At 39.5% G+C, this 60,948-nt stretch overlaps 2 protein-coding genes across 6 annotated transcripts; one reads left to right on the top strand and one right to left on the bottom strand.

Annotated features, from left to right (window-relative positions):
* Positions 1–756: 756 nt before the first annotated feature.
* On the bottom strand, positions 757–15,635 carry TGDS (TDP-glucose 4,6-dehydratase). Of its 4 annotated transcripts, none has more exons than XM_063304656.1 (12): positions 15,503–15,631; positions 14,113–14,179; positions 13,433–13,501; positions 12,355–12,445; positions 11,180–11,322; positions 10,512–10,622; positions 9,699–9,758; positions 8,587–8,630; positions 7,787–7,952; positions 6,833–6,891; positions 3,884–3,981; positions 757–1,398 (listed from the first exon to the last, which is right to left on the bottom strand). In XM_063304656.1, exons 1-12 carry the CDS (start codon positions 15,589–15,591, stop codon positions 1,313–1,315), a joined length of 1,083 nt encoding a protein of 360 aa, XP_063160726.1. In that variant the 5' UTR covers positions 15,592–15,631; the 3' UTR covers positions 757–1,312. The 4 variants fall into 4 exon arrangements, with proteins under 4 accessions (XP_063160726.1, XP_063160727.1, XP_063160729.1 ...); XM_063304657.1 differs by having other exon boundaries at positions 10,512–10,610; positions 15,503–15,630; XM_063304658.1 differs by lacking the exon at positions 757–1,398 and adding an exon at positions 1,931–2,058 and having other exon boundaries at positions 15,503–15,635.
* Positions 15,636–16,605: 970 nt separating this feature from the next.
* On the top strand, positions 16,606–30,326 carry GPR180 (G protein-coupled receptor 180). 2 transcript variants are annotated; one of them, XM_063304654.1, is made up of 9 exons: positions 16,606–16,827; positions 19,447–19,605; positions 22,107–22,307; positions 23,878–24,058; positions 25,335–25,384; positions 26,142–26,299; positions 26,974–27,165; positions 27,519–27,596; positions 29,164–30,326. In XM_063304654.1, the coding sequence occupies exons 1-9, from the start codon at positions 16,680–16,682 to the stop codon at positions 29,320–29,322; spliced, it is 1,326 nt and encodes a 441-aa protein (XP_063160724.1). In that variant the 5' UTR covers positions 16,606–16,679; the 3' UTR covers positions 29,323–30,326. The 2 variants fall into 2 exon arrangements, with proteins under 2 accessions (XP_063160724.1, XP_063160725.1); XM_063304655.1 differs by having other exon boundaries at positions 16,704–16,827; positions 19,472–19,605.
* Positions 30,327–60,948: the final 30,622 nt, after the last annotated feature.

Here is a 60,948-nt window from a genome sequence, read left to right as displayed (position 1 = left end):
GGCTTTGCAAAGCATTAGAAAGGGTTGTCTTGCAAAGCACAATGGAGAACAGTGTCAAAGCAGCTGCTTTTAAGGCTTATGTATGTAGCTGTGCATCAAATACACTTCCCCTGGGATCTCCAGCAAAGCAGGACAGCACACACAGCCCTTCTGCAATCCAGTGGGAGGGCTGCACCTGCATCTACCAAGAGAACAGGAAAGCCCAGAAGCAGCTGCATCGAGGACACAGCTGCATTTATGCTTCAAGAACTGCTCTGTCCTGCCTTCTAAGAGTCTTCACAAGTCAATTTCTAAAACAGTATCTAGAAAAAGTCCTTAAAGGTCACCCAAAACATTCTTTATACCAAACTAATCCAGATTTCTTACCTAAGCATTACAGAAGCAAAGGAACTGCCAAACCATATGACCTTTGCTACTTGATTAAACTGTTCTCTTAGATTTACAGCTGATGCTGAAGAGGTTTCCAAGAGGTGCAAGCATTGTTTTAGCATTCTTAGCAAAAATACAACAATCTACATGTTAGACTGGGCTGATGCTATTCCTACATGTTTCTTTTGAACCTGTGGAAGCTGGAAACCAGAGGAGGCTGACAAATGCATGTTAACCCAAAGAGGAGAGGTGGCCTCACACTTCTTCACATTCAGCTCAGAAGCAACTATCAGTCTGCTTTACACTAATCTTAAAGCACTAAATACCTTTAAAGGAATCTAATACTTTATCATTTCACACAGAAGATTTTTACACAGCAAATATAAAATATAATTGAAATATATTTTGTTATTCTGTTAAAATAGACTTTGTTGTCCACAAATCATAGCTTCTGTTGAGCAAGTGGAGAAAATCCTATCTCTTCAGTTCAGCTCTGGGATCATCAGACAGCACCACAGGACAGTATTTTAAAACAAGCAGATTTTTTCATGTCCTCTGGTAAACCAGGATGAAAAGTATGCCTACCTTTTAAGTATAAAATATTGTCTAGATTTTAATAATACTGATAATACAATATTGTAATGATACAAAAGAGCTATTTTAAAGTGCACTTTTAAGGAAAAAGAAGTTAATCCCATTGTCTTGAAATGTCATTTTAAAGCTTCAGTACTGGAGTGTTCATTAAATTAATTTGGCCCCAAAGAGGATTACGTTGACAGTTCAAAACTTCCATTCTATTTTCCTTCTCAGTTTGGCTGATACTTGTTTCTTGAATACAATATGCCTTCAACTTCAGCCACTCAAGTCTTTTTTCCTTAATGTGTTCTTGAGGTAGGATGATTTCCTCCTTCTTTTTTTCTTTCCAGCTCTGATGCATACAAATTCATACAGATTCTCCAGCAACAGGAAATGGCTCCAAAGCCTTTTCTGGATTTTTCCAGTTGTGGAAGTTCTCTTGATACCATTCAACTAGGATTTTAAAAAAAGGAATAGTTTATAGCATAAACACTCTTCTAAGGCAAATCCATGCAAGTTTTTATTAAAAAATTTAATGAATCTAGTTGCTAACAACCTACTTACAATCTTCACTGTAATTAACAACCTACTTACTAATCACTAACAATCTACTTACAACCTACAAGGGCTCTCTGTATATTAAGAACTATTCCAACAGTTTTCAGTTTGAAGGAGTTTCTCATCCAATGATAGAAAAAAATATGCTATAAAACCATGGCTGTACCTGATTTACCAGGAGTGCCCACGGGCACCCACTCAGCAGCTGCTGGTAAGCTGCTGGTCCGGCAGGAGGAAATGGGCGATGACAAATTTGATAAATAAATAAAAATAAATAAAATATGCCTTTGCCTGGGATCAGACTGCAGCTGCAGCAGCAGCTCTGGTATCCCAGGAAAAGATGGAACTGTTTTCAGGCGTTACAAACAGCTGCTATGCATGTGCCCAAATATCCACACCCTGCTCGCTCGGAAGCATCTGGTTCCCTTTCAATCCCAAACACTCCACATGTATTTGCCCAGTATTTACTGAGCAGGAAAGGTTTGTTTTCTAGATAATTTCATGGGATTTCAATGGGATGGGAGTCATCCTGCATTCTGCAAAGTTTAGCAGAAGCTGTTGAAAGCAAAGGAATTAGCATCGGGTACAAATCACTGCAGCATTTGCCCTGGCAGCTAATTCCAAAAGCAGAATGCCTTGGAAGTATAGCTTCTACCTAAAAAGGGCTGCTTCTCTGTTGAATGTAACCTTTTTGCAATTTCCAGGGTGGTTTTTAAGAGGTGGCAAGCCTAGATGGACTAGCTGTGGAAGCTGGAAACAGCAAGGATTTTACAATTATTTTTCTGTTGGTTTCTCCTGGGGGGTGGGTCAGGGCCAGTTTAAATAATGGGCCACCTTATGTTCAAATAAATAAAATATATTTACTCCTATCCCAGGTAATACCTCACACGTTCAAATGTGGATCCTCATCCACAAATGTTTCTTGTCTTTCAGGTACTGAAAATCTCGTGTTTTTCTGGAGAACCAGAATATTCCAAAAGGGGGAAAAGATGTCAACTATATTATGTAGCATATATTCTTCAAGAATGAAGGGCCTTCCACAAGGACTTGTAGAAGTTTGCAAAGAGGCAGAGGGGCTCTTTCATAAATGGAGATGCCTGTCACTCACACAAAGGAGTTTTTGGATCCCATTCATTAATGTTTTCAGGACAGGATGAAAGAAAAAGAAAGAAAGAAAGAAAGAAAGAAAGAAAGAAAGAAAGAAAGAAAGAAAGAAAGAAAGAAGGAAAGAAAAAGATTTCCCCACCCTATTTATAGCTAAAGAATAATTAGCATGTGAGATGACTGGGAATTCCAAGATCCATAATATCAAAATATCTGAGGGATGTCACTAACCAAGAAGTAAATGCCACCAAACTCAATAAGCCTTAATACTGAGTGAATGAGAAAATAAGACCATCAAAAGGACCCTGATGCTAGATCAGGTCCTCGGCCCATGTAGTCCATCATTCTGAGTCCCACAGTGGCCAATGGGATGCATTTGGGAATTTACAAGTGGACCAGCGAATTTACAAGTGGACCAGGGGTTATAGCTTTTTTCCACTCCCCCTTCCCAACAGGGGTGTTTTCTAAATTAAGCAACCACTCATTTCGATGGGTGGTATTATTATTATTATTATTTGCCATCAAGTCAACATCAACTCTTACTACTTAAAAGGAACTTCTCTAGGATGATCTATCCTAACCTGGTCCTTCAGTGCCCTCATCACCACTGTAGCTGAGTCCATCCACCTTGCTGCTGGTCATCCTCTTCTTCTTTCCTTCCACCTTTCCCAGCATTATGGTCTTCTCCAGAGAGCTAAGTATAATAAACCTAATATACTGTATACATGGAACCTAATATATAAATGAAACCTAAACCTGAGAGCTGCAATTTTTGGAGGGCAGAAATGCATCATTTAAACAATGAAACTGAACACACAGAATCATGCAAGCAGTAACATAAAATGTACCTTGTTCAAACAAAAATGCAGCATGTAAAATATATAAAAATGAATTAGCTACTTTCTGCTGTTCTTACAACTGAGCATTGAGCTCTCGGTGTGAATCTAAGACCTGACAGCCGGACAAATGAAACCCAAGGTTAAGTAGTCGGGTTGCCAGGTATAATTGCTGCTCTGACACAGATCATTTGTGCTCAGATTTCCACCTGCCTCCAGCAGCAGGATCCTTGCAACATACATTGTGCACTCTCAGGCTGATAAAACTAAGCTCATAAAACTCAAAAGCAAGTTTAAGTTCCTCGCTGTAGAAACAGCAACTTTAACTGTCCAATTCTGTGACAAATTAATGGGTGAACTGTGCAAACTTTATTTTCCAAATTAGCTTATAATGGCTGTTCATTTCCATTCTACCCCATTCCAATGTACAGATAACATACTTGTTTTCTTGATTCCTTCCTTCCAAGACACCTTAGGCTTCCAGCCCAAGCTATACATTTTTCCAGAATTCATTGGATATCCCATGTCATTTGTAGGTCTTAAAAAAACAAAAAGAGTCTTTCAATAGAAACATCTTATTTCCAGCAGCATTTCTATCCATTATCACAAAGGCACCTTCCTTTGGATCAATCCTTAAGTTGAAACAGACCCTTCCTTCTGCTACTAAAATATGCACATTTAAGTAGAACTAAGTTGAACATTAATCCACACTAATCAGTCATACCACTGAAATAATTTAAAATATCAAATTAAGTAGCTACAGCCACAGGATAGGAGTAGCAGCACTGGAGAAAGTAATAATTCAGTTACGCAGAAATGTCCAATGTGAAATGTGACCATTTCTTTAAAAAAAAAAAAAAAGGAAATTTGTGCCTTCAAGTCAGTGTTGACTCATGGCGATGCCTAGACAAGTCCCTGCAGTTTTCTTGGCAACATTTTTGGAAGTGGTTTGCTATTGCCTTCTTCCTAGAGCTGGGAGGGAGTGACTGGCCCAAGGTCACCCAGCTGGCTTCATGCTTAAGGCTGGACTAGAACTCACAGTTTCCCAGTTTCTAGCCTGGTGCCTTAACCACTGCACCAAACTGACTCTCACTTTCTCTAAAGACAACCTTAAAATAAATAAGCAACATAATGTAGGCAATCAAATTGTACAGTTCTAGATTACTGTCCCTAGGAAAAAAGAGACTGTGTATATATTTTAATACATTTAGATCAAATATACTTTGGATTTTACTTTGCATAACCTATTCCATCTTTACTGAACAGAGATGGAATATGTACAGTACATTAAAACAAAAAGGCAGACATAATTTAAACATACCAAACCAGATGTAAATCAATTCAGAGCATCAGATTTTAGCAGGGATTTTAGCAATCCCATCTTCGTTGCTATATTTCAGAACATTTTGCAGAAAATGTAACAAATCCAGAAAAGGATATTTGAAGTCGCTTGTCATGTCTACTTTAACAAGCACATGGAATGCTCAAAATATCCTCAGATAAACTAATCCCTAAGGCATCAGTTTCAGGATAAATAATTTAACACAGGTGGCCCCACATTACCCACATCACATGCATACTTGTACTCTAAGTGCAAGTTCATTTTACTCATCCGCACCACCACTTACTTAACATGAAGCTAAAAAGCACAGAGGCATTTATGTTATGTAACTTAATAAGCAGAGAGAAGAAAAAGGTATTTCAGAAGCTATACATGATTTATTTTACAAGGATCTCAGCTGTGTTGCAGTATTTAATTGTGTTGCTTCAAACAACTATTATCCAATGAATTTATTGGATAAATCTGACTTCTCTAACTCCAGCTCTAAGTGCTAGCTTTTTCTAGAAAATCAAAATATTGTTTAACAGCAGAAATGCCTCAAATAGTCTCAGCTGAGTCATCTGACTATATTATTATTCTTAAAGTGTGTCTATCTCCACTCTTTTGGCTAAAGGGAGGGGAGGGGAGGGGAGGGGAGGGGAGGGGAGGGGAGGGGAGGGGAGGGGAGGGGAGGGGGGGGAAATACACCACACAATGAGATATTTTTTTGCGTTTCAGTATCCATATAAACTGCTGACAGTTGCTGAAGATGGCACTGGAGACTTTAAAGGCAATTATCTCCAAATCAGCACTCAGTATTTGCTAACAACCAAGCAAGTACACTAGTAATTCCCTATCTCTTTGATGTTTCCAAGCTTTTATGCAGTCTAATCCTTACAGATTATCCCTTCTATTTGAAATTGGTCATACATTTTTAATTCTTCATCTTCCAACTGCACCCAGTGCCTCTTATGTTCAATAAAGATGAGTCACTCTTCATAAACATTTCTAAGTATTCTTTAGTGTCAACGGACAATGCTTAATTTTTGTTGATAGCAAATCACTCCTTTTCAAGAATCCCTGTGCAGATGGTAATTTTGCTAATCTTTTAAAACAAGATAAGGTAGGCAATTAACAAAACTGAGACGAGAAGCAATGAAAATGGAAAAACATACAGTATGGCAAGACAATACGCTAATGACAAAAAACAAATTATGAAACAGAACTGTTAGACAGTTTAATCTAGTGGTTAAGGCACCAGGCTAGGAACCAGGAGACAGAGTTCTAGTCCCGCTTTAGGCATGAAAGCTGGCTGGGTGACCTTGGGCCAGTCACTCGCTCTCAGCCCAACCCACCTCACAGGGTTGTTGTTGTGGGGAAAATAGGAGGAGGAAGGAGCATTAGGTATGTTCCCTGCCTTGAGTTATTTATAAAAATAATAAAGGCAGGATAAAAAAAATCTTTTTTTAATCTTTTTTTTTTAATTGTAAAGGAAACATACTTCCTTACTCCACACAAACAAATGCATTTAAAGCTTTTCCCTCCCCAGGTTCAATCTTTCCTAGTTTTTGAAATCTAAGACTTATGACTAGTGAAAATTAGTCTGTCAGTACAAGCTTTTAGAAAGTTTAAATTTTCATCTGCGTGACAAAAAATGTTTCAAGCTACAGCTTTTCTCTCAACTCTGGAACTGAAAAGGTGGAGGGGAACCAGTTCAGTGTTATGCAGAAATGCCCTCCCATTTCTACCTGGAAGACTAACAAAAAACTGGGGATTATCTTGATCAAACTTGCCAAGTCCCCTACAAGCCTCTCCCCTTTTTTTCTGCTCTGGGTAGGAAAGGCAGTGCACTAAAGCTCCATGCTGTCTTCTGGATACAACCACCAGTCCCACAAAGGAATGGGCCAGGCAACCTTGGGGTTTGGCCTGTCCACATTCTCTCAGAATTGACAGTTAGGTCTCTCACTCTGTGGCAAACAGTAACATTTTAGATGATTGTAAAAAAGGAAAGCACTCCAAACAAATGACTTGAAATGAAGCCTATTCTTGGAGAACATCATTGTCTTACCTGTCTTTAACATAGTCCATCCAGTATTCTATCTCGGCTTCTGAACTAGTATTTTTAATCTGACAGCGAGGAAAAGATGCATATTACCAATGAAATATTTGACAATGTGCATTGATTTGGGTAACTTTCTTTGAAAAGATTCTCAATGAATAAATGGATAGCATTTACATGAAATCGTTATTAATGTACTTCAACCAGGACTAATCTCATTGACATTAGCAGGACTATTCCAAACATAAGGCACAACATAAATATTATAGAATTACGGATGCAAAAAGAGTAACTAATGGGAAGGCATGGAAGGGTAGACATGGTCCATTTTTCTATTTTGGAACTGTTGCGGGCACAGTCTCACAATGGCTGCCTGACCTCAAAAGCTGCAACTAGTGGGAAAGAGATGACTATGAATCTTACATTAATTTAAAAAAAAATTCTGACTATGCTGTAACACTATGAACCCCATCACTGAAGATTTGTTCATATATTCTGCATGGCTCCTCAACCATTTGTATCACTTTAAAAGCAGAAGATACAGTGATGTGGACATGGTAGTCACAAAACAGAACTATAATAGAGAAAATCCAGTAATGCATAATTTCAGTGGACCCAGCCCTTATAACAGACAAGCCATCTGCTCCCCTGGACTAAGTCTGAGGATCCTTTTTTCTGATTTGAGCAGACCTACATCACAGGAAAGAGTCTGAAGGACACAAGAGCCAAGGAGATTTCTCTTATACCTCCACAATATTGATCCATCCTTGTGCTTTGTCATGTGACTATTTTTTCCATTACAGAATTTCAAACGTTAAAAAAATGGAAGCAAAAAGAAGTTCAAAATGTCCAAGGTTTAAATTAAAACCAAGATCTGTCTGTTCAATGAAATGCTCAAGTCACCTCTTGCCTATTTTACTGGTGTTGCTTAGGCTGCCTATTTTCAGTTTACTTATTACTCACAAGGTGGATTAATTCCTTTGCAAGCTGTGTAATAGACATTGCAAAACCAGTCCCAATGTTGTAGATTTCACCTGGCTGCCCCTTCTTCAGAATGGTAAGAAATGCTTCCGCTACATCACTAGCATAAAGAAAATTTCTTTTCTGAAGTCCTGAACCATGAATGCAACTAAAGAAAAAGACAAAAGAGTGGATATTTTTAATATGGATCATTAAAAGCAAGGCCCTCACTAATAACAGAATGGCCTAATCACGTTTTCAAGGAGTAACACTCACTAAAAGTTAGAAGAAACCTCTAAAACTTTCATTTTATTATTCAAACTGGTTGTCTTTGCTGGGTAAACTGTGCAAAAAAGAAGAGCAAAGTGCAAAGCAAATGATAATTTATCTTCCATTTTTATCAACAACAAAATTACAGATGACACATGTAATATCATTCATAAACTGCAAATTGCTGGGGGCGGGGGATAGTGGGAGAGAGAAAGATTTACGTACATACAGGCATACAGCTCCCTCAACCAAGGTTTTAGATTAGTGAAAAGCAAAAAATAATGAATGTGAACTAGCACAAATCCTATGACCTCTGCTGGTGGAACAAGATATTAAACAAACAAATTCCCATTAGATCAAAAGCAATATGCACACAAAAATAGCTCTAGGCTTCATGGGGGTCTCTAAGATGGGAACTAATTTTATAGGTATAACCAATTTTTAGCCATATTTTCAGTTTTCAGAGTGTAACATGGTTTGTTTTCTTAGAAACACGGTTGTTGTTTTTAAATGTCCATGAATTTAACACATACCATTTTCTATTCTGCTGCAAGAGAGAAATGAACTTAGGAATAACCTAGGAAATATAAAAGACAAAATGAACAGTTGTTAACAGTCATGCTACTTTAAAACAGAATGATGCAGCTTCATTGCTGAGGTATGTTCTCACTACTACTAGCAACATACATAAAAATTCCTACCTTCCATCAAAAGGATTGCATGGAGTTGTGCATCCAGTAATTGCGGAGGAGGGGGGACTAAACTCAAGCCTTGCTTCAACTCCAAGGCAGATGATTAAAAGGGAAAGTGGTGGCAAGTAACAGGCACACATCACAGGTGCTGCAGGAGGGCAGAGAGGAACTGCATGTACAGCAACACGAGATGGGCGGTGAAGAAATATGATAAATAAAATAAACTGTACAGGGCGCTTCCTATCCAGCTGGAATTCTTAAAGCAGCAAAGCCCATTTTCACATACTAGAAACTTGAGCTAGATTACAACATTCATGCTGTTCATTCTTTATATTAAAACTCCTCAAAATACAGGCCAGACACAGAGCTGTTATATAATTGGGCTACGACTGGAGATAAAACTAAAACTAATCCTTTTGCAGGCAATCCGCTCCTCTGGGGGGAGATGGGCAGTGGTAAAATTTGATGAAATAAAAATAAAAATTATCAGTGACAGAGAGATTCACAAAAGTTAAGTATTATCACTTTCTAGCCCAAAGATGGCCAACAGTCTCTGGTCACATCCTACTCCAAAATAATTGGAAGTCTTATCCCAGTAATTGGAATAAGTAGTAATTGGAGTAGGATGTGACCAGAATAGTAACTGTAGTAATTGGAGACCCTTCAACCAAGTTACAAAAAAACTCCTACCCACCAGAAATCTCAAAACTTCAAGTTGGATGTAAAATAAGATAGTACAATTTAGACTGTACTTAGTCTACAATGAACTTAATGCACAATTCCATACAATGGGGTTTGTACAAGTCTGTTTATTATATCTGGTCATATCATGAATTGTCCTAAAAAGGGTATGAAGTTTGTTACTTCCTCATGGAACAGATATTTATGTCTGTTCATGATAAATTATGAAAGTTTAAGAAACTAAAAAGTAGAATGGCCTTCATTTAACTTACTTTTTCTGGAAACTGATGGGGTCCATAGACATTGCTGCTCCGTGTGATAACCACTGGAAACTTTAACGTATACATGACAACTGTATTAAAATGAACCCAGTCAAAATTGCTATTAATGACCTAACATGAATGATATCCAGTTAAACCCATTTCTGATGGCATAATTTCTATTGCCACAACAGCAGCAATCCCACTACAGTTTTTTGCTTCTTCAGATTCTACTGCTAAGGACTGATATCCAAGTGCACTCATGTAATGCCTAACTTTACCCGTTACTTTTTCCCAATAGAACAACAACAAAAAGATACACATTGCTAAGGCAGAAAGGCTAAGATCAAAATGGCACATTTAGCAGAAGGATCTGACTTGACCCACTGAACTTAACTTTCAAGATGAAAGCCCAAGGAACAAGCTGGCTTCTAAAAACAGGGGTGAGCAATCTGGGCTCCCTAAGCCACACATAATGTCCAAATCTGCTTCCGAACAAGTTGCTAAAAATTAGTGGCAAGATTCCTCCCCATTTGGAGCAAAGAATAGTAGAAAACTATAGTGTGAAAGTTATTAAAATAACTTTCATATAGTTTTAAAATACCCAGTTCTTTCCCCCCGCTAAACTAAAGGCACAACCTTACCATGGCATATGGTGGGCCTCAATCTCCTCCAATTAAGTATGGCCTCCAAGTTGCCCTCCCCAGCTCTAGGAGGACAAATCACTAGCTTTAGGGCCCCTTTTTTGTTCATTCACATCTGTTATTGGAAATCAACAGATAACTGATAGAAGCATTTACAACCTCCAATGTCTTTTCTGCTCACCTGATATCTTTCCCAGTAAGACTGGACAAAGCGTTCAGCAGCTGCCTTAGATATTGCATAAGGATTTGTTGGTTGTTTGGGTGAGGATTCATCAAATTCCTGCAGCAAAAGCTTTAAATGAAGTAAATTTTCACACAGATCGAGCAGCGGATTACAAATGGCTTTTGTTAATTAGTACAAGAAACAACTGTACAACAATTAGTACAAGAAACAATTATTAAGCATCCAGCTGGAAAATATACTGTATACTGTAGTCATAATTTGTTCTGCTTACTTGTACATCAAACTACCATCAGGAAAAGTTCCTCAAGTATGCAGAAATGGGCATCTTCAATGCCTTCTTTTAACAGGAAACAGCATAAGGATTTAAGATATTGAAATATCAGCTATAATCTCTGTGCAGTCAGGACCAAAAATATTGGAAAAAGGGTAACTGTTTTGGCATTTGGCCTCTGTACACCACCACACTGAAGTTGAAAGGAAACACTGGCTTGAATGGTTAGTGCCCCACTTTTGTCAAACCCCTTGAATTACAGCTGAAAGTCCTGACTTCGCTCCCATCTGGGTGTGTTTCCTTTCAACTGACTGTATAAGAGTTTGCAGCTGTTAAATCATCCAGATCCACAGAAAGCCAAGCAAGAGACTTCAGTCGATAATATCCAGCTCACCTTATCACAACTTCCTCCATAAACTTCATCAGTACTGACATACACAAACTTTTCCACATCAGCCTTATAAGCAGCCCGAAGCAGAACGTACGTTCCATAAACATTAACATAGTTGAACTCAAGTTTGTGCCAAAATGAAAGATCTGAATTTTCAGTCAAAAAGAACAGAGAGGGTGTCACTTTGACAACTGAAAACAATTACAATCCTTAACAGAATGCTCTGATAGAAAAATACATTCTTTATCCCCCAAACATCACACAACAAAATGCTTCTAAAATGTTAAGGCTGTAACTTGATAGTCCGTGGGAGCATGGAGCACGGACCGCAGCTCAGGGAAGTTCTTTGTCTTTGTGAACAGAGGGGAAGAGCTGTCCTCATAAACCTCCCCACTTTGGGCAAAGAAATCCTTGCTAATGCTAATATATTGAGAGAACGCTGAAAGTCTAGATATTAAATAAGTGGAGCTTATGCACAGTAATGTTATTGCATTTTAAGTAATGTTTTATGTTTATGTTTAGGAGAGATTGCCTGTTTTTTAAAAATTAAAAAGCCAGAAATGAATATTTTAAATAAACACATAGCATTTTAGACTGAATAGCTAGATATTCTAAAATTGATTATCATACTTAGTACCATACAAATGGGGAAAACGTACAATGTTTAAAATTATTTTTAAAGGCCAGAATCAAATGCATAATTAAGCATACTAATCTTAGAAACTGGAATGAGAACACAAGTCTCATAATGGCTATGGACCTTTTATGAATCTGTACATATTCAATTTCCTTTCTGCAACCATAAGAACTGAAGACCTTCATTAAAAGGTAAGATTTTTCAAACATTCTTGTAAACATAGCAGCAACACAAGAAAAACTCAGCAAAAATAATTCTTGTGCTGCACTTAGATATAAGCTCATACCAAATAAAACATTAAAGAATAAATGTACTAAACAGAATGTCTACAAATTGCTTCATTTAATCTATACAGTAGCAGTGTTACGGTTCACCAGCTGGCAAACTGCAATATTTAAGTCTCCACCACCAGCCACATCAAAATATGCAGCCTATTACATGAAACATTGCCTCTGTCCCTTCCGTGAAACCTGGAAGCTATTCAATAATGTTTTATCAATCCTGCAAGATGGTGACAATTACAGGGATATGCCATGCTCACCTACATGCGTTTGAGCTGCAAAATGTAACACTATATCAATTTTCTCAGTCTCAAATAATTCTTTTATGAAATTGGGTTCACAGATGTCTCCCTAATAAAGAAAAAGGAAAATATAAAATGAGTATGAAACAGCAAGTTTTTTTTCCCAATGGTAAGCATTTGATATATAATTGGTATATAATGTTATGGAAAATTGTAGGCTTTCATCTCAGTTTTCATCTTGTAACAACTGCATAGTAGAATCAGAGAGCTGGATGGGGGGATTTTACACCAATTCCAACTTGCTTAGTACAGGAATCTAAATTAGGATTAGCACTGTTCTCTTCTGCTACCCCCCCAATCAAAACTAAATATAATCAGAACTTCAATCATAGGACTTGATTTCCACATCCCTGATCATAGTCATCAAAATTCCCTGAAATGTTTTCAGTTACTTGGAATTCTTCTTAAAATACAATGTCCAGAACTGGCCACAGTACTCGAGGGGCAGTCTGACCAAAGCAGAATAAAATGGAACAATTATTTTCCGTGGTTTGGAAACTATACTTCTGTTAAAGCAGCCTAACTTTGCATTTGCATTTTTAGCCACCATACCATATTGCTGACTCAAATTTAGTTTGCAATCAACTATTCCAAAAACTTTTCCCCAAGTACTATTACCATGCCAGTATCCTCCATCCTCCATTTGTATATTTGACTTGGGTCCTAGGTAAAGAACTTTGTCTTCACCTGTTCACTTTCATTTTGTTATTTTTAACCCAACTCTCAAATTTACTCAAACTGTTTTGTATTATATATCTGTCCTAACCTTCTCATCCAATTCTGGGTTACCTGCAAATTTATTAATCAATCTCTCCAATCAACCCCTCCTTTTCACTCAAGTTATTAATAAATCTTCTGAAGATAGACAGCCTGGGAGTATGGCACCCTACTTGACACCTTGTTCCAGTACAATGAGGAACTACTGACGATCACTCTTTGAGTCTAATTCAAGTCAACTATATCTTGTCATGCCACCCAACTCACTACCTTGCAAGGAGTGAAACCTTAGTCATTTGATTTTAAAAACACAGCTTACCTGAACAAATTTGTAGTTTTCTTTCTCAGAAACTGTCTTAAGATTTGTTAAGCTTGCACAGTAGTCCAGCTTAACAAAAACAGAAAAGGAAAGAGAGAGAGTAAGTATTTTACATGAGAGGTTGCTAAAAACCAGACTTTTTTCAGAATAAATGCTTTGATCCAGGAGTTCCAACTTTTGCAGAAACTCTGTGGCTTCACAAGGTCACAGGTACATGCCTGCCTTCCCCTTCACATTAGTGTTGCAATGCTGATATCCCACTGCCACAATTGTTTGTCATAATTGCTGGGTAAAGGTATACATTCATAAGCACTCTTTGTGCTTGGGCAAAATTGGATCAAGAAAAATGAACAAGTTTTGCTATGATTTTCAGCATTCTTCTATGTTTTTAGAAACTGAATAATACAAACTCTTATTTAGTAGCAGAATTTGTTCTATGATTTACACCTATGATTCAGAATTCACAGGCATGCTCAGCTATAAAGAAATGTGGGTATGTAAATTCATCCACTTTAAACACTATTAGCACACCAACTGTTAGGAACAGGTTACAGCCTCAGAACCCTGGGGCAACACCTTAGACTCCCCTCCCACCATCTCATTGGCCTGACAGTACAACTCTTTTTAGGGTACAGCCCGCCTGTCAAATATATTCATTTTACTTAAACCAACCGTCTTACCTTATCCAGATTAATGATCATATAGTTTGGATACTTTTCCACAAGCAAAGCTATCACGTGGGAAGCACTGTCAATTTTGGAAGAGAAAACACAGATGGTGAACATATCTCAAATGCAGAACACACACCAAAATTCAGTCATTTTTCTAAATCTTGTTCATGTACAGCAATTCAATAGCTTCCCTCATTTTTTGCTCTGGCAGTAAGATCAGGAGGTGTACTTTCATTTCTGCTTCTCTCTTTCAGCCCAAATTAAGACATTTGATTATCTCTCAATCAAAACTAAGAAATATGCCATAATTAAGAGGAGTGGAATCTTTTTTAGTACTTTGAGAAATGCTCACAGGACACTGCAATAATGATACAATTTGTTTTGATGTTCTTTAAACCATGTATTTAACACGACTAGTTTTGTGGGAAACAAACTAGCAAAACTTTAAATATGCAAGGTTACGGTCAATTAGAGAAATTCAAATATTTTTCAGTCTCAGATATGAGGCCTGAAAAGTGTATTGTCAGGTAGAGGTTTAATACAAAAGAAATTGAGATTTGGAGTGAGGAAATGTATAGGAAGAGGCTTTCTTTTTTTAAAGGCAGAATACAGAGAGACTTGAGAGCACAGAAGCAGCCTTCACCAGGTGAACTTCCTCTCTGGGTTTCAAATGCACAGTATGGATGAGAATATTACTGAATCAAATAGAAAAACTTTTCCAAGAAAAAGCATTTGGTTATGGCCAATGGAAAGGAAAGAAGTCTGGGACAGCAGCTAACTTGTTATCGCGTGTGTGTGTGTGTGTGTGTGTGTGTGTGTGAGAGAGAGAGAGAGAGAGAGAGAGAGAGAAACAAGACCTCCTACTGAAGCTCTAACCTGAACTGAGTAATTTAGCTTATTTTTACTTGTACATGGTTCAGACAGAACTGTTAAGCAACTTACTGTGTACCTACTTTAGGAATTCAAAAGCAGATGCTACCGTTCCGTTTCCTTACATGGAGGAAGTAGTTCTACCTCTATTTATGGTGTTTTGGGATATAAATATTGCACAGGTATATTTAAATTTTTCTCTCTAAGAACATAAACACATTTTTATATAGTCCCAAATCATACATTTATTTTGTTTTTGCATAGCTCGTTTTCAATGTTTAGTCTTATTTTTATAATTACTGTTTCGAGCTTCAATTTAAAAAAAAAAAAACCCTCACAGCTGTCCTTCCCACTCAAACACACCTTAAGTGGCTACTTTTTCTCAGTTTTTCTTTAGCTACCGAATGACTCGCGTCGGGATGTTCGGACAGCGCATTCTTTAGAGTTGCCCATTTCCCGGAAGCTAAGAAAACCAAACACGAAACGAGCCGCCGCCGCCGCCCCTCCTCTACTCCCCGCAGAAACTCACATGAAGCCGGCGCCTCCCGTCACCAAGACGCGCTTCGCCAAGCCCCGCGACAGCGGAGCCCTTCCAACCCGCAGGCCCTCCGCGGACATTCTCCCGCGGAGCGAGCCGGGCTCCACTTCCGCCCCTTACGTCAATTCCGTCCGCGAGGGCGATCTTCTCGCGCGCGCTCTGCCCGGGGAGCCGGGAGGCTCATTGGCGCCTGCTCCGGGGCCTGTCACGTCTGCAACGCGGCGCCCGCGAGCCTGCAAGCGATGGGTGCTGTGGTCCAACGTCGCAGTAGTAAGACCGATTTCTTAGTCAGGGACCTTTGCACAGTGCCAGGAGAAAGCAAATCAAACTTGAAGCCAACCAAGAGGACCGGATTCCATAAAAGCATTGTCAGGTTGTCCTCTGGCCGGATTAAAGATGTTGCGGGAACCTAAGCAACTGAACGTCTCAACGAGCAAGCAGGAATGGTATTCCAAACGCCTTGGGCCCAGGAAGCTCTCCTTCCAGCTGCTGACATAAAGCCAGCGTTCAGGATCTAAGGAGGCGGCCACGTTTAGAGGACATGCGAATTCATTTAGTCTAATGGGCTTACAGTAGACTTCTGAGATGGAATAACCTTTTCCGCTCCCAAAAAGAGAATCATTCAAACTAGTTTACCAAATACGTTTAAAAGCATTTTTCATTCACGCGCATTTGGGACAAGCTGGAGTTAGATGGAGCTGCTGGCATTAAGGCCACGCGGGCTCAGAATTAGTCCTCCAGGTCTGGAAGATCTTGGGTGGGAAGAGCACGATTCACGACCTAGACCAGAAGTATAAAAAAAAGGGGTCGACTGGATGTCCTCCCGGATTCCCTCACCGCCATCCACGTCCGCTGCCCTGGCCGCAATTCCCCCTCCCCTCCACCAATCCACTCCAACTTCAGTGACGTGACGGGTGGAGCGTCTCTCTCCTAGCAACCGTCTCCTAATGCCAGTTGGAAGTCCGCCTGTGAGAGGTGGCACGGGGCAACGCCTCTCTCTGGCCCGCCCCCTCCCGCATCGGAAGGCCTTCATTGGCCAGCCTCCCGGTAAGCCCCTTTCCCATTGGCTGCCGCCCCTTTCCTTGTTCCGCCTGGTTTCCGTTCGCTCGGGACGGCTGCAGACGTGGTCGGGATGGGGGCGAGGTGACGGCGCGGTTCCGGAGAAGCGATGGAGCGGCTCCTGTGCTTCGCCTGGGTCGCGCTCTGGAGCGGGAGCTGCGCGTGGATGCGCGGGGCCCAAGCCAAGACTGTCCAGGGCGGCTTCTCCAGCGCCGCGGCCCGCGCCGGCCAGGCGGTGGCCCAGTTCCAGTTCCGCGGTAAGGGCTCCGCGGGGCAGAGGCGGAGGAAGGGGGCGCGATTGCGGGACAGGCCGTGGCAGGTTGACTGTGGGCGCCGCCTCAGCGCTTCGCGGGGTTGGCTCGCGTGGAGTACCTGCCGTCCCACGCGTGCTCTTCGGGGAAATAAGAGAAGTGCATCAATTGGTAGGTCGATATTAGGTTTGCATGTGCTGCAGCAGCCACCATCATAGTCCAGTGTTAGGTTTTGAAAGATTGTCAACTTTTGAGTTCATCTGTGAATGCCATTGTGGCCATGGAGAATGTGATCTTTCTGCACCTCAAAGTAGCTGCTCTAGTCCTCCATGTACACTGCTTGGTATATGGGCACATGGGTGACCACTACATCAGTCATGAGTGCTTCATGTTGGGGAATTTATCTCACTACATCAGTTCCTCCACTTTGCTCTTTTCAGGAAGGAATGCCCAATCCCCAGGTCGTACCTGCCACCCGTGTCATGTAAACTGGTTGTTTTGCAAGTAACTCACACAAGCGTTTTTTCCCCCCTAAGTGCTGGAATATCCATTCACTTGATCTTAAGTCTCAGGCAGGGGCAACGGGTCATCAATTTGCAGGCCAATTTCTGCTTTACCTCTTGCACAATGTTGGGCCAGCCTAGTACTGCTACTCACTGGATTATTATAGCAGCATGACAAGAAAGTTAAGCTCTCATTTCCCAAGCAGAGAAGAAACACTTTAACTAAGCAGCAGCAGCTTCTGAACAAACACTGGTCTGGAATCTAGAAGCAGCCGGCAGCAAGATGGCAGAGTAAGGACCAAGCCCTCCTTCCTCTTCTGTGCCTGGTTGGGGCACCTAGTGAAGCTCCAGAGGAAGAAAGCCTTGTTGGTTCCCAGCATAGAAGTAGACTGAGTGGCAGCAAGCAGGACTGAGACCTAATTGTGCCTCTTCTGGTAAACCATAGATGGATAAACAGTTTTTTGTGAAACAAGTTGTTTGGGCTTGTAAAGTCTGAATAAGTGGAGGGACCTTGTCAGCATTGTCTCCTGGTAAGTTTTCCTTAAGGAGTGGTCCTGGAAGTGAGTGTTGCTTCTGTTCTATATTTGCAGAAGTTCCTGCTATAATTTGATTGACCCACTTGCTCACTAAATCTTTCTCCTGTCCAATAACAGAGAGCAGGAAGCCTATTAACCCTCACTGACACCTCAGAAAAGGAAAGCTGGAAGTTCGGGTTTATAAAAAGCACTTACAGGGCCCCATCAAAGTGAGGAAACAAATCTTCTAAACAGTACTAATCATAGATAACTGTTTTTTTATTACTAGTCATAGATATGTAGTGTATGGGTTTGTATCTGCCTGACAATCTTGATGTGCAAAAATTATTGTAACTGTAAAAGTCCTAAGCCCAGCTAGGTACCTAGTTGACTTTGACATGGTCAGGCATTGATGGTATGGTATGAGTTGAAAGCATCCAGAAGAAGGTAATAACAACCCACCTACTATTGCCAAGAAAACAACATGGCAATGTGTGTGAAACCCCAGGAATTCAGCTTGAGTCAAAGACAACTTGACTTTATCCAACTCTTATAGGTAATGCCAGGAGAGAGAGCTGTAAATTAGCCACCTGACTTTCCAAAGGTCTGCATGAGGTCATCTGGTGAGGTGGAGGTTAAACCGAAAAGGGTGATTTTTCTTTAGTTTTCAAGCAGCCATTTTTCTCAGCATTTTAAGAATAGGAATGGGAGCAGGAGGTGTGGAAACCATTTCCTTTCCTACCATTAAAATCTTCTCCAACCATCAAAACTGGGCCAACATTGCCTTGAAAGCCCTGAAAGATATTCCAAAATCGGACCAAAATTGGCTGGAGGCAGGGACTTAAAAGAATGGTCTTCTACTTTATTCCTACCCTTAAATGTTGGCACCCTGACCTTGGAGAATAGGTACAGTGACCATATGTCCTTTATTATGAAGGACAGTCCTTTATTTCAGAGAGCTGTCCTTTATTAGAATATGCGTTTTTGTAGTTTTTCTTGGTTTCACTGTTGAATTTTCCTTTGTAAAGCAAAATTATGAGCATAAACAATTAATTTTTTTATCCTTATGAACCTCTGATTTGCCCCTTTTTCAGGTTTGTCCTTTATTTTCTCCAGGAAAATATGGTCAATGTAAGTGCAGTACAGGGGGAGCACATGTGATCGGTTTGCCCCTGGTTGCCCTTCTTTCTATTAAACATACTGAAGCTCAGTCTTCCTTTGCTTTATGTTACGTATTGCAATAGGCGTGAACCTAGCCTTTTTCAAGCCGATGGACAACACTCATCCTGTCATCCCTTGGCTTTTCAAAATGGAATGGAAGTTGTCCCCAGTTTTGAAAGGCTGTCTTGTGCACATTGTGCATATATGTTAGAGGTGAAAAGTTAATTCACTGAAATTTTTGACACCTTTCAGCATAGACAGAGCTTTAAAAAGTGCCCATGCTATGCAATAATAAATGCAACTGGTAAATATGTAGAACAAAATACTTTGGCAGTGGTCAGCATTAGGAGGCACATTAAAAGCATTAACTGCCTTTTAGGGAATGTTTCTCTCTTACTAATGTTTCTATCTGTATAACAGAATTTGACTTCTTTTTAAATATCAAGGTGATTGTGCTCTTCTGTATGTCAGAATCAACAACGTAGCAATTGCTGTTGGAAAAGAAGCAAAGCTTCATCTCTTTCAAGCTCAGGAATGGCTAAAGCTTCAAGAAAGCCAGCAGGATTACAGCTGTAAAGAGAAACTGGCTAAAGCTCAACTGATAAGTGAGTCTGTGCACAGGTGTCGTTAATATATTGAGCCATTGTATAGCCTGCTTAAATTCATCAACTGACTGTATATTAATCCTTTGTGAAGCACTTTAAAGTAAGTTAAAGTGCTTTGATATTTGCACCAAAAGACATGGAAAGAGCAAGCTAAGCTAAGGCATCTGGTCTTCTAGCTGTGCTAGCTATGAAATCTTTCTACAGTCACACCTATTGTGCTTCCTTACAAATTAGCTTCTAAATATATGCGTTTCACCTTCATCTTTCAGTCCTAGTCTGTTTCCTTTGATGGAATACACACGTAGAAGCATACCACAAGTCAATGTGCCAAGCGTGGGTCCTCTTTCCTGTCCAGATAATTGCTGGATTATTATACCCTGCTTATCCCCAGCATAGCAGTTCGAAAGCATGCAAAGGCGAGTAGATAAATAGGTACTGCTTCGGTGGGAAGGTAACAGTGTTCTGTGACTGTCATGCTGGCCACGTGACCATGGAAGTTTCTTCGGACAGCTCTGGCTCTTCAGCTAAGAAATGGAGATGAGCACCGCCCCCTAGTGTCGGACACGACTAAACATGAACCTTTACCTTTTTTTATCCCCAGTGTGGCCATTTCTTGTTTTAGAAACTCCCATAAAATTCATCAGAGTCAAGTTTTTAATTGTTGACAAAATACACAGTGCCAAGGATAAGTTCATAGAAGGGAAAAGTTTCTACCCCTACTGCCACTTGCAATGTTCTCTTTTGGATTTAATACATCAATGTGATAACCTTTGAAATAATGCTGACTAGTGTGTAGATTACTCAGGCGCTATCAAGTGAGGCCCAACACTTGGTGTCTCAGCATCTCAGCCTGTCTCTGCTGACAGTCTGAAGCTCTTCCCAGGAGACCTTTAGCCACAAATATTAGAATGCAAAAGCTGTAACACAAAGGGAGGCAATTTTTAATGGTCAGAGGCTACCTTTGGCCTTCTAGACTTCTGGGTGCATGGAGAAGGCTATCCTCTATTGCTGTGAAATTATCAGAAGGGGCAAGGTTAAGATATTTTGCCCTTTTTGCCATTTTGTTTAGGGCCAGAGGGTTTGAGAGGTGAGCCACTCCCACCCCCACCAAAGAATTGCTCTCAATCACACAGCTGAAAATCTTCCATTTTGACACATTTTTTAAAATGATCATACTTGCTTCTGTTTCCAAGTTTTCCCTGACAGTTGATTGAAGAGAAAATTCTTATCCCTATAGCTGATTTAAAAGCAATTTTTTAAACCACTCAGTGATGCAATTGGCTGTTTTTACATATCTCAAGTGTTAATATTTGAATCTATAGTTATGGTAGCATAAAATAAGAAAGCAATATTGTCTAGTTTTTAGAAAAGCATGAAAAGGGTCCCTTGTCTTGCCTTATTCAATTAAAGCTCACTGAAAATGAAACTAGGAAGTCAGATTACAAAGCCTAATACCAATTTCTGTGGATCGCAAATAATTTATATATCGTAACTAAGATCCTCTTATAGTTTATTTCAAAGTGGTCATAATCAGGATCTTTCTTAATTGGTATACTAATCAAAACATGGAGATGGCTGCTATAGACCACTCCCTCCACACTTGGACTGTTTTTAGATTCTTTCGCCACTTGGACTTTTTATCTTTACTCTTATTTATATTATTATTGTAATTTTATACTGTATATTTTATGATGGTTGTTTTAATTGATTGTTGTAAACTGCCCAGAGTCCTTCAATGGGAGGAGATGGGCGGGGACAAATTGGATAAATAAATAAATAAAATAAAATGTTAATAGTAGTGTACCATTAATATCCATAATTAATTATGTACTTAAATTAGACAGATTTTAAAAAGTACCATTTATTTGCTATTCTACATGAAGTTCCTTCCCAAATTTATTTTGAAACGTATAAACTGGATATTGGTCTGTTCAGAATTGATCGCATGCAGATTTAATCACATTTTGGAACTTAAGAAGCTGCTTTATCCTGAGAACACTGGTCTGCATTGTTCAATATTGTTTGTATATATTAATTACATTCCTTCTGGGTTTTAGACTGGTGTTTTTTTCTAACGTTACATAAAGAAGCCAGGGATTTGAGGTGAATCTTCAGGCAAACCTTTACTCTGCCCCTGAATTATTGAAGGATTTTTGGTGCTAATTAAATAACATTTTACTATAATTGGACCATTCATTATAGTTTTCATAATTAAGTACAAATTTTTTCCTCCTTGGCTGAAAAAGTGCTTAACTTGGGATAACTTTTGCCATATGGTATTTAAGGAGTTAGGTGTATTCTTTAAATGTAGCATATTTATATTATGAACATACTGTGGAAAAAATATATTTCATTGGTATATATCCTGGCATCTTGGTACACGTACTTTTAGCAATATGAATGTGGCCCCTAGACATATCCAGATATGAAAAGTTGGGTGCTAGAAATTTCTTATCACTAAAGCTTCCTGAAGATACTGATTTTAACATGTTTTTTTAAAGTGAACATGAACTGCACGGAACAAAATATGACGGTATCCCAGGTTCCTTATCCAGACACATGGTATGTGTTTTATGTTGACAAGTTTACCTGTGCGGAGACATATGAAGACTCTGAACCTGAGGATGTTCAATTTGAAATGGTGCTACTAAATCCAGATGCAGAAAGGAATCCGTTAGATCACTTTAGTGCAGGGGAATCAGGTAAGACATTTTTCTTGACATGGAGTGGGGTTTGTGGGAAATTGAATGAATTTTATTTTATTTATTTATTTATTAAATTTTTATCACTGCCTGTCTCCCCCCAAAGGAGGGACTCTGGTTGAAGAAGGGGGTTGAGGAGGGACTCTAGTTGAAGAAGCGATCAATTTAATGACATAAAAGCTATTCTTAGGTAGCACATTTTGGAGGAAGAAGCATTTCTCCAAATCTTTGAAAGATTGTTCATTTAATACTAACTTTAAAGTCGTTGGCTGCTTTAACTAGCCTTTAAGGATCAGAAAGTTAGGTTCTTCCCTCTTCCATTTTTCTTTTACAGATATAGACAAATTATCCAAAATATCTGTTTGATTTTGTTTGACTTTTTTTCCTTTGGAAAGAAATGTAATTTTTGTGCTTACATTTGCTTAAATATGGGTATGCTACGTTACTATTGTTCTAATACTGTTTTTTTAAAAAACGAAAGCTCTTTTGGCTGTGTTGAATGAATTGAGAATTAATAGTGCAAGCTGGGATGGTCCAGTGTTTTAGCCCTGGGGGTTACACAGGTTGATGAGATGGGTAACCCATCTGCGATCTGATCTGCGTGCTAGGCTTGTGCAGCCCGTGGATTCAGTTCCAAAAAAGATTGTTCAGTACATACTTTATTGCAAAAAGAAAGGCACTTGTCTGCAACTTTTTATAGCCTTTGTGTCTTTTCCTGGTATCGTGTGACTGCAGTCCTGTAGCTGTTTAATGAGTAAAGAAAAGAATGTGGATTATAGAACCAATAATTTCTTAGTTCAGGTTTACATGACAAAGCACAAGTAAAGTTGTGTTTTCCGTTGGAGCACTTTATTGAGCACCCAGTGCTTTTAAGTATTGCAGCAGTGACATCTAGTGGTAAGACAAAACACCCCACTCTTACCTGCTGCTTTTCCAAATGCTGCCACAGTTGCCATATTTATCTGAAAAGAAGAAAATCCTGAAGATAGTGGTCCTTCAAAAGGATGATTAGAAAGAAAAAAATTATATAACCAAACAGTTATTGCCACTGTTTTTGAAATCAAAAGCAAAACTGAGTTTCATTGTTTCACTGTAATTTCCAATCTCAATTGAAGTTTAAGCTGTGTGGACTTCAACTTCCAGAATTCCCCAACAAGTATGCTTGTTGGGGAATTCTGGGAGTTGAAGTCCACACAGCTTAAAGTTGCTGAGATTGAGAAACTGCTCTGTTGGAAGCAGCAGCTGTCTGCATCTGTATTTGCAATCTACCTGCTCTGGAGGTGGGTCCTTTAAAGACCTAATGAACTTCTTCAGGTCCCATCATGAAGCGCCTTTTCTATAGTGGTATCTTGTTTCTGCAGTGCTCCCTGCATCTTTTAGCACAAGATGAAACTGCTTATTTCTCCAGACATTTCAGATTTTTTAAATCTTGGATCAGCTCTCCGTTGTTACTAAGTTATAGTCAAATGTGCGTTAATTGGAAGTCACTCTGGGGATTGTCTGGTGTTTCATTGAGGAGACAAGGCATTCAGTGTCTAAAGCGAATGAACATTGTTTTTTCTGTTCCCAGGCTTACACGAGTTCTTCTTCCTGCTTGTCCTGGGCTATTTTGTTTCTGCCTGCATTTACGCTCAGTCCTTGTGGCAAACAATTCAGAAAGGGGGACCTATGCACACAGTGCTGAAAGTGCTCACTGTGGTTTTGCTCCTGCAAGCAGCTTCAGCTCTTGCAAACTATCTACATTTTTCAAGGTAAACCTAAGTTCCCAGTGAAAGAGCTTCGGCTGAATTCCTATTGTCTGCTGTCTTAGTCCGCAAGCAGCAGCCTCTACTAACAAGAATTCCCAGCTTTCCTGGCTATTTCTGCTGCTAAGGCCTGAATCTCAGATGCTTCCTTTGAAAAATCCTCAGCTGTGCTGCATAGCCATAAACCTTTCTGCTCCAGCATACAGGCAAGCAGGCTGAGTTACTGTGCACTAACCTGAGATAGCACCACGCATTACCAAGTATAAGGGTTGCTTGGGGTTACACTGTGGATTCCCACAGTGGTATGGAAGCCATTCGGATGTATACATGTAATTTGTATTCTGAGCCGACCGGGGTTCCATCACACTGACCCTCCTTTCCGATTTGCTGAGGGAAACGTCCCTCTGTGGGGATGCTTATTCAGTGGCCTCTGTAATTCTAACAAAACTGGTTTCACAGAATAGTAGGACAAAGAATCAAGTTGCTGGTTGTTGTTTCCTGATATTAAACCTACAGAACAGTTTTGTGGCTTCCCCATAACCTTTACTTGTGACTGCACATTCCCACTTCGGTTTCTTTTTAAATTAACTTCCTTAATCTTAATAGATATTCTTATAATGGGTTCCTTGAACACTATAAACCACTGTTGAAATGCATTCCAGATTTCTCTTAATATTTCATTTTTTTTCTTAACGAGGTAAACTAACTTTACGTAAACGTACATGTAAACTAAACATCTTCTAATGAAGAAGAAAGGAGAAGAGAAGGGAGTCTGGTTAGGACAAAAGGGAGCCAAATGTAGACGTTTCTCAGCAGCATTGCAACAGCCAAATTCTATTCCAGTGTAGACAATCCTATTTGTTCTGTCTGTACAAAAAACAAAACTGTTCCAATCTCTATTTGTCTTGCTATGGATTACTTTTAATGCAGTCTGAAAATTATGTGTGTGTGTGTGTCTATCCAGAAAGAACATTACTTGTAATTACTTTGTAGGACACTTGGTGTTTGAAGGGAAAAACGTGCTTCAGTGCATGGAGAGTGCAAAAATGGGACCCGCTGCCGACCCCTGGGAGCAGCTATTTCTTTTCCCAGCATTGCACAGCCCGTCACTGCTGCAGCACGTCCCAGGAAAAGCCATGTTGGGCTCATGAAGTGGCAGGCTCCGAAGCACCTTTCACCCTTTGAACCTGAAGTGCTGCACAACCCTAATACTGTGTGTGAAATATTAGATTTGTTTTAATAGAATGAGCTGTTTAAAGAATTTTTGTTTTGTTTATATTAGTTATTCAAAAAATGGAGTAGGATTGCCTTTTATGGGAAGCCTTGCAGAATGTAAGTACATCTTTTCTAAGTTGAGTATTTATGTTTTTTATAGTATATCATGAAATACTGCTTAATATCTTTTTAATTATTGTATATGTTATTTCAAGTGCACTAATGTTCTGTACTTCCACATACTGCCTGGGGCTGGTAGAATCCCACCAGCCAGTACACAGGGCAGGCTTTGTCCATTTTGCCTAACAATACATATAGTTGTTTCAAAGGATGCTTAACAGTGTAGTCATATGCTGTCTTTCCAAACATGAACACTGTTGGATTGATTATTCTCAGAGTAGGAGATTAAAATCAGATAGTTAATGACTAATTAAAATGCTTCACATTGGGCAGCACATGTTCATAGCTGGAAAAGTGAAAGGTTGGGCAGCTTGTTATCACTTACTTGTATCATTTGGGGAGCCTCAGCCTCTTAAAAACATTGGTAATCGCCAAAAGATTGCTTGCTCTGCTGTAAAAGTTGAGAGTGGCTTGCCACATTTTTGTGGAAGTGGGTATAGGTACAGAAACATTCCTAATGAGACCAAAATTGTTTTGAAATGCAGCAAGAGTGAGAGTGGACAGTAAGTGTTCAGTCGTTTTCCTGTTCACCGAAAGGGATGGTTGCATTGAAGGACTTGCAGTAAAGGCACAGGCTTCTGCTAGAAACATTTTGCAGAATTAAGGCCCTACACAAGGGCTTTTTATGTAGCGGGTATTCCTAGTGCCCTCATTAATGATTTAACTGTGTTACTTTTCTTGACCTTCCCCTTAGTGTGTGACATAATCTCTCAGATGCAGATGTTGTACCTGCTACTGAGTCTCTGCATGGGATGGACAATTGGCAGAATGAAGAAATCACAGAGCAAACCCCTCCAGTGGGATTCCACCCCAGCATCCACAGCCATTGCTATAACCGCTGTTGTCACACAGGTCTGTTGTGTGTTTTTGTGTTTACCGCAGAAGGGATTGCTGGCTAATTCTAGAACGTTAATAAGATGTAATGCTGGCAATGATGTTACCTGAATAGAACAGCCTAATGATTCTTTGGGAAGATTGTTAGTGGTAGGCAAGCTGAACGGGTGGTGTTTCTGCAGCTGATTTTAGCATAACTGGAAGATGCTGCAAAAATACTCTTTCAGGCTGACTGTAGCCTTCAAAAGAGAGCCAGTGTGGTGTAGTGCTTAAGGTACCCGGCCAGAAACTGGGAGACCACTAGTTCTAGTCTTGCCTTAGGCACAAAGTCAGCTGGGTGGCCCTAGGAAGAAGAAGGCAATGGGAACCACTTTGGAAATCTTGCCAAGAAAACTGCAAGGACTTGCCAAGGACTGCAAGGCAGTCACCAGGGGTCAAGACTGACTCAGAGCCCCCTCCCAAAAGAATAGTCTCCAAAAAAGTATCAGTCTAGAATATTTTGTTGTACATTTTCCAAGTCCATATTGATTTTTTCACATTTAGTAATCATTTTAAAGTTCTACTTTTTTCCCAATCTGGGGGGTGGTAGTTGTTGTTTACTAATAATGTGGATCCATTAATGCTTGTATTTTCTGACAAAGTTTTCTTCAGGCATCATTTTTATTCTTGATATATGGCTTGTTCTTCTGCAGAGTGTTCTGCTTATTTGGGAGCAGCTTGAGGATACCAATCACCATAGTTACCATTCACACCAAAGTTTAGCTGGTGGACTTCTCCTTGGATTAAGAATTTGTCTAGCTGTGTTGTTAGGTTGTGGACTTTACCAGATTATCCGAATTGAGAGAAGTACTCTAAAAAGAGAATTCTATATTACTTTCACAAAGGTATGTGTGTTATATGAAAACCTGATGTATTCTTCTGGAAGCCCCACTGAAACTATTTTGAAGAAAATATAAAGAAGTATAATTATATTTATTCAGAAGTAAGTTGTACTGATTTTAATAAGGCTTCTTTCCAGGTAAGTGTGTATTTATGTGTAAATAATGTTCTGGATTGCTTGGGAAAGTTTTTTTTTAAGGTATACTTCCATCAGTGTCCTTACAGCTTTCCATTTCTTGATGTAGAATAGTTAATTTAGAAAAAATAGAGTTTTGACAATGGGAAAGTGTCTCACTGGGGGGCCATAAATGTTGCCAGGTAGCAATAGCTGATTCCCAATGTGTCTTCTCTCTTTCAGGGATGTATTCTGTGGTTTTTATGTCATCCAAGTCTTGTAACTGTATCTCTAATGTTTAGAGATTATCAGCGAGAGAAGGTTGGTATATGCAACATATTAAGGGTGCTTTTCAGAACTTAGAATCACTGTCATCGTGCTACTTTCTGGTGATAAAGACTCAACACATTTTAATTTAGCTTTTTTTGCTAGGCCTTATATTGTTGCAATAAAAGTCCTTGTTCTTGCTGCACATGCTGTATTTCACTAAACTGGAGCAAGTTAGGATTGCAGTCCTACTTTCTTGCATTTATTCTGTGTTTGCTTAAGCCAAATACAGGGTTGTCCTGATAAAAGTGATTATCTGAGTTGGTAGTTAAACGATTATAATTAGCCCTATAAAAGGAAACTGGAGCTGCAAAGAAGCTGCATAATGGCTGTCCAGCATGCCTTTTGTGGCCTCCTAGAGTTTCCCCCACCCTCCAGTGGGTGGAGAAAAAAATGTTTGTCTTGCATTTTTTGGATTTGGAAGGTTTTAAGGGAAAAATGGATGATTTAAGACACTTGTGTCACTTCTTAAAACTCCTGAGGTGCCTCCCAAATGGCACCTGGACCTGCCTGTTTTTGAAGTACACCCTTAGCCTGCCCTGTAAAGCTTGGCTCAGTCCTCAAGGCAGTGGAAATTGCACACCCGGCCTGAAGCTCAGGGAGATCAGAGGCAGGAGCATGAATCTGGCCATGACAATCAAAATAGAAAAGGAAAGAATGAAGATCGATTAACATAGAGAAGAGCATATTGGGCAAACCAAAGTTCAGTTGGAAAGTCAGATGCAAAGAACATTTTCTGAGATTATTGGGTTAAATCCAGGCTAAGCCATGTTTTAGTACTGTGGAGATAAAGTAGTGGAACCACAATTCAATGGTCTATTTCATGTATTGCACCAAGCCATAAAATTTTGATCTGTGAACCCATCCCAGACACTGTATTTTGTAAACCATTACTACAAATAATAATAGCTGAACAATGTATGTGAATTAAGCCATTATGGCCTGTTTAACAAACCATGTTTTTGTGTAATGTGTGGAATTATGTCTTTTCTGTGGATATTATGAATTAGAGACACTTTGTAGACCATCTGAAGTTGTGATTTTACGTTTGGTGAGCAGATTTTGGTTCATGCAATAGTAAAGTGAAATTTCAGTTTTCTAGACCTTCATGCTACACATTTTGCACGCTGAATCAGATTCTGTTGCAATTTACATAATTTGTATAATGACGTCATCACTTAAACAATGTAAATGATGCCTTGCTGTGATGACGTACTCTTTGATTTTCCATACCTTTGGGAATAGCAGACATCCATCCCTGCACTTAATCAGTTAAAACAACATTTCACTGTACCTCCCATTCTCCTTCCCCCTCCATCTCCCAGATACTCTACATATTCCTTCCAGGCAAATGTTCAGTCCTCTAGAGCACATTTGCAAGGTGTGAAAGGGAAGAAGAATTTTATCTGTGGTATATGCTGTTCTTTCATTGGGTGCAGCACTATGTCTTAAGAGATCTGGTACCCCTGTCTACATCCAGTAAATTTCATGTGAATTGTACGTTCATTGTATAAAGCATGTTCTGTCTCTCACTCACTTTTCCTTGGTTGTTTCCTCTTAGATTATTACCATGGGTGTCATCCTCTGCCAGTTGTTTTCCATGGTCCTTCTGTACCGACTCTTTGTTTCCCATAGTCTTTACTGGGAAGTCTCCTCCCTCTCTTCAGTGACGTTGCCACTAACGGTAGCATCTGGACATAAAAGTCGGCATCACTTCTGAGATCCCTTTGGAGATTGGTTGGCAAAGGTGCAATAAAGATTGGAAACAGTGCAGCTATTTTCAGCAGTAAACCCAGCTCAAGAAGAGCTAAATAATTAAAAGCAGCATTTTGCTCTCACTACATCACAGCAAATGCAGAAGTGATTGGATTTTATCAAAAATAGTGATGAGGAGATGTCTTGTTTTTCTTGCTGTTTGGATACAGACCATGTGATTTTAGCCACATTTTCACTCCTAAGCTGCCTCATCTACATTAAAGTTCAAATTTCAATAATGATAAATTTAAACTAATTGGATGGGACAGTTCTGCAATTCAAATAATACATATCTTGTTTAAGGTGGCTTTGAAACAAAATATTTGTGCAGAAGTTTAATAGGACTTAAACTGTAATAGGTCCATAAAACCAGTGTATAATGTTTACAGTGAACAATAGTTCTCATTATCACTTTCTTGCCTTGAGGCTCGGATGTAGTTCAGTTTTTAGCTTGATTGCCAGTTGTGTTTTAATTCTGTGTTTGACATTTTACAAGAGCAGAAGGGTGATTAACTCTAAGTTAAAAAAAATAAAAAACCACAGCAGCATGGTTGTAAAAGTAGCAGGCTTGTGCCTCCTAAACTGAGGAGAGAAAAATGAAATGTGTGATACAGTATGAGAATTTTAATCCTGATGGAATTCAGCGAGGATTCAGTCATAATTAAGCCATAGCCGCAGATTAAATTAATAGAAGCATTTCAAATGTTAGTTTCAGTCTTCAACTACCCATGAATTCCTGCCCAAGGATACTTAACCAGGATTAAATTTTCTCTGAATAATTGAAAAAACAAAATACTCATTGGATTTGCTATAATCCATGTTGGCATATGGGTCCTAAGTGGTTGCCATCCTCCAGCCATTGTAATAGAGCAACACTTGTCAGTGATGCATTTAGGCTGTTGCAGTAAATGCAAACTTTAATTGATGTGTCTATTTATTGCTCCAGATTAAAATAATATGAACAGCATCTCCTATACAGCATTAATGTCCCTGTTAAGTAACTGGCTTTTTTAAATTTCAGTGCTAATGTCTGTTTTCAAAACATGCTTGCAATTGGGGTCTACAAGAAATGTGAAGCTACTTTTCTTTTTAAAATACGTTTCCATTTGTTCCCCTTTGTGCTGAGTTGTGCACACAAGACTCTGCTTATGCTGTGTTTTACTGTCATCAGGGGGAAATGGGTAGCTTTGTGCTTCTGCGTTCTTCCTGCACTTTCTTGTGGATTCAATCGCCAGAAGAAAAGGAGGATATAAGAATATCATGCTGCCCACTTATCCATCCTCATACCAGGGCTAGCAAAAGCAGGAATGCAGCTATCACAGACTTACCCTCAAAGAATTTGCGCAAGGAAAAAAAAATTGTCAAGGAAGCCCCAGGCTACAAATCCAAAATTGTGCAAACTTGAACATAATTTTAAGAATGCATCTTTGAAAATCACAGACAGTCTAGCCTTCAAAAGTGCTGCTTCAGCACAATTCCTAGTAAAGCTGGTAGTTCTTCTAGTTAGAGAGTAGAGAGCAGATCCATCCCAGTATTTAATTTCAGCTTGCAGATCCTGTAGGTATTTGCTTCTCGCTAAGGCAAATGACAACATGATAAAAGATATTCACTAAAAAAGTTAACGAAGTTATTCTTCGTAACTTGGAACAAGAATAAAAGGTTGGGGTTGGAAAGATTGAAATAGCCTAGTTTCACATTGGTGGTGGAATGATTGCAAATTATTTTTTACATTTCTCATTAACCACATCAAAACATCGTTGGTTAAAATGTTTATCTGTGTACTGATATTTAGAATAGAAAATGCTTTGGGGCACAGATTTTATTAACAGCATAAATTAGGATTTGCTACTGCACAAAATAAGTGTGTGCAAATTCAAAGATTGGGGAATACTGGCATTTGTGATTTTGCATTATCAAACATTACATTGTTAAGAAAATTGCACAAAAATGACAGCTGTTGTTATATTTATGGTTCTGCTTTCATGTGGTTAAGTTTGGCACTCCCAGCACATTTGAAATAGTGTGGTCATGAGGGACTGACAGATAATGGATTACTTAGCGCATAAACACCAAACCATCTCAGCATCTCAGCCACTGCTGTGGAAAGTAACTGTGATCTGTCTTGTGTAGGCTTTCCAAAAGTTACCAGTGGCAGTTTGGGATTTTCCATTAGACATATAGTAATTATGTACCACAGATATATCTACCCTGAGTATTTTATCAGATGCTGTTTTGTGGTGATTGCACTACAGGTCATTCTTGTTAAACATCGTTATGGCATGTTTCTGAGTCATTTTGTTGAGGCAGGTCTACCAAGAATTGGCAGAGGTGACCTAGCAATACCAGAGGCTAACTCAAAACGTGGATCGTGGGAACCGAAGAAGCAGCCTTAACTGGTTAGACAGTCTGTCCAACTAACCAACCCAATATTGCTTTTCACTTACCTGATAAAGGTAATTGGGTCCCATGGAAAGAAGGGCCATTCTCCTCAGCTGCTTCATGATTGGTAGGAGACCCTAGAAATGGAATTGTGTTTTACATGGACCACTTCCCAAGAAAAGCCAAAACAGTTTTTTAAAGCACTGTTGTTCAGCAGTTCTCATGTACAAAATATTTTCCATATTGGGGAAGAGGACTGGAAGAACCTCCAGAAACAAAGTTTGGAGGTGCATCGTGAACATTCTTTGCTAGTCCCAGAAGCTACATAGAGTGGTTATATAATTCTGCAACTCTTCATCGGAGTTGGGATAAAGCTTTCATAATGCTCACTGAGGCCAACAAGGTAATTAGATATTAGATGATGCAAATCTCACACTGAAAACGTAGATGTTGCTCTGTCTAGTCAGCGTACAGATAAAATGAGGAAAATAATCTCCTTGCTAAGTTCACTCTGCTGGTTTCAAACCCACATAAGCCTTAGGAAGGGTTTTTTTTAAATATAATTACAACAGGACGAAGAATCTTCATGTAGTGCCATCTGTTTCCAGCTGAAATGAGAATACTCTTAATTGGCATTGAAATTACAGGAATGAGGACTAGCTTTTGTCTTGGATCACCAAATAAATGACTTGTTCTACAAGAATTAGTTGAAAAATAGCTGATCCCTGATCCAAAATTCATCAGTGTTCATATCCTGAGTAGCTAAACTGACCTTAGAGGCAACTACCCTGGTACATCTGAACAAAGTTCCCTCAATAACTGTTTCTCAGCCTTGGCAACTTGAAGATGTTTGGACTGCTGGCTGGGGAATTCTGAGAGTTGAAGTTGCCAAGACTGAGAAACACTGCTCTATAAAGATGCTGGCCATCCTGTCTTTTAGCATTTGCAAGTGTACATCATGCTTTTTTTCTGAAGCTTGGGGCCCCTGCCAATGAACACAGGAATATTTCCCGATATACCCTTGCAACCAAGAATAAACATTGTAGGTGATTATGTGGGTTTTCTCCACACCTGCCTGTTGATATTCAATTGGACAAATTTATTTATTTATTTTTCAAATTTCCATCACTGCCCTTCTCTCCCGAAAAGGGGACTCTGGGTGGTTCCAGCAATTCCAGGAATGGCATTCTTGTGCTGACTTAATGGATTGTTATGGTGTATGTGCTCCATAAGATGGCAGCACCTAGTCAACATTGGCTGATCTCTGGAAATTGAAGGAGAATGAACCTGGTTAAGATTTGGATGGTAGACCACCAGGAAGTCCCAGGGCTACAAGGTAGACTGAGAAGTAGAAGAAAACGTTCTGGAAGAAAGTTGTGGTAGATACACTTGCATATTGTTGCCAAGAAAGCTTCATGTCCAAAAAATCAGAGTCAAGCTGAACTCAAAAGAGACTTTACTTTTATGATACAACAAGTTTCTGAGTTATGAAGGACATCCCACACTGAGAATTCTTTCTTCCTTTGGATTGAGGGCGAATGCTGCTCGTAGCATGGGAGAGAAGAGGAATCATGAGAGTAGAATGAAAGCCCTGAGTTTTCATAACAAGAAGTTGATTCTCTTTGGGGTACAAGATCTGGGCTGCAAGCAACTGTCTCTGTGCAGTCCTGCCATGATCGTTCTATTCTGGCATCCCAGATCTGGTAGCCCTACTGTCTGAAAGGAGTTTTTTTCTTTTGAAGCCTCCCTGTCCTATGTCCCACAGCTTAATTGTCACAGGGAAAGATTCTGTTTCCATATTGACAGGATTAGGAAAAAACATTTGGTGGTTTGATTGACCTCAGCATAATATGGTTCCCTCCTATCAGGAAATATGCAGTGATGGAGCCTGGTGGCTGGTCCCATCCTTTGGAACAGGGGTCCCCAACCCCCGGGCCACGGACTGATACCGGTTGGTGGCCTGTTAGGAACTGGGCCGCACAGCAGGAGGTGAGTGGTGGGCGAGCAAGCAAATTTACAGCCTGAGTATTTACAGCCGCTCCCCATCACTTGCATTACCGCCTGAGCTCCACCTCCTGTCAGAGAAAGCAAGCCCATTGGCTGCTATCTCCAAATGGCGCAAAGAAAAAATAAAAAGTTGGGAAAAAGAAGCGCTTGAATCATCCCGAAACCATCCCCCCCTCCCCGGTCCGTGGAAAAATTGTCTTCCACAAAACTGGTCCCTGGTGCCAAAAAGGTTGGGAACTGCTGCTTTGGAATACCTAACTCCCTGTGCTGAGAATGGCCCCCACTTGCCCAGCTTTCTGGAAAATAGTTAAAACCTGGCTTTTAAGGAAGGCCTTTGATAATTAATGAGCTGGAAGAACTGTGCCGTTAATAATGGTAACTTACTATTTTTCAAAAATTACATTGTGCTTTATACCATGCTTGACTTTGCACACCTCTTAAAGTCCTTTGAAGGAGGCAGTTTATAAATCTTATAAAGAAATAAAGCATAAAATAAATAAGTGAACCCAGATACTAAATTGTCAACCATAGTTTCTGGATGAGCCCACTGTATGGCCCTGGCCAATTGTGGCTTATTTAATAAACTATTCTTAAACAGAACATGACTTAGTGCAATGTGTGAATGGTCTTTAATTCTTGCTTTTAGCTCTATATCTTAAAAAGCTACTGGAGCAGGTTCATCTTGGGGAATTTTGATCTCTAAAACAGCACTAAGGTGTGTATGACTCCCATCTTTGTTTCCTCACAGTTGATGTAACCTTTCCTGAGTAGACTTGCTGAGTATTTGTCAAAGCTGGATTCACCTTCAGAGGTGGACCATCTTAGAGGTGAACAAATGAAGCCATTGCAAATGTTTCATCATGTCTATTTAGGATGCGCTCTTTGTTGGCTGTGTGGTGGTATGGTGCTATAGCAAAGGTTGAATACAAACATAAGATATATTTTGATCCAGCTATACTTTGATAAGAATATAACTTACATTTGCTAGGTTGAAAATGAGTTGATAAGCCCCTGCCATCAACCATATACCCCATAACCTTGCTGAGCTGACCAGAAACTAGGTTGACTTACGAGCATGCATGACATCTTGCTGTCCACACACATACACCCTGACCTGACTGAAGATTCAGGATTGACTCTCGTAGTGCAGTGCCCACCTACTCAACAGAAGAGAAGACAGCAACCCTTTGCCCAACATGACCTACAGAAGAGAAGAATGAGTCCTATCTGCTCTCTGGAAATAATTTTGCATCTTGTTGCTTAGCTTAACAGGCATGTAAGAATGCCTAGGAAAATCTTGGGCACCCAGTTTTCTGTTGTTTTAGATTCAGGAATAATATTTATTTCTCTGTGAAACCAACCTATATATTTAAATACCTATCAAATGTCAGTACTATAATAAAACCAATGTAAGTATCTTGTATGTGTTTGGGTGTGTTCAGGTGAAGTACACACAACACAAAGTGGCAAGATTGTTCTATTTGTTCTATTTCATTTGAACTGATATGAGGCATAAAGCTTCCTGACTTGAAATGTACATACTGAAAACAAAATGGTGGAAAAGTTCAACCATATTTCCCCTTTCAGGATAAAACAATGAGTGTATTTATGCTAGCTAATGAGTATTTCACGGTACACTAAGAAACCCCGCCAGGGAAAACTGTGCAAACAGGCAGTCTCAGGAGGGCCATCATTTCACTTGTTTGATGTGGCAGGTAGAACTGAAAGGGCAATCAGACCAGTAAGTTATTTGACAAACACCTCTTTGGCATGTGATCCTCTTTAAGACGATTGAGGTCTGGATTACAGTACATAAACTGAACACATACACTGCAAAGTTGGATCAATATTTACGAAAATATGATGTAGATGACGATGTAGATGTTCAGTTCCTTCAGGCTGAACCTTTGCTGCAGGCTGAAACTTGCAAAACAGCATTCAAACAGGCAAGAGGGACTGCTTTTACTGGGAAAAAATGTTTTGCCCAAATTATGAAGACCTTAAATTGTGTTGTAATGGAAGGGAGGTTGGAAGCAGACCAATTTCATTTGCATTTTGGCAGGGTAATAAATTAATATATATTAGATTAAAAAAGAAAAATTGGCAAGTGATTAGTCAGTTATATGATTTAACTGCTTTAGGTCTTTTTAAACTAATAAAAATGGAAACGATATATTTTACTTTGAATACTGCCTGCTGTGCCTATGTTACAATCATTTCTCTGAAACTCAGAAGGTTTTCTACCAAGCAGTCACTGAGCTCGAATATGGATTGGGGTGATAGGCAGCAAACGCTGCCCAAGAGTAGTGGAGGTCAGTGGGTGACTTTTAAATAAATATATTCAGATAAAATGGCAGTGAGATAAGGGTAGGAGAGAGATTGGATTTAATCTAAAGTAGGGAATTGTAAGTATGAGCAATGAAACGTTTGTGTGGCTTATTTTAAGACAGAACAGAATGCTTTCAGTTGGTTTTCTATTAGTTTTAAGAATAGTTGGATGCATGCACACACGCACACACAGAGACCAAATTTTGTGTAAGTGTCCTAGCTTCTGTACTGTTTGGCTTTTCAATTCCCAACAGCCCCAATCAGCATGGTCAATGATAAATGATTATGAGAGTTGTAGTCCAAAACTTCTGAAGTTTTCTATCCCAGCATATCACTCAGTTGGCATTGATATCTGATGTTGCAGTAATCACAGAACTGCAGAGCTGAAAGGGACCTTAGAGATCAGCTCACTGCCAACGTAGGATCTGCAGTATATATCATCCGACAAAATGCCCAATGCTACTCTAATTAACAAGCTAGTTAAGTGAGGATTGGATGGCAGGACTATTAACTGGGCCAACAGCTGGCTTGAAAACTATATTCATCAAGAGTTCCTCCTCTCATTGAAAGGACACGTTGGCTGTAGTTGGCAGGGTTCAATGTTCTTCAACATTTTTATTAATGATTGGGAAAATGGAATGCTTAACAAATGTGCAAAAAACTCAGTGTTGGGTGAGACAATTACTTTTCAAGGAAGGAAAAGAGAATTCATGAAGATTTCAGTAGTTAGAGAAGTGACTGAAAAAATAACTATTTTAGAGGAAACATTCTTCACTTAGGAAAACAATCAAATGCTTGGGGCTTATTTGACTTGGCAATAGTACATGTGAAAAGTCACTGCAGGCTAAATATGAGTCAGCACTGCTGAAAACAAAAATGCAATTTTAGGACAGAAAATAACAGTTCTGCTCTATTCTACAGAGTTCGGACATTCTTTCTTTCGTTCGTTCGTTCGTTCTTTCTTTCTTTCTTTCTTTCTTGTTTTCTATCCCGCCTTTATTATTTTATAAATAATTCAAGGCGGCAAACATACCTAATGCTCCTTCCTCCTTGAAAACTATGTACAGTTCTGGGCACTTTGGTTTAAGAAGGATTCAAAAAAGGGCAGCCAAGGTAATTGGGGGTTGGAAAGTAAATCATATGAGAAGAAATTGAAGGAACTGAGTTTGCTTCACCTTGAGAAGATTGTCAGGGTTTGTGACAGCATGTGAACCATCATCAGACAGAAGACCAAGACCTGCTCTCTATTGTTCTAGACAGCAGGCATAGAATTGCCATCAGATTTCATGTAAAGATCTTGTCACTTAGAGATACACAGAAACATACAGTCTGACTGCATATATCTAAACTCTTCAGACAACTGTATATATTAGGATAACATTCCCAACAGTAACTGGTTACTCATGGAGAGTGGACCTCCCTTTCATTGAATACATCCAAGTAGAGGCTCAGCTGCGGTAGACTGGATGCCTTCATTTGAATTCCTGCACTGAGAAGAGAATTGAATTTGATGGCCTAAATCAGTTTTTCCAAGCTTGAGAACTTTCAGAAGTGTGGACTTCAACTCCCAATTGGTCCACAAATCTGAAAGTACCCAAGATTGGGAAACTGATGTAAATAGTTCCTTCCAGTTTTATGATGCTAAGATTGATCGATTGATGACATCCCAATTTGTTATGACTCGGGGAGGCTTACAAAATACAACAAGAAAAATACTATAAAGACACCAAAATACTATAAAGACACAAAAAATCATCTTACAGGATCATAGGCATTAAGGGCTGGGACAGAGCCAGGTCTGAGTCTCATTTTTAAAGGGAACCAAGGTGGGGGCCATCTGAATCAGCACCTCTAAATGATGCTGGGCCAGCCATTTCTCCTGTAAGGAGAGATCACCCTTACTTACCCTAACCCTGAGACAATCTGGTTAGCCAAAATATTAGCTCACATATTCTGGCTAAACATTTATTGCAGAATTTAGCTGAAATCACTTTCTCTGCACTTTCATCCATTAATTTTAGTCCTGTCTTTCATATTCTACATGAAGACTTTCAGATATTTAAAGATGCCTCTCCATAACCCTTTCTCCCTAGTCATTTAGCTATTTCACATATGGCTTGTTTTTAGCTGCTTTTGCCATCTTGGACAAAGACCATTTTTCAGTGCCCTCCTTAAAAATGTGGTGTTAAACATGTGCAAATGTGACCTGAATAAAACTGAATAGAGTGAAAGTACTGATTCCTTGGATATAAATATAAAACTTCAACCAATACATTCCAAAATGGCATTGTACTTCTATTTTTTTTTTAAATTTTATATTATTTGAGAGGATTTACACAGACAAGTGGGGAGCTACCTTTCCCAAACATACTGTATATACTTTTCTACAGAAGTCAAGACATTAATAGTTTTTAGAAATACTCACTGGCTATTCTAGCCACTGTAATACTCATTGGCTCACTTCACCACACCGAAGTGTGCATGCACTTGTGGAACCTGCCTTTTTTTTTTCTGGCATTCCTGCTCACTTTATAAAGATAGACTAAACAATATAAGGATACATACATGGCACAAAATTGCCCTGTTCCCTCTTGGAAATATTGATGATACATACATAAGAGAGTCTTGTATACATCCAAACAAAATAGATTGCAAGGCTATGGCAAAACAGCACAATCAACAAATATTAAATCCTATTGTAATTAAAAAGAAATGCCCTTGCTGATTGCCTACATGTTCATTTGAATTCTGACCTAGGGCTGACTATATAATAGCTAGACTCTACTGCTATTTACATCCTGTCATTACTACAATTTCATGTTTATCTATTTCCATTTCATGGCACTGGTCCTTGGACCACTAGTTTTTAACTTCATATTTCTGTATCCCCATAAAATTCCTATTTTCATTTCCAAATCAAAAAGCATTCAGAATTAGGGAGAACTATACAGCATGCTGAACTGTGTAGGATTGTGAATACATACTGTATGTACATACCTTTTTCTAAATTAGTCTTCCTAACCTAGAGAGCATATTGGATACACCTCCCATAATCCTGGCCAGAGATTATGCCACTCCTATTTAGGACTAAGAGAATTTGGCACAGGAGTAGATAAAGCAGAGAAGAATTGCCTACTTTCTACAACATGATGAAGTCTCTGTTGACTTACAGTACATATTTATTTCATAGACTTACACTACTTTGTGATAGGAGTGACCATAAAAAAAAAAGGAAATTTTATATAAAAACAGTTTACATGTTAAGGAAGTGGCTACAGTTTGGAAACTTTTTTTCCCTATAATAAATCAAATTCCATATCAATTTCAGGTTTATTATTCTAGTTCAGTTCTTACATTCTATGGATATAGATCTAGTGCTCTGCCAAAAAATTGCTATTCATTTTTCAAGACATAGCTCACCTGGCAAATCAGTGGAGTAGGGAGTGGCGAGGGACAAAGCAAAGGGGAGGTTGCCCAACCTTGCTTCCCCCACATGTCTCCTCTGCTGCAGAACCTGGGCCATTTTCCAGAAGAAACTCAGAAACAGCCGGGCTGGTAGGTCACCATCAGGCTGTCCCGCCCACCTCGTCCTAGGCCCCTCTGCTCTGCCTGGGACCTGCCGCTGAGGCAAAATAGAGAAGCAGGCCAACTTCTGTCAATTTCATCCCAACTTGCAGGGAGTGTGAAGAATGGCCTTGCAGCAAACAAAATGGAAACTGCCTCCTTCCAAAGTAATAAAAACAGTAAAAAGTGCAGTTGTGTGAAAGCAAAGGATAAGCTGTAAAAGATGCAGTTATTGCTGATGGAACCAGCAAAGCCAGCTCCCTTTCTCAGTTTAAATTAACTGCAGCACCAGCCCATTTTTTTACAGGCATGTCTAGAACTCTTTCTAAAGACTACTAAACTTGTGTTTAAAAACATCTCTAGCACTCTTCCAGAAGAATATTAGGCCCATGTATATAAGTGCCAAATGCTGTCCTGCAGCCCATACCGGATCACCAGGGCACGCGGTGCCCACTGGCTGGAGACGAGGGGTCCTGTCCACAGCCACCTCAGGCAGCCATCATCCCAGCTCCTGACAAGGTCATCTCCAGCATCCCAAGTGGCTCATTTGGCAAGGCTCGGAGAAGGGAAAACAGCTTGGCCTGCCTTCCCATGTGCTGGGGGTGAGATGAAGGCAATGCCATGAAGATACCTTCATGATGCAGTTAGTGGGATGTGAGGATGAGCCCTAAGATACTGTACCTGTTAATCCATACAGTATTTATTTTTAGTGATATTGCTGAGATGGACAGATACGATTTTCGGTATTTGCAAATCATCTTTTCATAGCACAGTGTCTCATAGTACAAACTGTTGCAAGTATTGATTGCACTGAGCAATGTAGATATATCTATTGTCACAACTCTCCCACTGCAGGCCTCTTTATTTTTTCCAATCCAAGAGAGTGTTGGAAAGAAATTATGGAAAGGTGGTTGGGACTCTGTCCATCTGTCAGTCTATGAGCGTGATAACTCTTTGAAAACTGAACAGAAGGAAACCGAAGTTGACCAAGGGGAAGAAGCAGGCACAAGAAAGCCCTGTTGCAAGTGGGCCAGATGAGGGCCTCTCCTCGGCACAACACCCAGAGTGGCAGCCTCCCCTGGGCTGCTTAGTGCACCCCTACACACGAGATGCAATAGAAGCGAACCGCGGAAACATGCGCAACACATTACTGGGCTACGCAGAACAAATACAGACTCCTCCTAGGGCCCATGCAGGTTCCTGGGCTGAAAGAATTCCACTGGCCCTCTTTCCTGCCCGTTTTCTCTTCTCTTCCTGCCTGAACCACGCACACAAAAGCGTTGAAACGCCACCACGTTTTGACAGAAAAGAAGGAAAGCATGGGGATCGGTTGCATAACACTGGAGCTTTAATGCATAGTGTGCAGCACTCAGACTGCGCTAAACCATTGGCTGTAGGAGGAACAGAGTAAAAGAGGGTGAAGGCACACAGAGTTTTAGAGATTTGCAGAGGACAGCCGTGTAAGAAAAGTCTTCTCTTTCTATGTCTTTTTCTCTCTGAATGTGTGAATTTGGAGTCCGTTCTATCTCAGGAGAGACTAACAACAAAATAATTGTTGTTTTACCATTAGTTATATCTAGTTATATCATGCAAATAATTTAAAGCAATTTAATTGTATGTTTTTTGTAATTTCCTTTTTTTATAAATCATGCTGGACCAATGAAATTATGTCACTGAATTCCTCCCCATAAAATATATATATTTAAATGTCATGTTTTATATAACTTCGTCATGTGTATAATCTTCATGTACACATATCCTACTTGTGTTGTAGTTTTCTTATATAACAAGTGTCTGTCTCAGTCTCACACACACACACCACACACACACTTTTCTTATAAAAACTCTGCCTTTCAAAGTTCATGTCATTTAACCAAAAACGTGTGGCTCCATGTTTGTGTATTTTCAGTGACACTGGAAAAGCCCCTAGGAGGATGGGAGATGGTGTGAATTTCTGGAAGTGACTTGAAAGTTTCTGGTTGCCTCTTTTTTGGCCAACCTCAAGCGAGGCGTCCTGAGAGCCCGCGCGGCCGCCTCCTGCCCGCCCCCTCCCCCCCTCTCCAGGCGTTGGCCAAAGCCGCTCCGTCTTTTAAGTGCGGCAAGGTCGCCTGTCCTTGGAGGGCCAGCCTGCCTTCCAGGGCCTGCTCCAGCAGCACCAGAGCCCAGCAAAGCCGGGCGCCTCGCCCTGACCGCTTGGTGGTTCGTCTGGCGACCGCGACCGCAACCGCTTCCGTTTCTTTCGGCTGGGACGGAGGGGAGAGTTTGGGAAGCGGGTGGGATCCATTGCGAGGAGGGGGAGGAAAACGTCACGAAATCGCCTCTTCCATTATTAAATAAATGAATAAATAAATAAACCAGGAAAGGCTCCAGATCTAAAACGCATTACAGTCTTCCTCTAAGAGAAGCCATGCGAGGGGCTTCGTTCGTTTCAAAATGAAAGGATTTCGTCGGCGGCGCTTCGAGTCCCGTCTCTGTCCAAAATTCCCCGGACAAACCCTTTCCCCCCCGCCGGGAAACCGCAGCGCCCGGGAAGGATCCCCGGCCGTTTGATCTGCGTTTCTACAGGGGAAACAGTCTCGTTTCGTGTGTTTCCAAACCCGGGTCCATCCAAACAGATGCGTTCAGTGGGAAGGAAGACTCCAAATGGCTTGAGGAAGGAAGGCGGAGGGCAGGGGAGAAAGAAAATCAGGTTAATTTGGGGAGGGGGAAGGCGAGGTATTAGGGAAAACATTCATGTTTTCCTGCCAAAGAGGGATGTCCAATTTTCTTTCTTATTTTTTCAGTTACGGTAAAAGGAAAATTCTTCCCAGAATCTTAAAGAACTTTTTGACACAACAGCTGCAAAATCTATTTTCTAAACAAAGATTTATACATATTTATATGAGTTTAATCCCGATTTTTTTTAAATAAATCATTCTCAGAACTGCAGAGGTAAACTATATGTAAATACCTCAAGTAATAGGCTTGTAGTGCAAATCACATCATTTTATCTTCAATTTTGCATTCGTTTTTCTGGCTTAAAGGTGCATCAGAGATATGCATTTTAGCATATTCAGAACACGGGGCGTGAAATTAAATGTTTGACAGAGTGAGAAAAATATACAGACTTTGGAGATGCCTTAAAAATAGTAATTTATGCAGATCTAGAGAAGTGAAATCATTCGCAATGAAGTGACCCTCTCTCCAGGAATTTTTTGCTCACTGTTCTTCTCTAATCTCCGGCTGTATCTTCATTTTTCATTGAACTAGCCAGTTTGTGCGAAGCAGGCTTGTAGATAAGGGAAGTGCTAAAAGGAGAAGAAAGAGGACGCTCCCCGGGTCCGTTTCCATTGCACTTTTACCCAAGGCAATGGGCAGAATTTAACGGATTCCTTCCAACATATGTTTTTGCCAGATAAGTAAACAGTGTGTGTCGGAAATGAAAAAGCATTTGCAATTTAATGACATTACAGCTCTCAGCTTAGGCTGGCGTGCTGCGAGGCGAAAAGCAGAAAGAGAGAGGAGAGGAGAAAGAGAAAAAGAACAAAGTTCATCTTCCCTTTTGTGCATTTTTATCAAGGAAAATATTACTTCTTTTTCCCCCTCTTGTTCTCGTTTCTTGTTCTCTTTGCCTTTTTTTTTTGTCTCACTCATTTCCTTTTGCTTTTCCTTCCCACCCCCCACCCCCGACTTTTCCCCTCCTCTCTTCTCTTCTCCTTCCCTTTTCACCCCCACCCCACACCCCCCATTGTGGGGCTTTATTCATTGCTCGGGGGCTTTGGGGTTTTCTCCATTTAAAAAAATAAAAACATAAAAATACCCCTTAGGAGAAGGTGTGTTTGTCCAACCCTGAAACTTTTCCTTGACTCCAAGGTGGCTGGAGTACAAAGAATGTGCCCCATGTGGCCTCATTTTCTCTCTTACCCTGAGCTCTGCTTTTGTGGGGGGCGCCTGGCAACAGATGGAGAGGAAACACAAACACACACACACATACAGGCCACCCTGGATCTGCTGAGGGAGAAGTGGGGAAGGAAGGGGGGGAGCTTTGGTGCAGGCCCCCCTGCAGCCAGATGCAGGCTCCCCTTCATTTGTTCTTATGAGCTTCTACATTTTGAGGATCCACCTGAATGTATCTCAATAGGACAATCACCACCACCACCACCACCCCCCACCAGAAATGGGGATGTGAATTATGAGTCGTGTGAGTTCAGACAGTGACATTTTAAAAAGCCTGATGGCCTTTCTCGTGAAAAAGCCGTGTCTTCTTCTGGCTGTGGGTTTGTTCCCGGAGAAATGTTTAATGGAGACCAAAGAGGTCCCTGGGAATCTCTAGATGAGATGAGTGGGTGTTCTTGGAGCAAGCAACAGAAATCAGGAGGGCATCTTAGGAGTAGCATAAATGCATTGGCATTTATTGGAATATTTATGTGGTTTTTTGAGGAAGTGGGCAGCAAAACTTACTAGCCTCTATTGGGCGGGAAGTGATACAGAAATCCTCCAGAATAAACTTGGGATAACCCTATAAATGGCTGTATCTTGAAGGGACGGTGGTGGGCATCTTTGTGCTACTGAGTACTCGGTGTAAGTGTCTATATTTTGTAGTTGTCGGAAGGACTTGTTTGTGAACTCATGCCTGGAAAAAAAGGAGAGAAGATAAAAAAAAACCTGTTTGTGCAACTAGGCTTGATTTGAGTGTGTAGATGTATAATACCACATACCTGTATGTTTCTGGAGGAGGCAAGACCGCATATGTGGTGCTTGTGATACACATCTCTACGTAGGATTAGGGTATCTAGTCTGAGACAAGCCCAAAGCCCAAAATTCGCATTTGAATGGCCCAGACATTGCATGGATGAGTGTATACCTTGACTGAAGAGAGTACAGTGGGTAGTGCATATGTGCAAGAGAACGTTAAGAGGCATTACTCCCGGCATACTTCTATTTACATGAGGACGGACAATAGGAATGCATTTCTGCAGAGACGAGAGGGCAAAGGAGCTATTTGTGTAGCATTGTAATGTGAAGATTTCATTTTTTCAGATACAGAACACATACTTTGGTGTTGGAATGTCTGTCTGAATGGGGAGTGGTTGTAATTTTGGTTGTGCACAAATGTTTGTTATGTATCAGTGAGAATTTCTAGACCTGGATTTCAGTGTGTTTAGAAAGAGGAAGAGAAAACAGCAGTTAGATGTGTGAGTATTGGTATTTTAATTTAATAAAGTAAATAAACCATTATCTATTTTTGCCTTTACGTTCCAAGGTTCGTTTGAGTCTATGTGGATCTGAGTAAATGGAATGTGCATGACAATTCCCACACATGTTCTTAAACTGTTTAAATAGTCACTGATGTTTGTGCCTGTCATAAAAATTAAATGACTCAGATATAAGGGAGTCATGAAGATCAAAATGCCTGCATGGTCTTCTTTAAATCCAATCATTCCTTATCATCCTCATTTTCAGCTCTTATGATTAAAGCCTGGTCTACATGTAGCTTTTATTATAAGGGAAGAGCCTCTGTGCCATATTTTAGACCACATCCAGTGGTTCCATATTCAGTTGTTTCCATAACTACCACAATCCATTTTGGTAATACTATGGGACCTTTCCATACCATCTGGAGAAATCATTTCAAGAGAGGCAGTGTAATTTATGATGACAGCAGGAACAAGATGTGGTGTGGATGCTGTCTGAAGAGCCCCTGCATAATAATAGTATTATCTAATTATTTTTTTAAGCCTGCAAGCAGGACTAGAGAGGAATCTACCTCCAAAGTGTAGTCATGCTGATAATAACCATCTGTTGACTATTTTGGGAGGTACCAATTTAATAATAAAACAACACAGAAATAGAACATAATTGCCATAGGGCAGCACAACCTACACCCAATATTAAAGGAATAAATTATGCAAAAATTGGCAAGCGCGGACATTTCTTTAAAAGCAGAGATACATGTAGAGAAAAGTGGAAGAGAAACTATATTGAAAATTTGATTTTTTTTCACTGCAACTGCAGTGAGACTATTGTATGCACAAAGATGGAAAGATTCAGCACTACCCCCAACGGAGGAATGGTTGGTGAAGATGATGGAACTTGCTTAGATGGCTAAATTGACTTCTTCCTCCTGCTCATCATCCGTACTCATAACAGGTTTCGATGATTTGACAGGATAGATTATAGAAAGAGAAGGGTTACGTTGTAACCATAGAGTGAGAGGTAAATTTATAATTGTACTTATAATTGCTGTAAAGAAGATTGGAAGCTACTTCTTTGTAGCTTTTTTCTTTCTTTTCTTTTCTTTTCTTTTCTATTCTTCTTTTTCTTTTTTTCCTTTCTTACACTTTTTAGCTTTCTCTTTGATTTCTTTCTTTTTCTTTTCTTTATATGAGTTTGCATTAGTTTTTATCTTCCTTTTTAAAAACCTTTAATAAAAATTATATATATATATACACACACACACATGTGTGCGCACACATGCACACTATACAAACATGCATACATACATATATATACAGTATATATATAATTTGAATTTTTATGTCAGAGATTTCTTTAGCCTTAATTATATGTCAGTGCCAATGTACAAAAATCTCCCATCAGCCTCAGGTCAGCCCAGAGACTGAGTCTAATTGAAAGTCCCTCTAGTTATTTAGAAGATCTATCTTATAGGTGAGAGTCAAAAAGAAAACGTCCTTGTGTAAAGACTTCTACATGTTTTGCTGTTAAATTACATCTTCCACATCTTTCAGATTCAGCACTTGGAAAGCAGAAAAGGAAATCAGTTTCAACATAAGGTGGTAGAGTAGCTTGAGGTGGTAATTTAATCAACCAAGGATATATTTCAATGGTTTTTTTTCTAGCCTCCTAAGCGTTAGCACTTTAAAATCATTACCTCTGTTTGACAGATATATGCAGCCTTAAGGATCTAAAAATGAAATCCAAGAAGGTATGGTCTGCTAGAGGACATCGAGTGAACTTAAGAGATTAAAACCATTGCAGACAGAACAGAACATCTCATTTCTTATAAGCATGAATATTTTGTGGATATTAAATACACTACAATCTGTTCTTATTTTAAGAGCCAAAGTTTCCTAACTTCTGCTATTGATGGAGTGGATATAATAGTATTAGCTGGCATGCAGTCTTAAACAGAAATAACATTTCTGGATTTTGATATAATTGAAAAGGAGCATCTTGCTATCTCCTCGGTACATGATTTCAAGATTTGAGACTTATGCTGGAATTCTCTCTGAGGCTGATAGCAAAAATGAAAGAAAAAATGAGTATCTATCTGGTACAATTAGAGCAGTGTTTCTCAACTTCAGCCTCTTTAAGACGGGTGGGCTTCAACTCCCAGAATTTCCCAGCCAGCATTGCTGGCTGGGGAATTCTGAGAGTTGAAGTCCACCCATCTTAAAGTGGCTGAGATTGAGAAACACTGAATTAGAGACTTCAGTGTCATTATAGCCATTTAGCAAAGTTAATGATCTGTAACATTAATACATCATCCTTGAAAATGCAGAAGTGTCGTCCTAATTAAAATCTATTAACGTGTCCATTAGAAAATCATCCACAGTAGTTGTAGAAGATAGCAGAGAGGATAATGAACCTCTGGTAAGAAATCTCTCTCCCTCCTACTATTTCAATAGAGGAAGTTTTCATTCCAAGCAACCTGCTTTACTTCAGTTTCACAGACGTGTGGAAAAAGCAGCTCAACAGCACTGCGACGACACGGTCTGCAAAGGCGTTATCAGTTTCTGTTATCTGCAGCTGTAGTTGAACACTTCCTATAAAGCAAAGATGCATTCGGCTGGGGTTTAGCATCTCTCTCTAAATTCCTTTATATTGGGAGAGGTGAAGGAGGGAAAAGGTGCAATCTGTTGAAACGTACGTGTCCAGGCAGACTCTAATAGATTAGGGCAATCTTTTCAAATCACATTTCAAACCACACGGAAATGTACCTTTTGATATTTTTCTTAAACCAATGATACAGTAACATTTAAACATAAATCCACGTTGTCTGTCGTCTGATGGCTGATAATCTCTTAATTCTCCATACTGCCAGGTTGAATTTCCTGCTAAAGATGCACAGCCCCAGTGAAATACTGTCTAGCCCAGAAGAGATAGCAACATGAGAAAATGCATGGTATCAGACACAAATGAAGTAGTAACAGTGACCTAAGAAAATGACATTAGACGATGTATTGTGATTAATGCTTAATAAAGAGAGCAAGGCTAATTTGCTTTATTGTAAACTGTTGAGAGACTTCAGCAGTTGGTGGTATAATACAAGGAGCATTAGAAGAAGGTGACATGTATTTTGTATACCCTTCAAAATGTATCCTGCAGCTACTAAACATCTTCTAAGCCAATCTATACTCAAATAAGTATTTCATAAATGATACTTATTAATTTTTACTGAAGATAACCTCTGTCACTCTGAGTTTGAATCAACATCTGAATGTTTCTGAAGCTGAACTTTTTAAAAAAATTACCATATAATCAAGTTGATCCCTAGGGTACTTATTTTGTGACAATAGTGTTCCCATTTAGCCTACATTATGAAATTCATTTTAACCTGGATTATTGTGGGAGAGAGATGTGTTTGATTCTTTTATGTTCAATGCTATAGTTCATTTTGTGTTTGTGTTGGTTTTCATTAATATTTAGTTGGTATAAGAGACATGGATTGATATTGATTAATCTGATCCCCTGATATCAAAGCTCATGGTAGTATGGAAAGATTTTATCCTGACATCCTTATGCTCTTGCTGTGGATCTGGAATTCTTTTCTTTAGTGAAAGATGAGAGGGCAATAATTTGTGTTGGTCTATTGTGGCAGCGCTAACAGAATTCAGGAATGCTCTCCACTGAAATCAGTGTAATCTACTTCTTCGAGCGTGTAACTATACACTAAAAATTACCAAATGGTTACTGACTATTTCCATCCTATTGGAAAATGAACTGGTGCAAGCTTCTTCTAGTTATTTTAAGTGTATTTTTTTCTATAAATTTTATTTTAAAAATGCCATATGAAAATAAATATAAATACACACAGTATTGATTTTGTAAAAAGAAGTAGAATTATTCCTTTTTCTATAACTCAGATTTAACATCATGTTTTCAACAAATGATAAACAGATTTTGGAAAATATATTCTTTGTTTTCTTTCTTTAACCTCAAAAGGTGAAGGTACCTTCTAGAAGGAGACTTGGAGTTCTTGACATCAAGCTCGACTTCTGGTCCATGTGGGCAGTGCTTGGCAACAGACCTTTTTCTGGGATGTTTTTTCAATTTTCTAGTTTAGCCTACATCTCTGATATTCCATGGAGATCTCCCATCCAAGTCCTACCTAGGCCTGTTTCTACTTAGCTTTTGAGCCCAGATAGGCATTGCCAGTAGCTGAGACCTTCAGCCAGAGCTCATCATTTCTGACCAGCCCTGTGGCTAAGGGTGCGAGCTGAAAAATTCTACATTCAAATTTCACTTCATGCAAACCACCTTCAGCTCATCCTATAAGATCAAGAATACAGTAGTCACAGTTTGAAAGGAGAAAACCAAAACTGACTGGTGAGCATGAATCTAGCACCTTACATTCAGTTACTAGTCCAAGAGGGCAACAAAGGACACTGAGTTCCCCTGTAGTCACGCTCTGCCCTATTTGTCACTTTAGAGCAGTGTTTCTTAACTTCGGCAAGCTGTGTAGACTTCAACTCCCAGAATTCCCTATTTATGCTGGCTGGGGAATTCTGGGAGTTGAAGTCCACACATCTTCAAGCTGCCAAGATTGAGAAACACTGCTTTAGAGGATAGGATAACAATATTTATACATCCCCAAGGGGGAAAAAAACATAAGCAGAACACAATACAAATAAAATTAGAATGCAAAGGAAGAGTTCAGTGTAAATTGGATGATGGCAAGCAACAGTGCTTTAAAGGAGTAGACAGCGATTCAACAAATTACACTTGAGTCAACAATAGGATAGTGAGACATAAAAAGACAATGTCATGCTCACTTCCATTCACCACTTAAAGACTTCATTGGTAATCCTACGCACATTTCCCATCATAAGCTACCTTATCACAGTGGCACTTGCTTCTAAAAAAAACATGGATTTGACTGGCCTCAGGATAGGACATAACCCTTAGAGCAGCTTCTTGAGGGAGACTTTCCTGAACGCAGCGCTGCAGTAGCTTTGACCAAACCAGCAGAGTGCTACGCTGGGCAGAAGAGCCAAAGCTGAGCACTACAGTAACGGTCAGCAGCTTTCATTTCCAAACTGCACAGCTTAAACATGATATTGGCAGAATAAAAAGGATGAACGTTATGAAGACGATAAGGGATTGTTTTTATTATTAAAGACAAAAAAATTCTAAATCAAATAGTAATCTGGTAACAAAATGAACCATCTCCAGGGACTGATAAAAGATTTCAGAAAAATAATAACCAGACAGGTGAAGGGGAAATTCTGGAGGCAAGATTCCTTGTTTTTTCAAGAAGTCTTTTAACTAGTTGACCCATAGTATAAGTCAGTGTTTCTCAACCTTGGCAACGTTAAGATGTGTGGACTTAAGTGTGGACTTAAGGTGTTGGTCTTCAACTCCCAGAATTCCCCAGCCAGCATGGCTGGCTGGGGAATTCTGAGAGTTGAAGTCCACACATCTTAAAGTTGCCAAGGTTGAGAAACACTGGTATAAGTTCTGCTTCTGCATGTTATGGCTAATGTATTGTGTGCATAAACTGTCATAAAGATATGTGAAACATTTATATATGTAACTTTCCTGCCAAAGTTGTGATCTGCTTTTTACTTGTTTGTTAATTTTGCAGGCTGGCGTACAGAAAGAGAAAAGCTCTCCAATCACATCATATTCATTGTAATAATAGTTTCATCTGCTTTCTTTATATCGGACTGTTTACAGGGATAAAAGCAATTAAGGATCTATCAACTATCTTCAGAAGAAACATCACTTCTTTTTTTTAACAATTGTGGCACTTCTTTTCTATACTTCAAGTTCCTAATTCAAATATAATCATAACCTACAGCACTGAGTCTCTATTTTGCCCATTTAAATTACGTACACCATAAAGAGCTTATTCTCATAAATAAGGTTTTGTCTTTGTGAGTGTAGAGGCAAAGTGGATGTCAATGCACTGTCCTTTAGTTCTTCTGAGTTTTGAAGTTGCATGTATGTGCCCTAAAATACTGTAGTTGCGGCAAATAAATAACAGATACTGTGAGCAAATGCCAACCAGTCTAACTAGACTTGGGAATAATTAGTGATGGTCATAGGAACCATTTAAAAGCACTGTGATCGGAACATGACAGAACTTGATTTAGGAATTATAATATTTGTTTAGAGTTGAATTCACAGCTGCATTTTCTGTCTCTATTTTAGACTGGAGACAGAAAATGCAGCTGTGATTTCAACTCTAAATAAATAGATATTCTATTTTGAAGTTATTCATTGCCCTCCTTTAAGCTTGGATTATAGCTCCATCTCGTTTGCAGCTATGTGTACTGTATATGGATCTGTACAACAAAATGTATTAATCTGAAGGGAAACAAATGCTTTCTGTGTTTGTCCAAGGTTGGCTCCTGTAAAGTTTCCAAGTTGATCTTGGCTCTCAGTGACTTAATGGACACATCTATGTAATTTTCTTGGCAGCAGTATGGAAATGGCTTGCCACTGCTGACTTCTAGAATGTTTTTTCAACTTCCCAGTCTATTCTACGGACCCTGGAATTCCTGGTGGTCTCCTATCCTTGTTCTAGCAAAGGTGGACCTTGCTTAATTTTCTGAGAACAGCCTGGGTCCTGCATTTTTCAACCTTGCAGTGGAATCCTATAAGGCTGAATGTTAGTGGGATTTTATATTGATTTGGTGCACAAGTTCATACCCAGTTTCCAAGTAATCAGATAAGGGCAAACGCTTTGATATAGACTACCAGATATATGTGCATTTTTAAATTTAAACTTTAGAAAGAGAAATGTTTGAAAAGAAGAAGAAGAAGAAGAAGAAGAAGAAGAAGAAGAAGAAGAAGAAGAAGAGGAGGAGGAGGAGGAGGAGGAGGAGGAGGAGGAGGAGGAGGAGGGGGAAGATTCAATCCATACGATGTAGATTTTTGAACTTCTCACTTTTAGACTTTAAGTACACAGAAATCTTTTCAGTACAAAATAATTGAATTATTTGAATTCTAGAGAAAAAAATTGGAAAAACAAGAAATAACGTTAAACATGAAGCGGGGGGGGGGGGCGGGAGGAAACAGTCCATATTTTGAAACTATAAAAACGAAGTGTACATGAAGTTGCAAAACAGAAGACATCACTGGAGATAAAAGGGGGGTTATACTTCATGAGTTACTGTCGATGTCACATGGACATGTTCTCTGGAAATGGAAATTGGGCTGCCCTTGTGGCAAAGCAAGGAAGTTGTGTGGATTTGCCTTTGGGATGTTCTTCCCTTGGAGGCGGTTACAATACATAAAGCCCTTAAATTACTGTAGGACCTTCTATATTCCCGGTTACCTACGTATTAGTTTCTAGCTCTTATTAAGGAGAATCTCCTTTATACAGTAAATGTTTCAGTGATATATCTGGAGGCAAAAGCTTATCCCTGCTATAAAAGACAGTCACTGAATTTTGTTATCGCTTTTTCGGACTGTACATTTTCCCTAGTCATGAAGCTCAGTTGCATTCCACGACAAGTGCATTTCATCTAGTGGGTGATGTTAACAGATTCCCAGGATGCTTGGTCAGTCTTTGGCAGACCAAACACTCAAGACCAGCTTCAGTTTTGTTAATGGCAATAGGTTATATATCAATCATCCCTTTATTTCATTTTATTTGATGAGAAACTTCTCTGTTTGTTTCTCCATCAGTTGTTTCCAGAAGAGTTCATATTTAGTTGCTGTCTTCCTGTTGTTCTTCTCAGCAGTTGTCCCACTTTAAATGCACACAAATAAGACATTTAGGTGTTAATATTACTAAAAACTAAACATGTTTATCAATAGTTATAGTATTAAGGCATTTGAAAGCACCATTAAAATAGCTGAAATCTAGTTGTCATTGCTGGGAAGGGCCAAGCAGTGAAAATGAGTATTTTGCCAAAATTTAATTATTTATTTTGTGTGTCTGCAGCTCCTAACTTTGGCAAGAAGACCTACAGTACTACAGTTTAGCTTTAATTTAACAAGAGCTAGAATTAAGTGTTCTGTGTTATATACACATTCCTCTCAAGGGGAATGGCATATTCCCATTGTAATACTTCATTATGATACTGATTGATACATTTAGTCTCACTAACGATGACACTCCCAAACAATTATATCTAGAGAATGTGAAAACACAGCAAATCCCACCCAGAATTTTTAAATTTTCTTATAGACCTCCGTTTTAGTGCAGAAGATCCAGAAAGAGTTTAGGATCCCTAAGATACAGGGTTGGAGTAAAAAAAAAAAAAAAAAAGGAGGGGGGAGGTCCATTTCTCATGTTTCCTCTTGGTCTCAGTATGCCATCATCCATATATCGAGACAAAAAAAGGCCAAGTACATAATGGAAAACAAAAACTTACATAGATTATAGGATTTTTATCAATATAAATGTTTAATAACAAGCCCTCCTGGCTCACTAATAACATTTTCAATTTTTCTTGCAATGAAGCAGATTTGGGGGCAAGGAATTCAACATTCACAAAATCTGAAAATTTAATAGAAGAGGCAGGCCTTGGAACTTCTGCATAACATCTAAAATGAACAGGTGATTCCAGGAATGACATGTGCGCAGGATTCTTCCTAGATATTTGGGGATTGGATTGCCTTGGGCTTCAATTTGCTGTCTAGCTCCACTAAAATCCATCTCCTAAAACATGAAAGAAACTGTTTTCAAAGTGATTCACAGATCGTGTAACATGCCAAGTAAACTACCACACATACTAAAATCGATTTCATCTTTTTGTTGGAAGGACTAAGATAAGGCCCTAAACATACGTACGTCGTAGTTTTGGGAAAAAGTGGCCTCTTTGAGGGGTAAGATCTTTCCGATTTTAAGCAGTATTACTAAACAGCAAGAACAGGAAACACCCCAGCTGATTTTGCTACAACGTAGCAAATACAAATAAGAACTCAAAAGATAAGCCAGCTACGGTCTACCTAGGTGCCACCTGCTCATACGGTTATTGCAAGAGATGGGCATGGTCTAAATGGTTTCTCTATTAAAAGCCAATTCAAAAAAAGTTTAGCAAATTGGGAAAGCTTCCCTCTCAACTTTGTTTCTTATGTAATATTAAAAACTCAGGCAATTTTCAGATGGAATGGTCTTCTTTTGTTCTTTAGGTGAACTACAGTATAATGAGCTTGTTGAAATTATACTAGATGGTTATTGTGAGCTAGGATGATAAATTTTGTTGTTTATTCATTCAGTCGCTTCCGACTCTTCGTGACTTCATGGATCAGCCCACGCCAGAGCTTCCTGTCGGTCGTCGACATCCCCAGCTCCCCCAGGGACGAGTCCGTCACCTCTAGAATATCATCCATCCATCTTGCCCTTGGTCGGCCTCTCTTCCTTTTGCCTTCCACTCTCCCTAGCATCAGCATCTTCTCCAGGGTATCCTGTCTTCTTTCTCATTATGTGGCCAAAGTACTTCAGTTTTGCCTTTAATATCATTCCCTCAAGTGAGCAGTCTGGCTTTATTTCCTGGAGGATGGACTGGTTTGATCTTCTTGCAGTCCAAGGCACTCTCAGAATTTTCCTCCAACACCACAGTTCCAAAGCATCGATCTTCCTTCTCTCAGCCTTCCTTATGGTCCAGCTCTCGCAGCCATATGTTACTACGGGGAACACCATTGCTTTAACTATGTGGACCTTTGTTGTCAGTGTGATGTCTCTGCTCTTAACTATTTTATCGAGATTTGTCATTGCTCTTCTCCCAAGGATTAAGCGTCTTCTGATTTCCTGACTGCAGTCAGCATCTGCAGTAATCTTCGCACCTAGAAATACAAAGTCTTTTGTCCTGATTACCAGGAAACACACTGAGACGAGGACTTGGTCTCTAATATTTATTAGTAGTACTTAACAAGAATCCTAACAAACTGAGAAGGCGTGGGAAAACCCAGCCATATAAACCCCAAAGGTTAAGGCGGTCCCGATCTGTGTCTCTTTGAATGGCTGAACAGTTCCTCAGTGCTACGCATGCGCTTGACAGTCTGGGTGGGAGCCCCCTGCTCGCCATCCTTACTCATGACATCTTTCACTGCTTCTACATTTTCTCCCTCTATTTGCCAGTTATCAATCAAGCTAGTTGCCATAATCTTGGTTTTTTTGAGGTTTAGCTGCAAGCCAACTTTTGCACTTCCTTCTTTCACCTTCATCATAAGGCTCCTCAGTTCCTCTTCGCTTTCAGCCATCAAAGTGGTATCATCTGCATATCTGAGATTGTTAATGTTTCTTCCAATGATTTTAACTCCAGCCTTGGATTCCTCAAGCCCAGCTTGTCGCATGATGTGTTCTGCATACAAGTTGAATAGGTAGGGTGAGAGTATACAGCCCTGCCGTACTCCTTTCTCAATCTTAAACCAGTCCGTTGTTCCGTGGTCTGTTCTTACTGTTGCTGCTTGGTCGTTATACAGATTCTTCAGGAGGCAGACAAGATGACTTGGTATCCCCATACCACTAAGAACTTGCCACAATTTGTTATGGTCCACACAGTCAAAGGCTTTAGAATAGTCAATAAAACAGAAATAGATGTTTTTCTGAAACTCACTGGCCTTTTCCATTATCCATCAGATATTGGCAATTTGGTCCCTAGTTCCTCTGCCTTTTCTAAATCCAGCTTGTACATCTGGCACTTCTCACTCCATGAATTGCTGAAGTCTACCTTGCAGGATCTTGAGCATTACCTTACTGGCATGTGAAATGAGTGCCACTGTTCGATAGTTTGAACATTCTTTAGTGTTTCCCTTTTTTGGTATGGGGATATAAGTTGATCTTTTCCAGTCTGATGGCCATTCTTGTGTTTTCCAAATTTGCTGGCATATAGCATGCATTACCTTGACCGCATCATCTCGCAAGATTTTGAACAGTTCAGCTGGGATGCCGTCGTCTCCTGTTGCCTTGTTATTAGCAATGCTTCTTAAGGCCCATTCAACTTCACTCTTCAGGATGTCTGGCTCTAGCTCACTGACCACACCATCAAAGCTATCCCCGATATTGTTATCCTTCCTATACAGGTCTTCTGTATATTCTTGCCACCTTTTCTTGATCTCTTCTTCTTCTGTTAGGTCCTTGACAACTTTGTTTTTGATCATACCCATTTTTGCCTGGAAGTTACCTCCGATGTTTCTAATTTTCTGGAAGAGGTCTCTTGTCCTTCCAGTTCTATTGTCTTCTTCCACTTCCATGCATTGCTTGTTTAAAAATAATTCCTTATCTCTTCTGGCTAACCTCTGGAATTTTGCAGTTAATTGGGCATATCTCCCCCTATCACTGTTGCCTTTTGCTTTCCTTCTTTCTTGGGCTACTTCTAGTGTCTCAGCAGACAGCCATTTTCCCTTCTTGGTTTTCTCTTTCTTTGGGATGTATTTTGTTGCCGCCTCCTGAACAATGTTGCAAACTTCTGTCCATAGTTCTTCCGGGACCCTATCTACTAAGTCCAGTCCCTTAAATCTATTCTTCACCTCCACTGCATATTCCTTAGGAATATTAGTGAGCTCATATCTAGCTGATCTGTGGGTCTTCCCTAATCTCTTTAGTCTGATCCTAAATTGGCAATAAGAAGTTCGTGATCTGAACTACCGTCAGCTCCAGGTCTTGTTTTTATCGACTGTATAGATGTCCGCCACCTTTGGCTGCAAAGGATGTAGTCAATCTGATTTTGGTGTTGTCCATCTGGTGAAGTCCATGTATAAAGCCGTCTCTTAGGTTGTTGGAAGAGAGTGTTTGTTATGCAGAGTGAGTTGTCTTGGCAAAATTCTATCAGCCTATGTCCTGCTTCATTTTGTTCTCCCAGGCCATGCTTACCTGTAATTCCAGGTGTCATTTGACTGCCCACCTTAGCATTCCAGTCTCCTGTGATGAAAATAACATCTCTTTTAGGCGTGTTGTCCAGTAGGTGCTGCAGATCCTCATAGAACTGCTCTACTTCAGCTTCTTCAGCATCTGTGGTTGGGGCGTATATTTGGATCACTGTGATGTTAGATGGCTTGCCCTGAATTCGAATTGAGATCATTCTATCGTTTTTTGGATTGTATCCAAGCACTGCTTTAGCCACTTTACTATTAATTATGGAGGCTACTCCATTTCTTCTGTGGTCCTCTTGTCCACAGTAGTAGATCTGGTGGTCATTTGATGTGAAGTGGCCCATTCCAGTCCATTTCAGTTCGCTGATGCCCAAAATGTCTATCTTTAATCTTGACATCTCACCAATAACCACATCCAATTTGCCCTGGCTCATAGATCTTACATTCCAGGTTCCAATGGCGTGTTGATCCTTAGAACATCGGATTCGCCATTCACCACCAGCACCGTCAGCCACTAGCCGTCCTTTCGGCTTTGAGCTAGCTCGTCATCACGTCTGGGGCTAGTTGAACTCATCCTCTGTTCCTCCCCAGTAGCATTTTGACCATCTTACGACCTGGGGGTCTCATCTTCCAATGGTATACCAACATATCTCTGGTTGTACTGATCCATTTAGTGTTCACGGCAAGCATACTGGGGTGGGTTGCCATTACCTTCCCCAGGGATCGCATTTAGTCTGACCTCTCTGTCATGACCTTCCCGTCTTGGGTGGCCCTTCACGGTTTAGCTCATGGCATCATTGAGGTGCTCAAGCTCCAGCACCATGACAAGGTAACGATCCTTTGCTGAAGAGGATGATAAATATTATATCTAAATATTGCCTCTAACTTTTAGGGTAGACCAGCAGATACAACATTTATCATTTTAACCTTTTTATAGGTTTAATTTAACATGACTTAGGCAGCACTTTTTAAAAAATTAATTAATGCAATGTATTAACTGTGAAAGGTGAAAAGTCCCCTGTGCAAGCAGAGTCATGTCTGACCCTTTGGGGGGACGCTGCTTTCATGATGTTTTCTTGGCAGACCATTGTGGGGTGGTTTGCCATTGCTATTTATTGAGTGATAAAGCACAAACTATGTTTGTTGAGTTCCTTTTGATACTCAAATACATTGTATTACTTTCTGAAATCTTTCACTGAAATATTTGTAAGTGGGAAGTAGAGAGAGAAAACATGGCAGAATAATTTTTATTTGGTTTCTATCTGGTAACAGTCAAAGCTCTGGGCAAACCCTTCTGGGAGGCAGATCCTCTAGGAAGCAAATTTCATAAATAGGGACTCTATAATCAAGACATATTCATTCTTTCTCTCCTACGTCATCTCAAATGACAGTGGGGTCAAAGGATGAAGACCTAGAAGAAATAGGTTAATGGAGAAGGAGGGAGGAGGAGATGATCTGGAGTGCCATTATCTGGAGGATCACTGATAGCAGCAAAAGGATACTGCTGCTTAGTGGTTGTCTGGATTTTTGCAGCTAAGAGATGATGATGATGATGATGAAGAAGAAGAATCAATCTGATTTTTATACTGATCTTTCTCCTTAAATCAAAGTGGAAAATGACTGGGATCCTAAGCCATGCAGACCCTTAACGATCCTAGTAGTAGATCCTAGTAGATCCTGGTAGAATCAGTGAAGCAGTTCAGGTGTAGCACTTCAAGCTGTAATGAAATATGCTCCAAAAGTCTAATTACAAGGGATGGCCTAGCAACTGTATTTTGACTGAACTGCAGATTTCAAGTGAGCTCTCCTTCAGTTTTTTCAAACATTATTAACTAAATGAGTGAGAGAGGCCCACAATCATAGCTAAGGGATACAAGGCACTGGGCTTGTTGGTATAATGCAGTGGCTGATAGTTTTAAACTATGAATGCAGACTTTTCACACATCAGAAGTCTCAGTCCAATGAATGCACCATTTCAGAGTAAACTTACCACAAAAAAAGCTGTTCTTGGTTTACATCCTCACACTGCCCAACCATCTGCACCATCCGCTGACAACTGAGCTCAGCCAAATAAATCCTCTTTGCCCTCCAGCAAGAAATCCATATCCACCCATTTCTTTGTGGCCCTTTTCATCTCTGTATGAAAACACTTATGGCCTTTCCAAGCTGACCCAATGTAAAAATGATGATGGAATAGTGTCTGAATTATTACTATATTGGTAATGATTCCCCTTCTGGAATCAGTAATGTGTAAGGCATTTGTCATCCATTTTTCCAAACAGTTATCACCAACTCACTATCCACATGGTATAGCCCACCTGCATCATGTATAGTGCACTCCTTTTTATGTCTGTTTACAAGTGCATTGAATTTAGTAGGACTTAATTGATTGGACTGAAGCACTGTTCAAAAAACTGCCATCTAAATACACCAAGTGAAAAAGTAGTAAATGGAATCTGTCATCACTGTATGTATTTAATGTAAAGAAACTACCAATCCATTGTTGTCATTTAAGAAGCAGGCACATTCTTGCAATCTTGTTTGCCAGAAATTTTTAATATTGTACCAACATTTTTTCAACCTAAATGTCAGGTACTTTCAATATGAGGTTAACCTCTTCCTAGGGTCAATGCTTTTTTTTAATAAGAATTTATTAAGTAAGCAAAGATCAAAGCTACCAGAAAACAAAAAACTACAAAAAAGAAAAAGAAAAAAACTAAAGTGTAGAAACACAAGAGAAAATTTTCAAAATTACAAAAAGAGGTGACTTCTGACTTTTAACAGCAAGAACATACAACAATTTTCCATAATCAATCCCTTACTCTATATTAAACCAAAGTCATATTATTTCTATAAATCATTCCATTGGCATACTATAAAAATCACTAAATACAGTTGCTCCCTCCCCTTATATTAAAATAATATATTGTGTGTGTGTGTGTGTGTGTACATACATACATACATACTTTGTGTGTATATATATATACACATAACTGTGTGTGTGTGTTTGTGTGTGTGTATACCTCCTAATCAACTTCCCCCCAAAGATAACATTTATTTAATTATTTCCTTCCTACTACTATTCTATACATTCCCTCTACTATAATAAAAATCAAACTAAAAAAACATATAAATTGTGTGCTATTGTACTTGATAACACAACAATTTTAATAATCTTAATCATATTAAACCCAAAGCCAGACATTTATTTTTTATTATGCCTTAATAATCTTAATCCAAATCGTTATAGATAAATGAAATCAACCAAACCCTAAAAGCAATCCAGATAAATATTCTTAAACCCTTATCCCACTTCAAAATAAACCAGAGCATTTGCATATCCCCACAATGCGCACAGAGCTTTTTTCTTAAAAAAATCGAACAGCCCAACTGTCCCCCTCAAAAACTCTGACTTCTCTTCAGGAGACCTTCCATACATAATAACCCCTTCTTTTCCATGGTGTTCCATCAGAAGATCAATTTCACTTGTGGCTTGCAACTCGGTCTCTCCCTTTAATTTCTTCAACTCGACTATCTGATCTTCATCCATCATTTCAACAGAAGTCCTGATCTCACTCTTAGAAGAGACATTTCTGTTGCTGTTAAATTCCTCAGTTTCATCCATGACATCCCCAACCAGATGACACATTTTAGACCTTATATTTTTCACAATGTCCTGTATGTCTTGCATAAAAACTTGGCAGGAATCAGAAACAATCTGTTTAAAATCTTGTTGGAAGTCAGAGAAGGGCTGTTTAAAATCCTCCATGTCTCACACAGTAGGTTATGGCGCCCCTTAGGAGCTTAACCAGTGAAAGTCGAAGATATGAAAGAATTCTGAAATGTGTCTACACAAGCGAAAGTGAGATATGCAGACAGTTCCCCAGGGAAAGTAGAAGCTGAAAATGGAAAGTTTAAAACAGTTGATTCAATGTGTAGGAAAATGCTAATATCTTCAACTTTAGTACAAAAATAGTAATAGGGAAACAATTATTTACTGTCAATCCTCCTTAATATTTGGATGAAAAACAAAGTCCAAAACTTAAAAAGATTTTTTTTAAAAAAATTGATCCCCAAAATAATAAGCACCAAGAGAACCCGCTTCTCCTTGCTGTACAGTAGAAAGCCTCTCTTAGGGTACGCGTACTTAAAAGAAATATAAATTGGGTGATTTAGAAATGGGGTCTCTGGTCTTAGTGTCCCTTTAAAGCTACAGCGCGGCTTGGAAATGGTGACGTCCCAGCCTCCTGGCTAGCTCTTACCAGTCAAACATGAACACTGTTCACAATCTTCTGGCTGCAAGCAGCCGTCCGGAGGACAA

The sequence above is a fragment of the Candoia aspera genome, chromosome 5 (assembly GCF_035149785.1).
Source record: "Candoia aspera isolate rCanAsp1 chromosome 5, rCanAsp1.hap2, whole genome shotgun sequence".
NCBI classification, from domain to species: domain Eukaryota; kingdom Metazoa; phylum Chordata; class Lepidosauria; order Squamata; family Boidae; genus Candoia; species Candoia aspera.
The sequence above is the reverse complement of the archived record's forward strand: the minus strand, read 5'-3'. Positions and strand labels throughout refer to the sequence as shown.

Bases quoted from the DNA above. Each gene is read 5' to 3' on its own strand.
- TGDS (XM_063304656.1), bottom strand. From the start codon at position 15,591: ATGTCCGCGGAGGGCCTGCGGGTTGGAAGGGCTCCGCTGTCGCGGGGC. The intron at 6,892-7,786 runs GTGAGTAATAAG...CCTCGCTGTCAG, and splicing joins CAAAGGAATTAATCCACCTT to ATTAAAAATACTAGTTCAGA. The intron at 3,982-6,832 runs GTAAGACAATGA...TGTTTTTTTAAG, and splicing joins ATGGACTATGTTAAAGACAG to ACCTACAAATGACATGGGAT.
- GPR180 (XM_063304654.1), top strand. From the start codon at position 16,680: ATGGAGCGGCTCCTGTGCTTCGCCTGGGTCGCGCTCTGGAGCGGGAGC. The intron at 26,300-26,973 runs GTCTGTTGTGTG...GTTCTTCTGCAG, and splicing joins TAACCGCTGTTGTCACACAG to AGTGTTCTGCTTATTTGGGA. The intron at 27,597-29,163 runs GTTGGTATATGC...GTTTCCTCTTAG, and splicing joins GAGATTATCAGCGAGAGAAG to ATTATTACCATGGGTGTCAT.